This window comes from Dipteris shenzhenensis, chromosome 15 (genome assembly GCF_047967505.1).
Source record: "Dipteris shenzhenensis isolate YYH24624 ecotype China chromosome 15, Dip_SZ_1.0, whole genome shotgun sequence".
Taxonomy (NCBI): Eukaryota; Viridiplantae; Streptophyta; class Polypodiopsida; order Gleicheniales; family Dipteridaceae; genus Dipteris; species Dipteris shenzhenensis.
In genome coordinates, this window is record NC_141610.1 from 52,801,494 (window position 1) to 52,873,582 (window position 72,089).

A 72,089-nucleotide genomic window follows, 5' to 3' on the forward strand; every position below is an offset into this window, starting at 1 on the left:
TTGGGCCCAAAAGAGGGCATTTTCACATCCCTATATTTTTGCAAGATGTCAACATATGATTTTTTTGGCCCAAAAGATGAGTTTTTAACATCCCTACATCTTTTTATTGTCAAATATAAATGGCATAATGTTACATATCAAATCAAATGACAAGGCATGATTTAGATCTCCTCGACTCCCTCCTCTCCTCCATCGGCTCTCCTCCCCCGCCTCCTCTTTGCTCCTTCGCCATCTCCTCCCGCTCCCTCCTTCTCTCCTTCTCTCCTTTGCCATCTCCTCCTCTCCCTCCTTCTCTTTCGCCGCCCTGCCACTTCTTTCACCTCCTCACCTTCTCGTCCCCTCTCCTCTTCTGCCTTCCGTTATCCCCCCCACGCCTTCCTTGACTTCCCTCCCACCCTCTCCACCTCTCTCCCCTTCCTCTTCACCTTCTCTTCCCTGCCCTCCCCCTCCACCTCTCCTCTTCCTTCTTTCACCTCCTTCCTTGCTCTCTTCCTCCTTCACCCAACCTATCCTTGTCTGCCCCCCGTCTTGCCTCGTCTTTGCCTCCCCCTCTGACATCTTTCTTCATCACCCCCCCCCCTCCTTTTTTTCTTATTCCTCCTTGCAACAATGGGAGCATTTGTGCTTGTTAAGGCAAAAGAAAATCTTGGTGGTGACCCTTGGTCTGGGCTAGAGGGGATCTTTGGCAGTACCCTCACATCCCACAATCGTTAAGGTTCTTCTTTACCCAACAGACAAGCAATAGGAACATCAGGCAGTTCAGTCCCTCTAAGACAAGGTGATCGTGGGTAGAATTGTGGGCCTCACTCCTCAAGGAGACAAGTGCGAGAGTGGATCCAGGCGAGCTTAGCATTAGAGGGTGACCACATCCAGGAGGTCACCATCTATGGAAGAGGTATATTCCTCATCTAGCTGAGCTCCCTTGGCACCGCCTCGACACTCGTGGAGCAAAGCCCCATTTCTCCTTGGCCTGCATCTAGTGTACCTCTTTCCTTGGCACCATGGCTTTACAGTGGAGGACATGAACACAACATACCATGTTCCCAGTTTTTCAATTACTCTTTGCTTCCCAGGGCTCCCAAAGGAGTATCGAGCCATCCTCCCCTCCTCCATTGGTTGGGCATTTGGCACCATGCTCAAGTCTCTGCTAGAGTTGACTGCCTCCGTTGTAGCAGATGACAGGGTCCCCAAGATTAGACTAGTGGTTGAGAGCCCAGAGTCCCTCCCAAAATTGATCCTCCTAGAAACCCTCGAAGGGGGCACACTTTGCCAGCGAGTGGAGTTTTTTGGGTTACTAGGCCAGTGTCTTCGTTGCAGACAGATGGGTCACCTAGCTAGAGATTGCCCTTGTGGCCAAGGCCGAGCCCCTCCTCCCCTATCCCCACATAGCAGACAGAGTCAGCAAGCCAGAGCCCAACACCCCCTAGACAGGAGCAGCAAGAGTCTTAGACCCCCTGGGTGACCCCCTCAAAAGGGAACTAGACCTAGGTTAGAAAGAAAAAGAAACCAACCAAACAGGCCCGCAAGCGTCGCAGGTAAAGGGCTAGACGCAAAGAGAGAGACAAGGCTTTTTTAGAGGCACATGAGGAGCCGCAACAGTAGGAGCACTTACGTGGAGATCAACCTCCCCCAGCGGAAGGGGCCACTGCCCAGCCAGAGGTTCCTCCCATTATGGAGGTTCAGCAACCGTACCCACCCTTGCATAAGCAGCTATTTTGAGAAGCTCCTGATGCAACGGAAGATATAGACATTAGCTTGTCAACAACGGCTGAGGAGGAGCGAGTTTAGAGCCCTGGTGAGCCTGATCAGCAAGGGGGGCATGTGGCTGCCCCTACTTCCCCTCACCTCCCTCCCCTTGTAGATCCCGCTCCCTCTCCACTACCCCCCTTCCTCCTGGTTTCCCCCCACCCCCTCCCCCTCCCCCTCCCCTCGCCCCTCCTACTATGATCAGCCTCACTACCCGCCCCTTCCCTCCGCCTCCCTCCCTCCCCCTTTCCCCTCCACCTTCCCAGCAGATTCTTCAGCTTCCCAACCCTTCCTTGCCTTGACACCCCTGCCAACAGGTAAGGGTAAGATGACGTCCCCTTTCGCTTCCTCAGCGCATCATTCGAAAGGACCAAGCTAGAGGGAAGGGGCTCGGCCTCCCAGTCAGCAGCTCCCAATCTTCAGCCTGGGCATCTCTTACCACGGAACTCCTGGAGAGTGGGACCTTGGAACTATCTGGAGATTCCGGACTCATCCTCTACCCCTAGAGGTAATGCTAGTGGTCTTGTAGCCCCAGAAAGGGGGTTCAATCAGTGTAGTGGGATCCTAGACACACCTGGTTTGCAGATTCATTCGCATCCATAGGGTTGGAGAAGTGGTCCCTAGTGGTGTTTGATGCTATTATGGGAGATCATAATGGACGAGTGGATGGGGCCATAGGGGCTGGACCTTTGGCACGCCCATGGTGTAGAGGTGAGTTTTCATCTGAGCTTCATGTGAGAGGAGCCGATATGTGGTTTAGCAGTAGGAGTTATCAGATTGCCGCTTGAGGCAAGGTTGATCAGGCATACTATTGGCCACTCCAGAAGTGTGCAAAGTTGTTTGGGGTGGAAGTCTCCATGATGAAGTGGGCACAGAAGATTGGTATTGAGCCAGTGTCCACTTTAGTATGTCGTCGTACAGACATGGACTACTCGTCCTCCAAACCCCTGGCAAAGTCACATAAGATAGTCTTTCTAGAACAGGCACCCACTCTCAAGAGAGCCTTGTTTTTTGCATCCCCGTCCTCATGAGTTAGACCATAGTGACTTGGAATGTGCATAGGCTCCACAACCATGCTCGTAGTTAACCGTAGTACCTGATCCTTCAGCAAGAGTTACAAAGGGAAGTGGTAGGGCAAATAGTGAACTTCTTTTGATTCAGGAGCATATTTTCTTAGCATTAGACATGAGACGGTGATACCACCTCCTCTAGGGAGAGGTCCGGAGATGTGGTCCCTTGCAGTCAGACAGAGTGGAGGGGTCTGCATCTTGGTGTTAGTGACAGTGGCTCCTGAGGTCTATGATTAGGACGAGCTTATCCCATGAAATTTGGATAGGAATTAGGATGGGAGAGTCTAGGATTGGGATCCTGAACATGTATGCTGAGCATGCAGACAGCACCGTCCGGCTTTTTGGAGGAGACTCTCAGAGTGTCTTTCGGATGTAGATTCCTGGGTTGTTGGAGGGGACTTCAACAACCTGGAGTTTGGGGAGGACAAGCAAGGCGGTGCCTCCTTCTCTGAGATGCTAGCAGCAATAGATTGAAGCACCTGGGAGCAATTCATTCTCATGATCAGTGGCAGAGACCCATGGTGTGAGCCGGATTTCAGCAGGATACCTGGCAGCCTCCTCCTCTCGTTTGGATAGAGGAGACAGGGTGGACTGCTTGAGAGGCTAGATCGCTTCTATGTTGGGGATTGGGCACTACACAGAGGTGGCTTTACTGGGATTTTGGCAGGTACCACGATGTCAAATCACTCTCCAGTAGTACTTCACTTAGAGCAACCCCGCAGGGGTCTCCCCCAAAAGGGGGTCCGCATTCCATAGAACCTCCTATAGGATGAGGAGATCCAACAGGTCATGGCAGGGATTTGGCAGCAATCAAAGACGGCACCATGTGAGGGCTAGGCTTCGTGTGTGGCCGATGTGAACCAGAGGAGTAGTGAGGAGCTGCAGGCTTATGCCCTTAGGCAGACGAGGGTTTTCTAGGAGCACGAGCGGGCACTTAGGAGAGACCTTGCCTCCATAGAGTGGCTCAGGGAGTAGCACTCAGGAGCTGAGTGGCTTAGGCACAGGTTGGAGAGCACTTGCCTTGAGCTTCAGGACATGGAGACTTGGCGGGCTGAGTTCTCCTATCACTCTTCTCAGGCCCGATGGGTATAGCAGGAGGTTTGAGATCCGCAGGGCATTATGCACATGACCCACGCTCTTTTAGATAGAGAGGATGACTGCAGCTGGTCTTATGGCACGGGAGGTAGTTTGGGATCACGTTCTGACGATGGTCTCGTAGGATTTGTGAAGTAGTCTAGAGGAGCCTTTCATGGATGAGGAGCTCTGGAAAGGCCCTCAAGGGTCTCCCGACCCAGAACTGTCCTGGTGAGGATGGCTTGACTTGGCCTTCTTTCGAAACTTCTAGGAGATCATCTCCACCCCTTTTTGACTAGCTTGCCAGGCAGGGGGTGGATTTGTTTGATCCCGAAAGGCCCTCAAGGGTCTCCCGACCCATAACTGTCCTGGTGAGGATGGCTTGACTCTAGCCTTCTTTCAAAACTTCTGGGAGATCATCTCCACTCCTTTCTGACTAGCTTGCCAGGCAGGGGTGGATTTGTTTGATCCCGAAAGGGGGAGATAGGTCATATATATGGCAGTGGAGACCAATCACCTTGCTTGATACCGCATACAAGATCCTCGCGAAGGTCTTGAGTTTGCGGTTATGGCCTCATCTTACTAATGTCATTCACAACACATAGACCAGGTTTTCCCAGGATTGCAGCATCCTAGACAACATTTTCACATTCAGGGAGGTAGTGGATTGGTCCAGGGAGGAATCACAGCCATTGGTTGTCCTCCTCTTGGATTTCAAGAAGGCCAACAATGATAGGGTGGAGTGGTCCTTTCTAGAGGGTACTATGCAGAGATTGGGTTTCTCATACTAATGGGTTAGAGGAGTTTCTACGCTTTATGTGGGGAGCTCTGGCTAGATTCTTATCGGAGGACGCATAGGCGAGGCATTTCCTCTTTCTTGCTCGGTCCACCAAGGCTGCCCCCTCGCTCCCTTCCTCTTCTTGTTTATGGCGGAGGCCTGGGCTACTACTTGAGATCACAAGTAGCAGGCCTCACAACGTTGGCTCCCAATCATGTAGGAGGAGGAGCTGGTTGACTCTGAGTTTGTAGATGACACGGCCTTATATGTAGAGGGTATCACAGTGAGTTCGGAGAGAGTCAAGGGAGCCCTAACTATCTACTATGAGGCCTTGGGTGTGCGGATCGAACAAAGTCCATATGTTTCTTCACAAGCTCTGAGGAGACACATGAGATCCATGAGTGGGGGAGCAACTTTGGCTTCAGATGGATACCACAGGTCTAGACAATGAGATACCTCGGATGCCAGGTTGGTATTGACATTACAACAGAGCAGAAGATTGACCCGATCCTTGGAATGTACAGCACAAGCTTCTCTACTAGAGCTTGGCCAAACTCTCCCTAGTAGGTCGTGCCTTAGTGCCAAACCAAGTCCTTCTTGCCACGGCCTAGTATATCGCCTCCTGCTAGTGTTTTCACAAAGGGTGCATTGGGTAGCTACGATGGTTGGTTTGAAACTTTCTATGGGCAGGTTCAGACGGCACGCAAAATACTAGAGCTCAGGTCACTTGGCATATGGTGATCATGCAACAAGCACTGCCTCATATCATAGATCCAAAGATGGAGAATAGAGCCCTCTTGGGCAAGTTGGTTGTTCACGGCCTCACCCTAGGTGCAGAGCCTTGGAAGCTCCTCTTATTGCGAGGGCTTCTCAAGAACACCCCACACATTGGGGGGTAGTGGTGGCACCTTTCACACAGATGGATCTTCTGAGAGGCCCCCCTTACAGGGAAGGGTTCCCCCTTGATGAGGAGCCTACATAGGGTCTGGCAGAGATTAGCAGGGGGCCTCATTCATGCTCAGCCCAGATGCAGAGAGGAGTTCAAGCGTTAGCCCCTTGTTTGGCACCCTGAGATCAGGGATTAGGAGAGGCGTATGCTCGGACAACCGACTCAAATTGGTTGGGCACACTGGGACAGTGGACCGGTTGGTTCCTTTTGCATACAGAGCAAATTACCCATGGAGGCAGAGGTGAGGCTTAGCATTGTAGCACATCTGCGAGGGGCAGGTTTTTTAATGAGAGAGATTGACCTAGCCATCCCTAAGTCTTGGAGGGAGGGACTTAGCGTGTGGATGGACATCAGATGGTTGGGCTAGTTTTCTCGGACTGGTGTCCCTATGAGGATGATGATACAATGAGGTAGCACGCAGTCGATTTTTTTCCGTGTAGGACCTAGAGACCTACTCCAGGCGATCACTAAGAGAGACCCAGAAATGGATGGGAGCCTTGATGGGATTCACTGGCAGATGATCAGAGTGGTGGGACATTTGGGGAAGGAGTTGCACATTGACTCTCCTAGTATTTAAGAGCATAATGCCCCCAGATGGCGCCTTCAGCTTTCTTGCATGGGGATTTGCATGAGGACATCTACATGGTGCAGCCGGAAGGCTTTGAAGAAAAGGGCAAAGAGCATTTTCTAGAACCAACTCTTATTGGAACATTGGATATTCTTTTGAACTTTGGAAGGATTCTCTCCCTTGAGCATTTTCAATGACAAAAACTATGAGGAGCTTGCATTTCCTACACTCTTTTATGGACACCCACGTAAATACATGATACCACATAATACTTTATACCAGATGATAGCAAAGTGGGAACTTACAAATCAAGACTGAAGGTTTGCAATGTCGATTCAAAATCATTTTTTTTTAAACAATGAAAATAATGGTCCAACAAGTCATTTCACCAACATGGGTTAGAATGCGCAAAGGAAAAATGAGGGGGCATAAAATGACCACAAAAGATGGTGTAACTAACACAAACATCAAGAAAATGTTGCAATCCAACATTGGCTATAGGGATTCATATGCTTACGAACATTAATGGACTACAACACAGACTTAAAAAAACATTTTTGCGATGCTACGGCAACTAGGCACCCCTACTTTTTTCATAACATTATCCTTGGTGAAAAGGCTTTGGACACCATTGCTACAATGTCTACATGACTTACAACAATCTTCCACTATGCTGAATATGTTAACAAGTGCAAAAGTAAGGGAGCTAATTCATTCAGACCCACCAATCACTACCGCACAATAGTATGTACATAGATTTAAGGCGTTGAAACATTTGCTACAAAAGGACATATCAATTATTGGTGAAGTGGAAGTCTACTTTTTTGTCATGAAATTTCAAAATCGAGGGAGCCAACATGATCATGGCTTAATATGGATTTCGGATGCTCCAACACTAAAAAAAAAGTAGTAACGAAGACATCACACAATTTATTGATCAATACATATCAACAAACCTATCGCTACTGGAATTAAAGGAGAAGGAAATACAAAGTCATAAACATAGGAGAACATGCTTAAGAAAGAAGAAACATTGCAGGTTTGGTTTTTTGAGACCACCAATGAGGCTAACCACAATATTAGAACCGCTTGAAAATGATGCGAACGATGTTATACACTCCAAAAATGCAAAGATTATCTACTCAACACTTGAGGAAGACATTGTACAAACAATGGATTTTGGCACTTTTCTCAGTCACATTAGACTAATAGAGGACCACTACATTTTAGCTCTATGCTAAAAAATAAAGCAGCCATCTATTTTAGTGAAAAGAGAACCAAAGGAGATATACACAAACAACTTCAACCCAAGATTGTCGAAATTATGGGGAGCCAATACTGACATACAATTAATATTAAACCCACATGGCGCAATGGCCTATTGTACTTCATACATTGCAAAAGTTAATAGGGCTACAACTAAAGCCGTTAAGAATGCACTAAACCAGTTAATCTTAAGCAAAGGCCCCTACAAATGAGAGGATAAGGAAGGTTGGAAACACATTATTAAACACACAACACATCAGTGCACAACAAGAAGTTTATTTGGTGTTGTGTCTATAGCTAACTAGTAGCACTTCAGAGAGAGTTTATGTACATCAACACAAGCCCCCCACAAGAACGCACATTGCTACTCAAAAGACGCTATCAATTCGAGAGGCTAGACCCTCACAGCATTGACATCTTCTTCGATGATATTATCGCAAAATATCAAAAGAGGCTAACAATTCTTGACAGTCTATGCCTTGCAGAATATGCAAGTAAACACAACAAATACAAACAATAAACAAAGGCAAGGAGAAGAAAAATAATAATATGATTCAATAACTACAACCAAACAAAGGACCCAGAGAACTACTATAGAGAATTATGCATGTTGTACATGCCATTCAAAGACAACAAACACTCCCTTAACGTCAACAACATATCATGGGATGACATTTACATCGATAGTTATAAGGAAACTATAGACAACAATAAAAACCTTTTTAACAAGACAATACTACCACTAATAGACCGCAAAATAACAACATCTAAAAGTAGTCCATCCTCAAACAACACATACAATATATTTACATGTGATCACTTTGACATAGCATTAGACATGCAGATGTCTTCAAAACATACTATGTTGCCATTTGAGATGACAAAGACATATGAGAGAATGCCCAATCATGAGCTATTCTAAAAATTAAACAATAAGCAGAGGCACATTGTGGATGACATCATGTGGAAAAAAAGAACAAACAATGGTAGCGAAGTACATTTATTTCTAACTGGCGATGTTGAAATAGGAAAGACATTCACATTAATGTTGATGGTACAAGCATTGCTTGGACACTACTCACACAATGACATAGGAAGCAATGACAAATTGATGGCATTGCTCCTAGCAGACATAGGCAGAGCAACGTTTAACGTTGGTGGCTACACTATACATTCAACATGAGAGTGCTCTCAACGGAAGCAAGAACGGAAGAAGGAGAGAGAGAGACAGAGAGCCACAGAAGTTTTGGTGGGTGCAGAACCACCCTAATCTTCTTTTTCATTCATTTATATATGTGTTTGAGTATTGTACATAACCGAGGTAAAGGCACAGTGATCTTTAACCCCCACAACCTCCCACTTAAAGGACAATGTGCCTTTAAGGGAGAACAACCAGTGAGCATACTATCCAATGCCCATCAATACACGACAATACTCAAACCGCTGACTAGGTAGACTCTTCGTCAGCATATCTGCAGGGTTATCATTTGTATGAACCTTGACAAGCTCTATGCGCTTGTCCTCAAGTACCTCCCTGATGAAATGGTACCTGACCTCAATGTGTTTGGTCTTTGCATGAAAGACCGGATTCCGTGCTAGCTGAATAGCACTCATGGAATCACTATGCAATGTCGGTACACCTGTATGAATCCCCAAATCTCCCACTAGCCGATCAAGCCATATAGCCTCCTTGCAACCCTCTGTGGCTGCAACATACTCAGCCTCTGTGGTAGACAAAGCCACGCACTTCTGTGCACGAGACATCCACGACACTGCACCACCTGCAAAGGTGAACACATAACCAGAAGTGGATCTCCTACTATCCACATGCCCTGCATAGTCTGAATCTGTGTACCCAAGTACACGCATGTCTCCTTTACCAAAGCAGATGCACATCTCCTTGGTACCCTTCATGTACCTCATGATGCACTTAACTGCCTCCCAATGCCTCTTTCCTGGATTAGCCATATACCGGCTAACAACTCCCACTGCAAATGCAATGTCTGGTCTAGTAGCTATCATAGCATACATAAGACTCCCAACTGCTGATGCATAAGGAACCTTGGCCATCATGGCCCTCTCCTCATCTGATTTGGGACTATCTGTATGACTCAGTTTCACATATGGAGGCAATGGAGTACTCATTGCCTTCCCCCCCTCCATATTGAAACGCTGCAATACTTTTGTAACATACTCTTTTTGTGAAAGCCAAAGGAGTTTCCTACTCCGATCACGCGTGATGCATATACCAAGAATATGACCTGCAAGTCCCAAATCCTTCATATCAAGCAACTTGGCCTTTAAAGCATCTAGCTCATAAGTATTCTTGCTAGCCAATAGCATATCATCCACATATAGTGCCAAGATTATCAGGCTATTATCCTTAGCCCTTTTAGTGTAGAGGCAGTGATCAATTTCACTCCTTCTAAAACTTTGGGACCGAATGAAAGCATCAAACTTTTGATACCATTCTCTAGGTGCTTGCTTAAGACCATAGAGACTCTTCTTTAGCTTGCAAACTAAATGCTCTTTGCCCTTTTCTTCAAAGCCTTCCGGCTGCACCATGTAAATTTCCTCATGCAAATCCCCATGCAAGAAAGCTGTCTTGACATCCATTTGCATAAGCTCCATATCCTCTACTGCCACTAGTCCAAGCATGCATCTAAGTGTGGTCATCTTCATAACCGGAGAGAATATCTCATCGAAGTCCACACCCTTCTTGCTTGAACCCTTTAGCAACCAAACGGGCCTTGTACCTAGGCACATCATCACCTGTGACCTTCATTTTGTAGACCCATTTACATGGCAATGCTTTCTTTCCATGTGGCAAAGAAACCAAGTCCCAAGTCTTATTCTTCATAAGTGAACTCATCTCTGATTGCATAGCATACTCCCACTTGCGTTGATTATCACGCATCATAGCCTCTCTGTAGCAAGAAGGCTCCTCGCAATCAGTAAGCATCACATAGTCTACCCTTGGAACAAACCTATCAGGCGGTCTAGACACTCTAGATGATCTTCTCAAGGGCATTTCAGCTTGCTGTCCCATTTGCATATCAGCCACATTTGGCTCATCATTTCCACCAATAGATGATCCATCATCTACCCTTGATTGTATACCTGTGGGAGTACTTGGTGGCACCATTTCTTGCACATTTGGTGCATGGACAGCTTGTTGTCTATCAACATATGCAGGTGGATTCACATCCTGGAAAGTGATTCTCCTCATTTCCACATCCCTCATGGGTGCCTTATGCATCTTCTTCTCATTGAAGACCACATCATGGCTGCGTATGATCTTCTTTGCTTCTGGATCCCAGAGACGATAGCCCATCTCTCCACTTTCACCATAACCCAGAAAGATGCATTTCCTAGACTTAGGATCTAGCTTCTTTCGAAGCTCTTTTGGCACATGTGCATATGCCTCACACCCAAATATACGCAAATGAGAGTAAGAGGGATTCTTGCCACTCCATGCCTCTTCAGGAATACCACCATCCAAACTCTTACTAGGTGATCTATTGATCACATGCACTGCAGTCTTCATTGCCTCAGCCCAAAAACCACCAGAATGACTTGCATTGGAAAGCATGCATTGCAAACTTTCTTGAATGGTACGGTTCATCTTTTCTACAACTGGATTTTGCTCTGGAGTACGAGGGGATGTGAGCTCCCTCTTAATCCCACGTGTATCACAGAAATGCTGAAAGTCATGAGAGAGATACTCTCCACCATTGTCAGTCCGTAGGCATTTAAGCGTTCTACCTGACTAATTCTCAACCAAGGCCAGCCATTTCTGAAATACCTGGAACACATCACTCTTTCGAGCTATAGCATAAGCCCACACTTTCCTAGTTGCATCATCAATGAATGTCACATAGTATTCAGCCCCGCCTAATGACCGTGTAGGCATGGGACCACATACGTCTGAATGCACCAAATCAAGCATTTCAAACTCTTTCTTTCCCCTTCTTTTATGGGCTAATTTAGTCTACTTCCCATAGAGACAGTGCTCACGAAATTCAAAATCAGAGAAACTCAAATGCGGTACATAACCCAAACGGCATAAGAGTTTCATTCCATTCTGGCTCATGTGCCCCAACCTGTAATGCCACAAAGAAGTGCTTGGCTGCTCGGTTATTACAACAACATGATCAAATACCCCTGATACATGTAAGGGATACAAAGTCCCACACTTGGCACCCCTAGCCAAAAGCATAGAGCCCTTTTGAATTTTCCAACTTTGAAAGCCAAAAGTGGTGTGAAAAGCAGCATCATCTAGCTGACCCACTGAAATAAGACTCTTGGTCAACTTAGGCACATGTCTCACATGTTTCAAAACAAATGCAGACCCATTTGCAAAAGAAAACTTTATGTCACCTGCTCCCACTATGTCACATGCATAGTCATTTCCAAGATGCACACAACCTGTCTTTCCACTATCATAAGTGGAGAACCATTCCCTATGGGGAGTAACATGGAATGAAGCACCAGAATCCAAAATCCAATCCTGGGAATATGCATCATCTGAAGTGGTAAGCAGCTCTGCAGATAAACTAGACATGAAGAGAACATCATTGTCACTATCATGTGTGACTGCATTGATCTCCTCGATCTTCACTTTTCCTTTGTCCTCCCTTGGACTCTCTTCCTTTTGATTTGCACCCCAATTTGCATTCTTTTTCTTATCCTTTTGCTCTCTTTTCAGCTTGTAGCAATCCTTTTTCATATGGCCCTTCTTGCCACAATGGTAACACTCAATGTTCCGTGCCCTGGATTTGCTACGAGACTTCCCTCTTTCTTGGGACTTCCCCCTGAACTGTGATCTGCCCCTTTGCACATTTAAGGCTACATTCTGCTTGTTGCCATCCATAGACTTCCGTCTAATCTCCTCGGCCAACAAGCTACCCACAACATCATCAAATTTCAGTACTCCACTAGGTGCAGAGTTACTGACAGCTGTACGGAAGGTATCCCATGAGGATGGCAATGAACATAAGAGAAATATTGCCTTAGTCTCCGCATCAAAATTCATCTTCTGAGCCTGAAGCTGGCTGAAAATAATATTGAATTCATTCAAGTGAGAAGCAATGGAGACCCCTTCCTTCATCTGCAGCTCAAACAACCTCTTCATGAGGTAAACTTTATTAGAGGCAGTTTCCTTCTCATAAGTGGCACACAGTTTCTTCCACAAATCTTCAGTAGTCTGCTCATTTACTACTGTGAAATAAACTGACTCTGCAAGATGAAGTCTAATAGTAGACTTTGCTAATGCATCCAACTCATTCCAATCATCCTCAGACATATTTGCAGGCTTAGCTTCAATCCCTGCCAAGGGTTTCATCTGCTTCTTTTGAATAAGCACATCCCTTATTTGTTCTTTCCACAAAGAAAAGTTTGTCCCATCAAACTTTTTAATGTTGAAAAGCTCCTTTTCAGACATGGAAGAGGATGCCATGATGCAAATAAAGCAAAATCCCAAATGCTAGTGCCTCAAGAGAGATTCACACCAAATACCAGGTGCACCCAAATGTGTATGCCACAATAGAGTGAAATATCACCAAAACTCAAAGCTCAAAGCATCTGACTCATGTGCATATACTATGCATCCATATGAGCAAATCTGGCCCAAAAGAAAATGCCAATAAGTGCCAAATGACTCAAGCATAAACACTGTCCACTGGCATATGCATCAATAATGTCTCATCCAAGAGAGCATAGCACTATCAGTGCATCACCTGCAATGTTTCAAAGCTGTCTCTCAGCATAAAATAGCATCCATGTGCAAAGCGTCCATAAAAAAATAGCATCCCACAAGGCAATTTGGGCCTATCAGCACATCCAACAAGGACCGCAATGCATCCAAATGGCCTATAAATCATCCACTACAACCCAATGCATACCACGAATGAGCGCACCACTGCTCAAACTGCAACCAGAGTGATCTGCATAAGGTATGCTCAAGAAATCATAGTCCCACGGTAATGAGCGGTACTGAAAATAGAACCTGAGATGCCTCAAAACATGGGCGCCATTGCATAATCGGACTCAGCAAGAAAATCTGCAAATATCTCTCTTCTGCCAGAACTCCAAAATCCCAACCGATGAGTGAGAAATGGGGGTCAACACTTATCCACTGCCATGTGGCATAAATCTAAGGTTTCAAAACCTTAGAATGAAAAATGCATAACAGAGAGACGAAATCGAATACACAGAGATCTATAACTCTGAAAATCCTCCACCGAATTGCGCAAGAACTGATAGGTAGGGGTTTTTGGGCGTCCGAAACGCAATGGGACAGACGGTTTTAGAAACCGTGGTCTCAATCACTGGGTCCAACACACGGACTGAAAAACGTTTTTGGAAACAGAGCTGTTTGTAAACTCCACCAGAGTGCGAATGATGAGCAACATAGAAGTTTTAGGACCTCCTGAGTCCACCGGAACTGACAGATCTACAAATGGTTGCTCCAAACTTGAGTTCCAACACCCGGGCAAAAAACGCAGGAAATGACACAGTGAGTCAGAAATCCACTGAAATGATCCCAGATTCAAGAATGAAGGTGTTTCCAAGCTCCTGAAGTAATGTGGACACCAAAAGCAAGCAATAGTTGCCTCTACAAGTCAATACGGAGTCTCTGTCATCGAATGGAACAGGAAAAAGCTCAAAAAACGACTTTTTCTTTGAAAGCTCTTAACAGGCTCTCAAAACCACTTCACAAAGCCAAAGTGACTTTTCCAAAGGTTCCTCCAAGGTCTCTGCACACTCGGATGCAAGTAAAGTCACCCACAAAGCTTCCCACAAAGCTTCTCCTTTCTCCCACAGAGCTACTGAGCTTCAAGCATTCATGCACGCTTAGCTAGATCGCCCGGGCTCTGATACCAGTTGAGAGTGCTCTCAACGGAAGCAAGAATGGAAGAAGGAGAGAGAGAGACAGAGAGCCACACAAGTTTTGGTGGGTGCAGAACCACCCTAATCTTCTTTTTTCATTCATTTATATATGTGTTTGAGTATTGTACATAACCAGGGTAAAGGCACAGTGACCTTTAACCCCCACACAGCATTACATTTGCCACTCATGACTTCCACATACACAACGCTTGTGACAAAGAAACTTCATGAGCTATCAATATTGTACGAGAAATTGGATTTGCTTATAATTGATTAGATCTCACTTCCATTTGGCAGTGAGGATGTCATCTTATGTGGCGACCTTTGCCAAGCGAGCCCCACAAAAGACACGAGTTTTCTCAGATAAATTTGACTTCATATCATCCACACAACAAGTATGGTGAGAATACTTCAAATATTATGAACTCGTAGATCTAATGAAACAAGATAATATGGAATTCCTAACAATACTAAATAAATAAGGGTAGGAAAACATTCACAAGATGACTTAGACATTAAAAACAAATAAAATACGGAAGAAGAAAGAAACAATTCCACATTTGTTTTACACTAATGTGTTAAAAGACAATCATAACAACAGCGTGTCCAAACTACTACCAGGCCAAACACATCTACTAAAAGCAGTAAACAAGTGACACAAACAATGCAACAAAAGAATACAAATACCAAATGCCCTAAGTGTACAGTGGGATTACATGAACAACTTGAAAGTGGGAATGGTTATTGAAATATGCTCTGGAAATCTTGACATAAGTGATGGTATGGTGAATGGGGCTGATGGCATATTCATGAACTCAAACACAACTACCTAAAAGCCAATACTATGGATACACTTTCATATTAACAAGATTCCCAAATAGCAACATACAACAATAACCATCTCTATGACCATGGCACACCAACACATTGGACACCCATACTACAAATCCAACGTGAATTTCAAGTGGGAAAGAACCAAATGAACACCATAACAAGGATGCAATTTTACAATTCAACTGGTAGCAGTAAGAATAGTCCATTGATCACAAGGACTATCAATGGATTACTTAGCATTTGATCCATCCAACATCAGATCACATGGACTAGTATATACAACACTTTCAAGACTTAGGGACCCAAAAAACTTATTATTACTAAAGAAAATAAAAAGCAAACAAATCAAAATTGATATGGTTGCTCTACAAGAGATTAAATGCCTTCAAATGGAATCAGCTTGGAATTTTAACCAAATAGACTTTACAACAATAACTACAAACACAATAAACATCCAATCACTGAACACTACACACCTTAACCCACATAAGCAAGACAAAGTGGCAAGCAATAGCCTCACAAGCAGAATGATTTTATGTTTGCAAAAAACACATTTGAAACAACACGACAACCTCCACATTGATGGATTCCAATATATTCATAAACAAGAAGGACTAGGAATTGCCACATATTACAAACCACACCTTCAACTTAAAGAAACACATTACATACGTGAAGAACAAACACAATGCTTGCTTACCACTTTTGAAACCAAAAAATTCAACACATTAAACTTGATTAACATTCACAAGCCACCAACAAAATCTACAATGACATTAATAAAAAAACTTGCAAAACATCTTACTATCTATTAAGGAGGGTGGGAGGCACAAGAGTGTGCCACATGATGTCAATTGAGGGAGAGCTTCTAAGCACCACATGCTAGATGGAGGGAGAAGGGTCCAGTGGAGGGAAGGGGCTAGAGTCTACCACTTTTTGGAGTGGAGGGCAATGGGAAGATTCAAATTCAAAATTTGAGCATTGAATGCTCCAGCTTCGATAGCTTTGACCTCCCCCTAGCTTCATCCTCCCGCCCTTGTCAGACTCCTTGCGGCTTGTGCCTCATGCTCACTCAAGATCAAGAGGCAGCATATCTTGACCATAGGCCTTCAACGTAGCTAGGATAGCAACAATAGCAGGGTTCTCGGGAGTTGGATGAGAACAAGATTGCTGGTCAGTTCTTATCCCCTCTATTCCCTACGAGCTTAGAAATTTCTCTCTCATAGATTAAATATCTCTTTCTTTACTCTTTATGCTGGCTCCCATGGCTCCATGCTCTCATAGTTCCTTTTTTCATCCTCCTCATGCCACCTTCCGTATGGCTGCTCCCCTCACCAATCGGCTTCTAGTTCGTGGGCTTTTCCCTCTTCTCCTCATATGCCCTTTCATATGGTTGCTCTTGCACTAGCACCTTCTTCTTCATAGGCTTCTCCTCCTTATGGTAGCTCTTGACATGCAATCCAAACATAGCCAGTAGTTCATTATCTTCTACTTCCATAAGCTCTATTCTAGATGGTCAGCTCAATCGATACCAATCGTCCACTTTTTAGGGAAAGCTCGCCCCCTTTTGCATAATGTCACAAAATCACAAGTGCTCCTTGGATGGGCTCCCTTCGACGGAGACTCTGGAACTAGTCTCCTTTGAGATATCAACGTTGCCTTCTTAGCTTTCTATGCTCTAGGCACTTTCTTTGCCGGACATCTTGGTGATCAAGTTTGGCAAAGGTGGTTCCTCATTGTGGGCATGCTCTGCAGCGGCCTCTCTGTTTGCGTGTTTGGAATGGCATACTGGTGGAATGTGCACTGGCTTCCCTATTACTTCATTGTCCTAATGCTATTCAGATTGTTCTAGGCAACTGGGTGGCCTTCGGTAGTGGCTATGGTCACCATCGGAAAGAAAGAAAGATGGGAGTCTGGAATGCACATACATCCATTGGAAACATATGCAAATCTTTGATTTCTCCACCAAGAGAGGTGACAGGGAGGCCTCTCTTGAAGTAGAGGTGGAGCTACTCATTGCTATTACAGGAGTGCCAAGACTTGCAGATTGAAACTTCCAAATGAGAAGTGGGCTAGCTGGGAGTTCCTCACCATTTGAGCTATGTCTAAGGAGGTGAGGATGTTATTCTGCTCTCAAGTGAGTCTCTTTTGCATTTCCATAAAAGGCCCTTCTAACTACACGATGCAGCAACCCGTCGAACACTCTCTCCCCACAAGGCCACTGTCATCGTTCTTCCACCAAGAGAGCTCTCAAATGAGTGGTAAGCTATAGACGGAAGCCTAGACTTGCTAGCACAATACATGCCATCACCAACTCTAGCTCCACGCAATGTGTGAAAGAAGACCCCAAGTACACTGAATCCAGTGTGGGCAAGATTGAATGGACTGGAGGATTTGAGGGCAACGGTGGAAATAATGGTGGGGAAGAAGTGGAAGGTAGAGGAGGTGGAAAGGGAGGAGGAGGGCAAGGGAGTGGGGCATTGGAAAGCGAGCAATGAGACAAATTTACAATGGGGATCTGAGGACACCCGATTTTGGCTAGATTCCTACGCCCTTCTTATCTCTGCATTGCACCCTTTTGAATTGCCTCCTTCTTGATGCCAAGCAACTGTTTGATGCAATATTGGGCCCAAAAATCCATACGTAGGTCTTCAAAGCTGTCTCTTTTGCTTTGGATTTGTTGTAAGCAAAGAGAAAGGTTTCAGAGGTGAGAACTTTTGATGGAATTCTGCTAGAAAGCGATGGTACTTGGACATATTCAGTAGTGAACTGCAGTGGCTCAAGAAGATCCATTGTTTTGTTAATCTCCTAGAAACTTCATTTGAAGATGTGGGGGAGGTTAAAGAGATACTGGAAACTAAAGTACAAGAAACATATGGTCTTGAGGTTCGTCTCGATGGCTCTACAGTGTATCTTTTGGATCCCACTTGCTATGACAATGCCAGGATGATATCCAATATGGATGACTCCCTGGAATCCAAGGGATGGACCATTGACCATGAGATTGGATTGCAAGTGTTGTAATCTTTTTTTGAATGGTTCATTGTATTCTATTTGTAGTTTACTACTACTCTAACATATTGTATTTGTGCATGTATATACTAAGTGAAAGTAGAATGTAAAAAACGCTTATCCACCATAAAGAATTAACGTGTATATTAAATCTCACCATCCACGGATTTCATAAGCATCTCCATAAAGTCTTCAAAACAAGGGTAGATTTTTTTTCTTTTTAGGTAGCTTGGTTACACACCAATCAATTTACGTTGGGCTTGGGCACTATATGGGTCTTACCACGCCACTTGAGAGGACCATTCTTGAGAGGATGAGCATCTAATGTGGTCTATAGGCAATGTGACTTTGTTTGTTCTCATGACCACATAAGCCATTTTTCTTGCTCACATCGGTATTGAAAAAGCCCACTTGATCTGAGGTTTGGGCAATATTTCTATGCTTACATGACAATAATATGAGCTTTGATTGATCATCCTTTGCTACATATTTAAATGGAAGTGATGCTGCTTTTTGGCCTAAATGCATGTAGTATCTTTGAGCTCTAATCAATGTTGCTTCATAGCATATCTCCAATCAATGTTGCTTTATAGCTTGGATGAAATGGGAGCATCATATTTTTGCTTAAATGAGGATGAAGAATGAAAGAGGCATGGTTAAGGAATGCGAGATCAATAGATGATATTTTGTGTCATTGTAGACTTGACTCTCAGTATGTTGTTGTAGCTTTGTCCATCTCCAGTCTTATCCCTCTGCTCCTTCCACATCAAGAGTAGTGGTAGAGGTGGTAAAGCTCAAATGATGCTTTAATTGGATCATAGAACTTAAAGTTAAAGCAATTAGAGCATATTGCACAAATATTCTATCCAATAGTCATCTAAACATTAGGATGTCGAGTATCTTGAGTTATTGCTTGGTCTTGATGGTGGCTACTTAATTTTGGTGAACAAGGAGCAACTACAAACGGCCATTGCAAATATTCTAAAAGCAAATTTGTTTCAAAGATGCTCATGCAAAACCAGAGGGAGGTTTCATTGAGGAACAATCCCATGGCCTCCTTAATCATTGTGAACCCCTCTTTGATCATGGTGGTGCTACTCACCAAGGTGACCAAATCGTAAGTTTAAGCCCTACTAGCCATAGTTATTAATAGGGTGCCACAAGAAGGGGCCATGAGTTAGGAGTAGTTGCAGAAGGAGGGGCGTTGAGAAGAGGTGAGGGGCTATGGGAGTATCTAGAAAAGGGGAGAGGGAACTTTGGGAGTAAGCAATCATGAGGAGAGGGGAGGGGGAGGTGGAGGAAAGGTGAGGGGCATTGAGTGAGTGGCCTCTCCCTCCCTCCCTCTATGTGTGTGTGTGTGTGTGTGTGTGAAATTCTTTTGGAATGTCCCTTTATGATTGTATTTGTCCTCAATGTGGCTTTCTTGACCATTGGTCATTTTATTTGAATCATCCCCTCAATGAATTAAAATGATTTCTTACATGTTTCCCTTTAACATTAAGGAATAACATTTTAGGTTTCCTGATAGTTTAATTCTTTTTAGAAAATTTTGAATTAGATCTCAGGTAAGCCTAAGCATTGCTTTTAGTTGTGGCAAAAAGGTTTTATGAATGTTAAAAAACAAAATCTAAAAAGGAAACATACATGTGTTGCAAAATCAAGGTCATGTAGACACATCTATATTTATTTCTATTATTTTATTAGGGAAGGGTTGCCATGTGGCAAACGAAAGGGGAGAGCAAGACTAAATTTGAGTGTTTGTGTGTACAAAGAGACGGGGGGCCAAGGGGGGGGGGGGTCTCCTCTCTTACATTTCTGAAGGAAGAAGTGCCATGCTCTCTTCTTTTTATCTAAAATTTGTAACCTCCAAGTTGCCACATGATGATCAAAGGGGAGGCTTCACAAGGAGGGTTTTAGGGATGTGGTGGAATTTGAATCCTCGAGCGTGCATGGTGGGTGTGTATTCATGTCCTTCAAGTGCTCTTTTTCAAATATTGGGAAACATCTTCCTCCCCAACCTCAAACCTATCATCTTGAGACTCATGTGATGACATCTTCCTCATCAACCTCAAGCCTATCACTATGTTTCCATTTCCCTTTCCATTGAACTCTTCATTTTCTCTTTCCATTGAAACCATAGTGGCTACTTTCTAGAGAAGTTGTCCCGTATCTTGGAATTTGTTGTTGAAAGAGATAAGCAAACATAGGACAAGGCTTACTTGAAAGCTATTTCTTAACACATTGATGGTATGTTCTTTGAAGTCAATAAGCTGTGAACGTGCCTTCAGTGTTGTAGCTCTCTCTCTCTCTCTCTCTCTCTCTCACTCACTCACTCACTCACTCATCACAATTTTCAATTCATCTAGATTTGTGGAACACAAGTTTTGCTTGCACATCTCAGATGGCTCCTTGATTCCTTGCATGACAATAACACATAAAGTGAAAAAATTCTATTCACAAGGGGGTGAGTTCTTGCTAAGATCAGCAACACATACATGTAGGCATGGTTGTTGACAATGAGGAGGCCCATCTCTCAAGGCGATCACAAATGGAGGGTGTCAAGGTTGTGGACATGGTCATTGAGAGAGTAGGTAAAGAGCTTGAAAATGGTGAGATGGTAGCAAAGATCAAAAGCAAGGAAGGAGCAAAATACACTTAGAGATGGTGTAGGTAAAGAGCTTGAAAACGGTGAGATGGTAGCAAAGATCAGAGCAAAATTGGCGAGGTGGTCATGCAGATGGAAAGGAGGAAGAATGGATGCAAATATGTAGAAGAGATACAAACGGGTAGGGTGCATGAGATGGGATCAAATGCAGAAAGAAGGAAGGATTAGAGCGCACACGAGAGAGGGAGAGAAATAAAAAGGGAGGATCTAGAAGGAGGATCTAGAGGTGTGTATATCTCCTTAGTTTGAGTGTTTATGTGTGCACGTCTCCTAAGTCAAAGTGTGTGTGTGTGTGTGTGTGTGTGTATGTGTGCATGTCTCCTAAGTCTAAGTGTTTGTTTGTGTGTGTGTGCATGTGTGTGTGTGAGGGGTCACAAGAGAGAATTTGTATGTGTATGAAGAGAGAGAGAGAGAAATTTAGTTGCTAAAGATTCAAGTATGTGATACAAAGATTCAAGTCTTGCCAATAGTATTAATCTTTGACCCTGACCATACTATGACACGCTTACTCATGATGTGGGTGAATTTCTCCTTGAGCTTAGCAAATCCCCTTCACACCCCCCCCTTCTCTCTCTCTCTCTCTCTCTCTCTCTCTCTCTCTCTCTCTCTCTCTCTGTTTTCCCTTCTCTTGGCGTGGGTTGTAAATCAAAAAACCATTTGATAAAAAATGTGCATTAAGTGAAAAACAAGTGAGTACAAGTACTCCTCAACACTGCTTTAAAATTGGTTCTGTCAAAGGAAAACAATTGTCAAGATGATTGGATGATTAATTTGCGTGCACAAGATAGTGCGAATGATTTGCAAACTTTGTGTGTGTGAGAGAGAGAGAGAACCAAAATGGAAGGGGCGTCGAGGCCACTGGCACGAAACTGTGTGGGAACTATAGCTCTGCGTGTGTGTGAGAGAGAGAGAGAGAGAGAACCAAAATGGAAGGGGCGTCTAGGCCACTTGGCAAGAAACTGCGTGGGAACTATAGCTCTGCGTGGAAGGCAGTGCTAACAAATGGCATACAAAGCCCGTGTACGTAAAATTGAAAATTGACAATCTATACATCCCACCTTGAGACCCAGTGGAGATCTATACATCCCACCTTGAGACCCAGTGGAGCGGGTGGACTGGTCATGCCACTGGTTTGTGGAATGGATAACGTGTCGCTTTATGCTATAGGAACATTCCTGTACTTGGGCAGTTGAAGCGAGAACAGGCCTGTTTTTGAGCTGAGCGATTGCCACATTACAGTTCGCGGAGTATTTTTATATGAGCGGTACTTCTGCATCTTGTCATCCAGAATCGGTGTGCGTACATACTGTCAATGGTTCGAGGGTGTTTTTTCGTAATTGTCCGTTACAAAATTCTGCATTGCAATTTGCAGGGTCTGCGTTTCACTCGTTAAAACAGCGAGAAATGGTGGTTCTCCCCAAAACCTTTGCGTATCAAGCACAAGACATCGACAGTGGAAGGAAGATTATCCATTCTGCATTGGCCAGGCGAGCGCATGGCTCCTGCAAAGCTTTAAAATTTGTATGGCTTTCATTATGTGGAGACATTACAGAAGCTGCCATCGAGCGTGCCAGATATGCGCATGCTTCGAAACTGCACGCCACTAAGAAGGCCGCGGAATTTTGGGGACCCAGGAGTATCTTTCGCCAAGCTCGGTGTTTGGGAGCGGAAGAAGTATCCAGAAAGGAAGTCCACATGGACTCAAGCGGGTCGAAAATTATGCATACAGGAGAGATGCAGACTTTTCCATGCTTGCGTGTCAATCGCACAATTTCCAGTGGGGAAACTGTGGAGCACTCCGGAGCCATCATTGTATGCTCTTATCCTCAAACTCAATTTGTATTAGAACAAGTGTTGTGACATCTGGACATTACTTCTTGTGTTTTCCACCGCTCATTTGGCATCTGGAGGTTCGGGACCATTCAATTCTTCATTATACGTCAACTAGATGCGCACGAATCCATTCAGTAGTTTATTAATCTCCCTTGACGTAAATACTTGAAGTAAGCCTTCTATAGATACATTGTCAGTCTTCTGCCGATATGGAAGTGGAGTACACGGCAAGTTTGGCCCGTGTATGTGTATTGCCACAGAAAGATAGAATTCCTTGGACTTCTTTATCAAGAAAACAAGGTGAATTTCATTCATGTGGCCTGCCCGGAGAGAGAGTGAAGAAGAACAGAAGAGAGAGAGGGGGGGGGGGGGGAGAAAAAGATGGAATGCAAATAGCAAGAGAAAGAGAGAGAAGAAGGAAGAGAGAGAAAGGGGGAGAAACGGTGGGATGCAAATAGCAAGTGCAACTTGGCCCAATCATAAAAATCAAAATGCTAATTTTCAAAGCATGTATTTTTCTCATCTCCAACTAGGACCTCCAATTAGACCTTCCCATGAGGGCAGGCCAAAAACATGTTCCTTGGACTTCTTGAAGGATTCTAGGCAAGTGAGGAGTCTACAGAGGAAGTTGAAAGTAATGGCTCCTTGACATGTTGAGAACTGCCTCTGCGGACTCTCTTCCGCTACACTCTCGTTCTAATAGCCGTACATAGAATCCATTTTCATTTTTATTGTTTCTATATTTTTAGTGTATTTGTCCCGCTTGCAAGGATTTTCAATTCTTTTGCACATTCCCCCTTCTTCATGACTTGGGGCTTAGTTGCTTGGCTTTCCCTTTCGGGACCTCAGGTCTTACTGAGAGGCATGACTCATCATGGGCAATAGCTATCAGATGACACTTGATTGAGCCATGTTCTCTGGACGATGTTCCTGCCTCACCCTTCAGGGCTGTGCATACCTCGGTGGACCCTGTTGTGTAATGAAGGGGGAAAATGAGCTAATTTAGAGGCACTATATAAGTCTGCATCCACCCATTTGTAGCACCTTTTGATGTGACATCTAATCCTATCTACTCCCTCCTCCCTCCTACGTGCTGCCTACTCTCTCTTCCAATCTCTCTCTATCCCCTCACTCTACCATCTCTTTCTTCCTCTCCCTCTACCCCTTCCTCTCATAGGTTGACAAACGCAAGGCCAAACAACACCAGTAGCTACATGCCTATCCAAACCTATCCACGCCTATCCACCCTCGTCAAGGATCTGGGCACAGGTTCAAGCTGATGTACAAGCCCACAAATTTGAAGTCGCTTGAAGGCGTAGATGAAGCCCACAAAGTGTCGGAGAGCTTCTACTTAGCTCGGGTATGACAGATGGCAATCACTTGCGCCTAATGGATTCGACTCAAACGGTTTCACAATCAAACGGGTTCGCAATACTATACAGATTCCTACCATACAGATTCCTAACGGCTGAATCATCAGCCTGAACCGACAAGTTCCATCAGTTTCGATCTACTCGGGTCGCCTCATGTCTCCTCGCGTCGTGACTTGCGTTGCCTCACGTCATGATCTGCTTGTGTCGTGCACACGACTCGAGTCACCTCTCGACCTCCGACCTCACGTCGCCGTGCCTCCTCTTGTTGCACCCACGCCAACGCCACGATGTTGTTGGTCAGTTAGGTTGACCTAACTTGGGTTCAATTAGTAGGTTAGGTTGGGTTAGACTAAGTCACTGTCCTAACTGTCTTACCAGTCTAGGTTAGGAGTCCTAAGTGTCCTAGGCGACTTAGGGAACCCCCCCCCCCCTCCCCTTTCCCCAAAGAAAAAAAAGAGAGGCAAAACTTAGAATCTTCTAGCCTCTTTGAAGTGCTTTCCACAGCCCTATTTTAGCTAATTCGGGCCCCGTTCTGAAGCTTCTTCGACGATCTTTCTTCCGAGCCTCTCCAGTGCTCATTACAGCAGGGATTTGCTATCCATTTCTCTTTGCCTACATTCGAGCTCCTCTCTCCAGGGTCAATCACCATGCCACCGAAGCGTGCCCCTCGTGATATGCATGACAACGATGAGGCTGCTCAGTATGAGCAAGTGCCTGCCACAGTGGTTGCATCTACTGGTGGTATAGAGGTTCCTTCCACTCAGCCTTTCTCTCCTGCATCCGGGGAAGCGCAGGGAGCGTAGACATAGTTTTTGGATGCCCTTTCCTCTATGCTCCAGGGTGCTTTCCGCCAGATAGGACAGGAGTTCAGCGAGCAGCTTACGATAGCCATGGCTATGCAGGATACCGCTTTTGCCCAGATGGGACAGTAGATTGGTCAGCAGATCACACATGCCATTGCTATGCAGGATAAGGGTAAGCAGCGCACCCCAGCAAGGGGACCACTCAGACAATCATGATGTTTTGTCTGCTCCACGTAGGGGCTTTATTGCAGATGCCCACTGTGCCTATGAGCATCAGTCTTCTAGACCATTGCATGTACCTTAGCATGGGGATTATGTGGACTTAGACGATGCATTTTCTGTGCCACAGAGCACCTTCTTGCAGGATGTCGGGCCATCTTTTGGCTCACAGCTTTCTGCATCTATGCAGGCTGAGCCATCTCTTTTGGGCCGACCCATTGGTGTGCATCCGGTTAGTGCTCCTTTCACCGCACCAGTGAGTATGCTTGGAGCTAGCTTTGGTTTATATGGCAATCCACACCCTTGGGAGAGAGGTCAATCCTCTTCTCAGCCCTTTGGTATGCCATCGTTTCGGAGAGATGCATTTGGGAGAGAGACCCAACTTGGGATTCATGCATGCACATGCAGGACTATGCACATACTTGGTGGCATTATATGAGTGACTCGCCTCAGAGGCCAGCCACCTGGAAAGAGTTCAAGGAGTTGATCATCATCACATTTGTATCCCCGCTCATACTGGAGCAATGTATTATCGCAGACGGGTACTGTCCAAGAGTACTTGTAGCGTTTTTGGAGACTTTCCTTGTTCGTACAGGACGTATTTGAGAGAGGGAAGTTGCTGTGTTTCATCCATGGATTGAGTCCTTCTCTCGCTGCAGATGTGAAGGCACATAACCCTCAAACAATTGAGCGTGCAGCCCAATTGGCAGAGGTATTTGAGCCCAAATATGCCAGCAAGTATAAGATGACAGTCGGCAGCGCATATGAGAATGCAAATGAGGCTGAGAAGAAGCCTTAGGTGACTGATTGGCATGATAAAAAATTTGCAGCAGCGCCCTTTCCAAGGTTTCCTACTGTTTCAGGTAGTAAAATGCCCTATGCCAAGCCATACAGGCCATCAGATGCCAAGCCAGTAACTAAGCCTACTGCTGGAAATGAAAAATCAGAAATTAAGCAATATACCACGGCCATAATGGACAGCAGAAAAGGCCAACTTATGCTTTAAGTGTGGGGAGAAATGGAAAGTGCTTTAAGTGCTTTAAGATTGAAAGGGCAATTTAATGGCAGGACTGTTCACATGCTTGTGGACAGCGGTAGCACTCATAGTTCCATCAATTCTAAGACCTTACAGAAGGTGGAACTGATTGCTACTGAGATTGGCCATGGGCTGAGAGTAGAGGTGGCAAATGGACAACATTTGGTCAGTAAATTTTGTTGCCAAGATGCAAGGATCAAGCTCTCTGAGGATTATGATTTTAATGGGATTCTCTTGGCATTGGATATGGGCCCAATCGATGCTGTCTTGGGCTGTGATTGGCTGAAATCCTTGGGCAAAATCAACATGGACTTAAATGCCTTGTCACTAAGCTTTGTTTACAAGGGAAGATCTATAACATTGCATGGTATTGCAACCCTAAACTGCAGGTCATTTCAGCGAAGTAGCTGGCCAGAGAACTCGAGGGAGTGTGCCATCTATGCACTGAATGTGTCAGTTTCTCAGGAGGGTAGCATTTCCCATGTTGAGGATTGTGATATGCAGAAATTGCTCTCAGAATTTACAGATGTGTTTGCTGATATACCTTCACAGTTGCCTCCACAAAGAGATCTTGATCATGCCATAGTGCTTGAGCCTGATAGCAAGCCAATTAATAAGGCTCCGTACCGTCTCTCGAAGGTAGAATGAGAACAAGTGGCCACACAGGTGTGAGAATTGCTTGAGAAGAACTTTATCTCTCATAGCAATTCTCTTTTTGCATCCCCAGTGCTCTTGGTGAAGAAGAAAGATGGTTCATACCGCATGTGCATTGACTACAGAGACTTGAATAAGGCTACTATCAAGAACAGGTTTCCGATCCCTAGGATAGGTGACCTGTTGGATGAACTCAAGGGTGCTCAATTTTTCACTAAGATTGATTTGAGGTCAGGCTACCATCAAATCAGACTGAAAGAAGGAGATGAGCACAAGACAACCTTTGCACGGAAAGAGGTTTATATGAGTTCAAAGTTATGCCTTTTGGATTGACCAATGCACCGGCTACTTTCCAGGCACTCATGAATAAGATTTTGCAGCCTCTTCTTTACAAATATGTGCTGGGTTTTTTTTATGACATCCTCATTTACAGCAAGGACAAGCAGGAACATATTAGACATGTCAAACAAGTCCTGGAAATCTTGAGATTGCATCAGCTGAAGAATATGCAGGATGCCCAAGCCAAGCAAAAGAAATATGCGGATGAACACAGGAGGTATTTGTCTTTTGAAGGAGGGGATTATGTGCATTTACGCCTCCATAAGAACCGTTATGCCTCGCTGAAAGGTAACGCCAATACAAATCTTGCTCGCAGGTATTACGGTCCCTACAAGATCATGTGCAAAGTTGGAGAGGTGGCGTATGAGTTGGAGCTACCCAATTCCTCCAAGATTCACAATGTTTTCCATGTGTCCTTGCTGAAGCCGCATGTAGAATAGCATGTCCAAGTTCTTCCTGAGCTACCACCTATGGATGAGGAGGGTCACATCCTCTACGCCCCGGAGCGCATCGTGGGTTTCAGAGACCATGTGCTCAGAAACAAGATCTACGTAGAGTATCTTATCAAATGGCAAGGTCTCCCTGAAGATGAAAATTCATGGCAGCCAGAAAGCATTGTCCAGGACTACCCCTATCTCCTTCCGGGCTGATTAGTAGTTGCTGTTTGCTGCCTCGTTTAGACAGCCAGGATGTAGAATTTTGTGGGCGAAATTCTATGGGAAGGGATGGCTGTAATGAAGGGGGAAAATGGGCTAATTTAGAGGCCCTTTAGTGGGGATTTTAGGTGGGACATGTGGAGGGACTGTACAAGTCTCTCTTCCCCTCACTCTACCATCTCTCTCTTTCTCTCCTCTCTCTCTACCCCTTCCTCTACTTCTCCCCTCTCCTCTTCACCCTCTCCTGCCATCTTTGGCCTTCACCAATTCAGCGCTATCCTCTTTTATTTCATGTTGGGAGATACTAGCGAGTATATCAGGTGGCATATATGGAGAGCTAGGTGCACAGAGGCATTGGGTGGATCCCAGGTTCACCCCTCTCAGACTATGGCCAGTATATGGACAGACACTATATGTACACTGATGGTTATTTGGACGGGTATGCAGGGGTTCTCTTGACCAAATTCTGCATTTCCAGCCTCAACCTTGGTTATTTTGTACCTCTTCTTGAGGAGTTTTTTTCATGCACGTCATGATGTATTACTGCCCTGAGCTTGCTCTAGCGGGTTTTATTCATACTTAATGGAAGTCTATTTTTTTTGGGTAAAAAAGAGGGGCTGGCAAAAGATAGCGAGTCAGCAAAATTGAAGGGCATTATGAGGGAGGGGTGTGGTGAGGTCAAAAGTATAGGGTGTGGACTGTGCGGTGAGTGTGGTGTAGTAGTGTGTGAAGGTGTTTTCGACTGTGCATGGGCCAAGAGATTGTGTGGCGAGATAACGAGATGCGCTCGTGAGCCCGACAAATTCAGCTGCTTGCTATCTGAATAAGATTGGAGTACTCCAGGCGCGGTCCTTGTTTCAAGAAAGCTACTTGTTGCCATAGCTGCTAGTTGTTGTCTCTCTCTCCATTCGGAGAGTATTGTGTAGGGCTGAGATCTACATGTTGTGTGATACGTTCTCACCTGTACCCCCTAGGGGGATGGGGCCTGTGAGACTGAGGTTTCCAAGACCCTAGCCTGCACCATTTGAAACTGTAATGATACCTTATGGTCAGACCTAGGGAACTTCTCGGAGTCTTATACAGGACGAGACATAGTCTTTTACACGGAGACACACCAGAGTCCAGAGCGTCCACTACCGATAGTCTATGGCTACACATGGGAGTTAGCCTTCATGGATGAGACAATGGATACAGGAGAAGTTCGAGGATCAGGTGGGGTCACAGTATTGTACAGGTCTTCACTCGTTGGAGCCATCTCCATTGAGAGGAAGGACGCACACTCCCGATTCATGTGGATCTGGATCCAACGCACAGCCACTCGTGACCTTTTCATAGCAATATGCTACTTTTTGCCAGACACATCCCAGGGTGAGACATCGCCATATGCACCCTTACATCAGGATATCCTAGACCTTTCAGCCCGCGGGGGAGTTCTCCTTGTTGGGGACTTCAATGCCAGGACCAGCATGCGCCACGCACCACTCCTGGACTTCTGAGACGATTCTATCATGCTACCAGACATGGACCTAGACGGAGCAGGTATGACCAGGATCTCATCGGACCCGACACGGGCCTGTTACTCCATATGGACACGCTCTAGGCAGGATGCATGATCTCATCATCTACAATGGGCTTGACCTATGGCCCTCCTCAGGTGGTTTTACTTGCTTTCCACATGGGGGGGGCACTAGTGTAGTAGATAACATCATGGGATCCCCTACCTTCACTTCATGTATCACCGACTTCACCGTAGCACCACTCCCTCCAAGAGCTGATCACACATACCTATACTTCACTATCGCCACCCCACGCTTAGCCACACCACACACACCACATAGGAAGCATGACACCTACCACGACATACAGTTTGATCACAGCCTCTCACTTGCCTACTCTGGATGCCTAAACAGACTCCTAACCTACATCGATCACATACCACTCATAGAGGACCGTGCTACCTTGATTAGTCGTGCACTCCACGAGGCTGCCCTCGAAATCTTTCCCCACACCACATGGTCCACTAGACCACCACCTCTTGGTTCTGTATCTTGCAACAACTGGTACGATGCGGAGGGCAAGGCTTATCGTCGACAACTTCGACTTGAAACCAGATGTCACCCCCCGAACACACCAGACACGGTACGCAAGTACCGACGTCTCGTACGTCGGAAGAAGCAGGTATTTCTTCGTCGAAATGAGGAGGACCTGCTGAACATCTTGTACAGCAACCCACTCTAAGGATTTTTGGCGGAGATTCCTTGAGCGTAGGTCTCCATCACCCCTCACTGACACGAGAGTCTGGCACACGTATGCACACCATCTTTATGATGTCCCACACCAGCCCACTCCAGATCTCATACACACTCCTCGCCCCACCACTTGCACATTGTTCACCAGAGGGGGAGTCAAGGACGCGGCATTGAAACTGCACAATGGCCAAGTTAAGGATCACGAGGGGCTATGCACTGAGTTTATTGCATATGGGATCGACACGTTAGCCCCGATCCTAGCAAAGCTATTCAATGACGCTGTTTGCCTTGGCTTCCCACGCACTTGGACCCTCGACACCATCACCCCCATCCACAAGGCAGGGGATCTCATGGACCCGAGTAACTACAAGACTATCATGATTGGACATGTGATGTCCAAGATCTATGCAGCTATATTGGATGCGTCGGTCAGCCTGTTCGTAGAGATGAGAGGGCTCAGAGCAGAGGGTCAGGCTGGTTTCAAGCGAGACCATGGGACTATGGATCACATACTCACACTTAGGAGTGCCATTGAGGAGGCCAGATCACGGAAGGAGAGGGTATATTGCTGCTTTGTGGATTTCCGCAAAGCCTTTGACACAGTACCTCGAGCTCGTCTCATCACACGCCTACAGACATTGGGATTTGATCAGGAGATCATGCGGGCAGTCATGGCACTTTATGAGAGAGTCTCAGTCCGAGTTCGGACAGGTGCAGGCTGGACAGATGAGATTTTGAGTACCATAGGGGTCAAACAAGGTTGTCCCTTATCACCAACCCTGTTTGGTCTCTACATTGATAAGCTTGAGACTTTCATGGGGGCTTCCGGAGGGACCGGTTGCTCACTTGCCGGGATCATCATCATGATTCTTCTTTATGTAGATGATGTGGCACTCTTGTCGTCCACACACGAGGGGCTCCAGCGACACCTGGATGCACTGCAGGCTTTTTGTTTATCCCATGATTTGGAGGTCAACCTTAGCAAGACCAAGGTCATGATCTTTAACACCTCTCGAGCAAACATGCAACGGAGCAGTTCACTTTCGGTGGGTCACCAGTTGAGATCGTATCCTCATACACTTACTTGGGGGTCATCTTCTCCAGCCTGATCTTCACGATGAGACCAGCGATGCAGGCGAGACTGAGTAGGGGATACGCCTCACTAGCTCGGCTAGAGAGACAATGCTTCCACTCCCACTTCCAAGACCCTCGGACCAAGGCTCTTCTCTTCGACTCCTTGGTCCGACCAGCCGGTATGTATGGCAGCCCTTGTTGGGGACCTGACATGTCAGAGATAGAGTGGACACGGGTGGAGCGCCTGCAGATCCTCATGCTCTCATGGATGATCCGGGGGGAACCATTTGTACCACATCACATCATTCAGGCCGAGTTTGGTGCTTCTCCACTTCAGCTAGATGTAGCCTTTCAGACCATCACATATCTACACCGGGTTAGATCATATGGGGACTGCACATCAGGGAGACAGAGGTTACCATAGTTGGCTCTCGATTCCTCCATGAGGTTGGCAGCAGAGGGAGACGAGCGATGCTGGTATGCACGGACTCATAGATGGTTTGTGAGACTAGGGTTCCACATCGATAGGATACCTCCTTGTCAGTACAGTTTACATGCCCCTCCATTACTCCCACCCACCATCCTGGTCGGGCCACACACCAATTAGGTCATTCGAGAGGATCTTCTCCAGCTACACACCTTTAGGACCTGGTTGGAGCCGAGGGAGCTTCCAGTGAAGCTGAGTTTCTATAGAGATTACTGTCTTCGTATTTCGGAGGAGGGATTCATCACACCACCGGGGTACATTGAGCTTCATATGCCTCACTCACTATGGATCTCCATCGGACAGTTTCGGGTATCATCACACCGTCTCCGCATAGAGAGCGGCAGAGCAAAGGGGATCCCCAGGGAGCGATGCATATGCATATTGTGCGACTGTCAGGAGGTTGAGTCGGAGGAGCATTTTATTTTCAGGTGCCCAGTGTACTACGAGATCTGAGGTCGCTACCACTGTCTCTTTAGAGATGGCTCGGGGCTCCTTTCTAGATTCCTCGCCTACCTAGATCAGAGATGCCTCACGGACTTCATTCACGAGGGGGTCCGACACAGAGAGTACTTACTCAGGCAACGGGGCTTGGCCACATCATTAGACACCTCTCAGAGCAGGATCACAGAGTTCTTTCCATCAAGTGACATTGATCGTCCAGTCTCTAGCCGCAGGCGTGACAGAGACCCCGACCCGACGTGCACAAAGTATTGTATCCATTAGATAAATACACATGTGATAGTTGCACGTCGATGCATATTTTTTGTTACTCATGTATGAGACGTGGGAAAAGAAAGGAAAATATGTGTGTCCAACCATGCAAATGGTCTTTCATAGACATGATACTTTTCATGGGCCTTGTTTTGAATAAGTTTAAGGCATGTGAAAAGTATGGCATCCATCAGATAAATGCACATGCCATAGGAGCACGCGAATGTGTATTTTTTTGATACTCATGTATGAGATTTAACAGGAAAATATCCGTGTCGACACACGAGACATCAAGGGGACACACAGATCACTCTGGGGGGACCTCCCGTCATTGTTTAGACCCGGGATATATCCCACGGGAGTCACAGTGGCTCTGGTCTTGCGTCAAGCCTCGTCCAAGAGATCGAGATGCACGGCACCCCTTGACGGACGCCAACGTCCCATCACTGGCTATGCACCAGCCAGGGCGACATGACATACGGAGGATTCCGCTCCGCTCCAGTCTTTTTTCTTTTCATTGTCACACTCAGATGTATTTGATTATGTATGATCAGACTTAGGATTCAGCACGGGTGATGATGCTCGTTTAGTAGCTCCACCCTTACTATGATTTGTATCAGGTTTTCTTTCAGTCTCATAGACCCATCGGTCTTCCGAAGACTCTAATAAATTTATTTTCTTGCTTCAAATAGTTGTCCTGGTTAGTGAGGTACCGCTGGCGCAGTTTTTCATTACAACTCTGCTCCTTGGTCCTCCAATTGCTTAAGGCGGGCTTGCATCTCCTCCGCCTGCTCTTTATATTTCTTTGCCACCTGTATGCTGGCTTCTCTAGTTGCTTGTGCTGCGGCAAGACTATGCCTTTCATTGGCCAATTGTTGCTGCAGCTCATTACCATGGAGATTGGCCATTATGAATTGGGCGACCGTGGCAGCATGTGCTTCATGGCGCCGTTGGAAGACATTGAACGCCAGCTGCTGGTATTGGATCATGGCCATCATAACCCCTTTGCTATAAATTACTGACCGAATCTTGTGAGCCCTTGATTGGAAGGGACAAGGGTCAGTAGATGATAGGGTGCTGGGAAGGAATCATAGCAGCAGAAGGGCCTACAAAAGGGGCCTGCAAAGGGCCTGGAAAGGGGCTGGCTGTAGGGCAGCAAAGGCCACCAGGGCTTTATATAGGCTTGGATCTGTAGGCTTGGATCTGGCCTGGGTCAGCCAAATGGCCGACTACAGGGTGGCTCCTTGGGCTGCTACCCAAGTCGGTGCAGGGGGCTGAGTCGACCCCTGCCAGTCGGTGAAGATTCCCTAGGGCCAGTGCGATAAGAGGCCCTCCTACCTCTCCCTCACTCAATCCAGCCACTGAAGTCCATCACAGACAATGCCCACTTGGAGGCTTGTGAGGAGAGTTTTGCAGCAGAGTTTTACATCAGATTTGAGGGGGGTTTTGTGCTCACATTGGGCTCAGTTTTCCCACAGTTGGTGGATGAATCTCTTGCTGTCTACATAGATCTCTGTCTGTGAGTGTTTCATGAAGTATTATGAGTGTACTTTGAGCTGAAGGTTGAAGAGAGCTGTGAGAGATTCTATCCTCCTATTTCCAACACCGTTCTTCCATGCGGTCAGCCTGATGAAAATCCTGGACCCTGTTACCCGACTTCACACCGTATCCACTTGCTTGGTAAATTTTCTTTTAGATTTATATTTGATATGTTTTGCAAAAGAAAAAAAATATTTTCCTACTGTTCAGTTAGGTACATGAGGGCAAGGTCTAGCATTTGAAGATGGACCCCTTTGTTGGGGATACGGGCATTAGTGTCCCACAGAGTTATGACCTCCGTTAGGAGGGACATTGGAAATCACACTCCACCTGAGTACCCAATTTATGGGACCAATCAAATGCACAGATTGTATACGGACCTAGCAACCATTTAGGAGAATGTCTCCAGGCTTTGGGTGTGAGCTTGGAAGCATGCCAAAGAGATATGGAGATACAAGATAAGACGACAAACTATTGATCTCAGTTATGGCTCAATTGTGACTTTAGAGTACATCATTGGATAGTACAAGCTGTTAGGTACACGGCATGAAATCAGAATTGAATTATGACCACTTTCTATTTTTAGGGTTTTTGGTAATGTAGCATGCTGATGTGGCAGCCTTGACATGTGGCATAGCCACATGGCAGCTCATGAGACTCATGTGGGAGATCAAAGATGAAATCCATGGTGATGCTTTCCCATGATCCCTGCGGTATGGGCAGCGGCATGAGAAGTCATGGGGTCTTGTGCCTATCATACTTTACCTTTTGGCACGTAAGACATTCAATTACAAACTTGTGAATGTCTTTCCGCATCCTTGGCCAAAAGAAATATTTCTCAATGGCGTGTGTAGTAGACAGAATACCTCGATGCCCTGCATAAGGAGGAGCATGACATTCTTCCAAAACCTTGGCTCGCATGTCTTGGGTCACACAAAGATGATCATCTTTCATGAGAGATCGTCAAGATACTCCTTGCTGAATATTTCTCATGGTCTTTTCGAAATCTGAATCCTGTAAATAAAGCTGTTTCATGGCCTCCAAGTCCCGGTGATATGCTGTTGTATTTCGGATGCAATTTGGCAGTTGAAAGAGCATTTGGGAGATGTGCAAGCAGTTTTGGACTCAGTGTGAGTCAATTTGCATACTTTTGCTACTTTTTTGCAGATTTTTGGGCATTTGCAGAGCATTGTGGTGCATTTCAAGCCTTTGATAGGCTTTGAGAGTAACTGTCACTGTGGACAGATTTTCTTAGGTAGACTCTAGTTGTGCATTTTACATCCCAGGAAGGGATTCTACTTGTTTGGTTTGCTGTGTTTTTGAGTTTATCTGGCAAAAATGGCTTAGAAAAACCCCAATGAGGTGTTTGGAGTCCTCACACAGGAAGATAAGTTGGATGGCACCAACTACTCCTTGTGGAGTTTTATGGTTCGCGACATCTTTGGGACTATATCAATGGAGCTGAGGTAAGGCCAAATTCTGTGGCTACACCTATCACTCCTATAGCTGGAGGCAGGGGTAGAGATCAAAATGCAGCACAAGTAATTGGAGCAGTTGTTGCTTCAGTGGCTCCCACAACAGAGCATAAAAGATGGGATTCTGGGGATGCACAAGCTCTGTCAACAATTTCTCTTTCTGTCAAGAGGTTCATTATTCCTCACATTCGGTCATGCAAGACCTCAAAGGCAGCTTGGGAGATTTTAGAGAGTATGTTTGTAGCAAGAAATGATGCCAGAGTTTCCTCCTGAAGAGAGAGTTATCTCATACGCATATTAATGCTCACCTCACAAAGCTTCAAGATTTGAGGGAGCAGTTGCTGAATATAGATGAAGTTATTCCGGATTGAGAGGTGATTACCACCACTCTAAATTCTCTTCTCGAGTCCTATCTTGGTTTCCACACCTCGCTGAATTTGTCATTGAGGGGGGGGGGGGGGGGGGGCAATTCACGAGTTGGTAGGACTTCTGTTGCAGGAAGAGCAGACACGAAGAAATATGGCAACACGGACTGGTGAGCATGCCATGCTTTCTAAGTTTAAGCCCAAGGGAAAAGGGCAGCAAAAGCAACATGCCAATCAGCCCGCACATCAGCATAAAGCTGATTCAAGACAGCCCTCTTGTAAGTCTAAGGGTGATGCAGATAAGCCTAAAAAGAAGGGCATTTGTCACTACTGCAAGAAGCCAGGTCATTATATTGGTGAGTGCAAGAAGCACATAGCTAAAGAAAAGAAAAGGGATTCCGGTATGGCTGTGTCAGATGCATCAGCTCCTAATGCACATGATGGGGGAGATGTTACAACAAACTATGTGGAAGAGCACTATGCCTTTTTGTCTTGCATTTTAGATTCTTCAGTGGGTAGTTCAGATACTACAACAACTATTGATGATGATCCATATGATTTTTTGACTTGCAGTTATGATCCTTCAAATGATGCATGCTCTCTCAGTGTCAGAGACAGTGAATACTTGGTATTTTGATAGTGGTGCTTCTAAGCACATCACTTCTAAGAAGAGCCTTTTTGCATCTTCTGCATCCTCCACCTACTTAAAAAAAGGTGACTTGTGCAAATAATTCTTCTTATTCAATGTGTGGAGTGGGGGACATCATCCTCACATTCACTGATGGCACAGATTTAAGAATTTCAGATGTTCTCTATGAGCCAGGTATAAAGAAGAATTCGCTTTCAGTGTCCTCTCTCAATAGAGGGAAATTTCAGGTTATGTTCGATGATGCTAAGTGTGTAGTCAGAGACAAAGAGAGTGACTATGCTTTGATGTTGTCTGGCAGTTTGTATCGGGGTCTTTTTCAACTTAACATATATGAAAAAAGATCCGATCTTGCACTTTCAGTGAGCACTCCCACTGTTGCAATGCAGAATGCGGAGTTATGGCATGCCAGGTATGGGCACATGAGCTATGGCAGCTTAATGACACTTTAGAAGCATGCTATGGTTGATGCATTGCCTCCTTTGGAGTCATGTCCTCCTCATGTGAGGGTTGCATCCTTGGCAAGATGCATAGATTTCCTTTTAAGAAGGATATTGCAGTAAGAGCTACTCGGAAATTACAGCTCATACACAGTGATGTTTGCGGTCCCATGAGGACACCTGCTTTTGGCGGTTATCTTTATTATGTTACATTCATAGATGATTTCACCAATTATACTTGGGTATATGGTCTTAAGGCAAAATTAGAAGTGTTTTTGCATTTCAAACACTTTGTGGCTATGGTTGAGAATGAGACAGGACTCAAGGTTGCAGATGCATGCTTACAGTGATTCAGATTGGGTTGAAGACTATGATACTAGGCAGTCCACTAGTGGTAATTGTTTCTTTTTGGGCAAAGCTTGCATTTCTTGGTTGAACAAGAAGCAATCTATAGTGGCTACTTCCTCTTTCACAGCGATAGTTGAATGTGTTTGGCTATGTCATTTGTTCGCTGATCTTCGTCTCTTATTCGAGGGTCCTTCTCCAATTCTCAGTGATAGTCAGAGTGCTATAGCAGTGGCAAAGAATCCTGTGTTTCATGCTCGCACGAAGCACATTGAGGTTCATTATCATTATGTCAGAGAGAAGTTGCATGCAGGGGAGATCAGTATGATCTATGTGTCAACACATGACAATGTTGCAGACATCTTCACCAAAGCACTTCCACGTGAGAATTTTGAGGCATTTCACAGTGCCCTAAACTTATCTCCTTTTGGTGATTGATCATGATCTTCGTCTCTTATTCGAGGGTCCTTCTCCAATTCTCAGTGATAGTCAGAGTACTATAGCAATGGCAAAGAATCCTGTGTTTCATGCTCGCACGAAGCACATTGAGGTTCATTATCATTATGTCAGAGAGAAGTTGCATGCAGGGGAGATCAGTATGATCTATGTGTCAACACATGACAATGTTGCAGACATCTTCACCAAAGCACTTCCACGTGAGAATTTTGAGGCATTTCATAGTGCCCTAAACTTCTCTCCTTTTGGTGATTGATCACTACCTTGTACACCACATTGGCACTGTAGGGGGGTGTCAAAATTATTATCATATTCTAGGCAGTGGCCAATGTATTGTAATAAGTAGGTTAGGGACACTTTTCCTTCATTGAGGTTTTCCCTTCTAACCACGATCCAATCCCTAACTACGGTTAGTGGATAGGATAGGGTTTTGTCACTTAGACAAAACCCCTCACTCTTTCTTTGTACTCACTTCATTCCACTATTCTATTTAGTACACTTATGTTTGCTCACTCTCACTCTTGCTCTCCATTTTTGTTCACAAAACTTCCATTGATCGGTAGAGGTGCACCATTTTAGCTTATTTTGGTATCCAAGATGCGCAATCAGGCTACCCAAGTGTTAGGCTCTTAGCAGGAATCCTTACCAGGATTTTTGACAGAGCCTGGCAGGTGGTTCCACAAATTTAGCAGGAGGCATAGTGGAGCACGTTGCCCTATACATGGAGGCTCACATGAAGGCTGCTCAAGGCTGATCGTTAGTAACCTCAGTACTCCCTTGATTTGACGCTGTCCAGTTGGTTTGACACTGAAGGCTGCTGATTGAAGAGGGATGCAGTCTGTAGACTTAGATGCAGAATATGGAGGCAAGGCCCTGGTGCTGTAGACTGATGCCCCCCCTTGCTGACCTGACCTGCAAGAGAGGTTAGTGATCCAATCAGGGTCTGTCTGTGCAGTCAGCCCCTTGGGTTGCCGCTACATGGCTTTGTGGTCCTCTTTGCGTCTTTGTCGCCTTGTTTGGGTTTTGTGCTGTCCATACCTTCCCTTTCTGTGCTTATCTTACTTGGCAGCCTCAAACCTGCTTCAGGATTGCATGGCAGCATAGAGCCGCATGGCTATCCCAAGGACATTTGGCCACCTGTTGAATTGGCCCCCTCCATGCTGCCTGTCCTATCCATGTCCTGTGTTCATGATTGCCTAATCTACAGCTTCCACCTTAGAAGATCACATATGAGGCAGAGCCTATGCCAAATGATTGTACAGGCAAAAATTGCATTGCATTCACCTGTGGGTGACATACCTGTGATAATAGTCCTCTACTCTTAAGCTATCTTTTATATTGTTGCCTTAATACTAAAGTTTTAAACAGCTGATACCACAGTTGGCCACTCTGAATGGGTGGGAATGATCTGATGGATTAAATTTGTGTTTCTGTTTTAGCAACTGATGTGTAAAGAGCTGCATGTGCATTAAACTGATATATTATTTACTTTGAAGGTTAAAGGTAATGTGAACAGGGGAGCTGTTGTACGTGCAGATGGGGACATCATTGTAATGGGGCACCTTGAAGGAGAAGCTCATGCTGGTAGAAGTGGAGACATGCTTGCTGTTATTTTTGCATTTCAATTGAAGCACACAGCGATTAGCATTGCTGGTTGTGTAGCCTGTGGACTAATTAGTGACACACCTCATTTTGGTGAAGTCGTGTCATTAGCGTCAAGTGGTGAAATCAGGTAAAGTCTTTTGAGATAATCTTTTTTCACTATTATGCTATGAATGCAGTTGGCAGTGGTATTTTAGAAATAAGTCATGTTATATATAACTTCATGATATTTCCTGAACCTGACAATAATTTGGGTGTATGTGCAAGTGCTTGAGAGTGAATTTCAGTCAATTTGCTAAGACCTGGCTTATGTGGTAGGATCCAGAAAGCAGATGTTCAAAGCTTCAAAGGTTCATCTGCTGCAGATGGAAACATTAAGGCAGTCAAAGAACAAAGAGTGGGAGTGCTGAAAAGCAAGGACAAGGCATGGTTTCCAGTTGATGTAAGATCAATAAGGAAGCCTTCACAGGTGGCATTTCTCACAGGAGCCTACATCTTTGTCATTGGAGTTGCACTTTTGCTCTTTCCAGTGACTTTGTTTGGTACGTTGAGTACACTTATCTAGATACATGATATTTTGAACTTACTAGTCTCTTTTGTAAAAGATTACCAACTTGGACCAGTGCATGCATCTAAAAAACTCAATGGACATCCTAAGTCATCAATAGCATAATTGAAGGATCCCTCTTGTCCTAGGTCTAATGGTGATTTTATTTTGAGGGATCCTCCAATTTGTCACTAGCTTCTAATAATTGCTGCCAGGAGGGGACATGGAAACCCAAAGTGAGCATTCATGCTAGGTGGCCAATCATCACCTTTGGAGGGAATGCATGCTAGATTCTAATTGTTAAAGAAATCCTTCCACGTTCATTTCCAAGTAGTTTCTGATCACCAACTTACCTAGTACGAATGTGTAGTGAATGTCAGGATCGATAATGCTGAGGCTCATGTTTAGGAAAGATGATGGTGCTCCAAGCTACCATGGCCCTCCGATATTGGGTGTTGTCTAGCTTCTTACTCTCAAAAGCTACAGGTCTGCCCTCTTGGAATAAAGCTGCCCCAATCGCAAAATCACTCGCATCGGCCTCTAAAACATAAGGCCGGGTAGGATTGCGGCCTGCTGGTATTATGATAATTCTTTCTATCTTAAATGGTGCGTTGCCCTATCAGCGAGATTTAGATTTAGATGCTCGTTGGGGAGAGACTAAAATGAAAATGTTTAGACTTCACAAGCAGTTGTAGCTTGAATGAAGAGATTTTGGACTACCTTTTGATTAGCCTTCTCCTTTAGTGCTAGCCTTCATCATGGCTGAGTCTGCCCTTCATCTCCGGAGTGTCGACAGAAACTTAGTACGAAGACTTTGTGTAAATGGATGCTCAAGTATGTGTGGGTGTGTGGATTTGTATGTGTGAGAGCATATTTTTATACTATGGTCTATACCCACTGTTGGGCGCTGATGACGTCAGTGGGGATGTCATAGTAGCTAGTCCCTGTTATGCATGATGGAGTTTATGGTTTTCAACCTTGTGAGTGACTATCATGAGATTGAAAGTGCACTATGTTGTGTTTTTAGAGGATGAGTTTGGGAATGTTCCTGGATTCATCTAGGTATATAAATGCAAGAATGGGTGCTTCCTTGATAGTTAACTTCAAGGTTTCAAAAGCCTTGTTCAATGCATCATTCCAAGAGTTCGGCTTCGTAGACCTGCGTCCACGACCTTTCAATATGTTGGTTAAGGGTGCCGTGATGTGTGAATAATCACGCACAGACTTTTTTAGAAAAACCGTGAATCCTAGGAAAGAACGAAGTTGTTTTACAGCCTGAGGGATAGGCCATTCTAAAACCTTCTCTGGATACGATCCAGATCAATGCTAATACCTTCAGAAGAAATCTTGTGTCCGAAGTAAATGATCTCCTTCATAAAGAAGTCACATTTACTCATCTTGGCATAAAGCTTATGCTGTCTTAGTATAACTAAGATAATCCGGAGGTGTCCAATGGATCCTCTAGCGTTCGGCTATATACCAAGATGTCATCTACGAACATGACAACAAATTTGCCCAAAAAATCTCGAAACAAATCGTTCATCATTTGCTGGAAGGTGGTAGGAGCATTGGTCAAACCAAAAGGTAATACGAGAAACTCGTAGTGGCCATACCTAGTCGGAATGCGGTTCGATCTATGTGTTTAGCATAGGTACGGATTTGGTGATAACCCGTACGCAAATCAATCTTAGTGAAATACTTCGCTCCAGCCAAACGGTCTACCAAATCATCGGAACGAGGAAGAGGGTATCGATTCTTAATTGTTACTTTATTCAATCGTTTATAATCTATATACACATTCTTCACGAATTATCTTTCTTCTTTCTTAAGAGAACAGGTGCTCCCCAAGGTGATTTACTTGGGCGAATATAGCCCATATTCATATAATCTTGTAGTTGTGAAGCTAACTCATCCTCCTCAAGCTGGTTCATCCTATAAGGTGGAACACTAATAGGTTGAGCCCCAGGTACTATATCTATGCGATGATCTACTGCCCTTTTTGGATGTAAACCTTCTGGTAGTTGAGCAAGGAATACATCTATGAAATCATCTAACAACGTTCTCAATTCACGGTGTTCAAACACACTTAAATTATTTTTGTTATCAATAGAAACAACAAATGAGGAAAGCGGAATCAAAACACACTGATACACAACATAATGAGAAGTGTTTATTATATTCCGAAGCTGCATCGTAGATACAATAGGTCCCTGAGAAGAGGGAATATTATCACACTGAATACAAAATTGGGTGTCCTTATCCAAAAAAGAAAGGGTATGTTTCTTCCATCCAACCCGAATATCGTGGGTTTTAAACCACTCTATTCCAATTAACAAGTCCACATGCTCCAAGTGCATGACATAGCACGTAAGAGCAGCTGTGTAGTCTTGAATCTGGATAGAAAGTGCTTCAATCTTGCGATCCCAAAACTGCATCCCAGCTGGAAGCTGCACCTCATAGGTGTGATCGCTAGGTATCGTGAACAGCCCCATCTTCTGCACAAGTTTGTAATTAACAAAGTTGTGAGAGCTGCCTGGGTCAAAGAGAATGTGAACTCTTTGGTTTCTAACTTCTCCATAAACTCGGAAATGGGAACCAAATAACGAATTGTTAAAAGTGCAATTACAAGAAAGTGGGCAAGTAATGACATTTACAGAAATACTTGTCATCGAAACTTGATTAGCTCCCTTAGCTTTGATACCCAGATCTGCATGGAGCTTCGGTCCCTGAAGCTTTGGTCCGGGCGCTTGCATCTGGTTCTTACGCTTAGGACAATCATTCCTTATGTGGCCCCACTCCTTGCATATGAAGCAACGTCTCTCTTTCTTTAACTTCAATGTACGAAGGAAACGGGCACGACCATTCTTCGCATGAGTCGAATGTTTCTTAGAGGCGTTGTCTATAAACTTCGACTCCCCGGTACGAGTGGTAGACTGGAAGAACTTCCTCTTGTTCTTCCCACCCGTGTCGGCAACTGTGGTTGCCTTTGCGCTGGCGATGGTATCATCATAGATGCGTGCGTAATTCATGGCCTCTTGCAAAGTGATACACTTGTTGTTCTTGATCTGTAACTTGTACGAGTCAGGCAAACCATCCACAAAATTTGTAGCTCTGGTCTGCAAATCCCGAACCTTTGAAGATAAACCTCAAAAGTCATATTTAGCTTGGACATATCGAGGGCCTTGAGCTTGCCTACGATATCGTAATCTTCCTCCTTCAGAAACTCTTTCTAGAAGATCCCTTCAAATTCTATCCATGTTGCAGGCTTGGGTCGGAGTTCCTTCCACCACAATAAAGCCTTTCCTGACATAAACCTTGCTGCAAGCTGTATTTTCTTGTCATCTGGATAAGGGTGAAACTGGAAGTGTACTTGCCACTTGTGCAACCAAGTGTCAACAACCTTCTTGGTACGAGACTTCTGATCTCCAGGAAAAGGATCTGGAGCGATGTTCGGACCTAACACTGAAGCCATGGCATCCACATGCGTGTGTGCGTGAACAGTGCTAGTCAAAAGTGTGAGTGTAGTCTGAATCCCTTGGAGTGTAGGCTATCTCATGGGCTATCCATAGATGCCACTTATACCTTGGTATGAGCCTTGTAGGCCTAGTTATAGTGAGTTAGGACTATTGGTACAGTTAGTTTATGTACCATCTAGGTCAGTTAAGTCACTTAGTACAGTTAGGGCAGTTAGCCCTAGGGTTTTGTTATGTTGGCTCTCCCTTGAGCCTTCACACTTCAGTTTTTGCAGCATCTCGTTTTTCTCCATTGTGCTTCCATTTTTGAGCTTCCATTGCTTCCAACACCCAACAGTGTATTAGAGTAGGTTGGGAATCCATTCCCTCAGCCATTGACAGCTTTCCCAAGTTGTTTGGCAACCTCTGGAGCTTTTATTCTTGCTGATCTTGCTGGTTTTTACACTCCCATGAGTGTTTGAGACCTTTCCAAGCACTTCTGTCGCGGAAAAACCTCATTTTGTAGCGAGAAGACCGCACTTTGGAGCACTTCTCGCGAAGGAAACTGTTTTTCGGTGCATTTTCCAGCCTGCTGCAGCAAAAAATGGCCACACACGAGCATCTACAACATCTGTACGGAATTCTGAACCTGTTAATTTTTTTAAATAAAAAAATTCCGTACATGCGCTAGAATTTGTACGGAATCTGTACATGCGTCAGAAATTGTACAAAAATCCATACATCTGTCAGAAATTGTACGAAAATCCGTACATCTATCAAAAAATTCCGTACTTCTATCTGGTTTGTCAGAATTTCAGTACATTCACTGCAGTACGGGCTGCCTCGGGGTGTGCACCAGTCATTTCTTAGATTTTCCAGCATTTCAGAGCTGTCTTGAGCTGCGCGCCAGCATTTTGGAGCTGCCTCGAGCTGCATGCCAGCATTTTGGAACTGCCCCGTGCTGCGTGCCAGCATTTCGGAGCTGCCTCGAGCTGCGTGCTGGCGTTTGGAGCCATTTAGAGCTGCTGAATGGATCCGAAGACTTCTCTTTGAGCCCTTCTCTCCTCATTGGGCATCCCTTTGCCTCGGGCTGCGAGCTTCTCTCCATTGGATCTCTTTCTCTGCATTTCTACATGCTCTCCTCCTCGTGGGAGCACTTCTTTTGCTGTAATTCTCATTTCCAACCCTCATTTGCTCGCTTTCAGAGCCTGTCACTGCTGTTCATCATTGGGTAAGCCGTTGTTGCATTGGCTTGTTTTTTGCTTCATTTGCATTTCGGAAAGGCCTCGTGTTGCCTTTGGGGATTTTTCTTGCAACAGGTACACCGTGGGACAGTAGAGTCTTTTGCAGACATAAGCTTTGAAGCTTGGGCGGTTTTTTGGCACTTGATTCTGAGAGGTTGCCTTTCTCTCATTTGCTTTGCCAGTTGGTGCATTTGCCTTGTATTTCAGCACCATGTCTGGTGCAAAGATGATTTGTTTGGGCTGATTGGGGCCGATGACAAGCTTGATGGCACCAATTACCCCATGTGGTCATACATGATGGGACATGTTTTGGTTGCCAAGAATCTATGGCATATTGTTTAAGGTTCTGAGGCCAAGCCTACACGCACTGTTACTGGTGCTACACCTGCAGCCTCTACTTCTTCAGGTGATGGGTCTTCAGGTGATGGTTCTACTGCTACAGCCAGGACTCCTGCACCTCTTGCTCCAGGTGTTTTGCCTCCTTCACAGGAGCAAATTCAGTGGGATGGTCGTGATGCCAAAGCACATGCCTTGATTGCTCTTTCAGTGAAACAGGTTATTATCCCTCATATTCGGTCTTGTAAGCCAGCTAAGCAAGCATGGGATCAACTTGCATCTTTGTATCAGGTGCGGAATGAGGCGAGGGTTGCCTATCTCCGTAGGCAGTTGAAAGATTTAAAGCTTGATAAGGGTGATGACATGGATGCCTATCTCACTAATGTGAAGGATTTGAAAAAGCAGTTGGCCAACATTGATGAGATTATGCCTGATTCTCAGCTGGTTTCTAATACCCTTGATGGGTTTCCTGATTCATATTAAGGCTTTGCTACTACATTGAGATGGGTTGCAGGGGGTGATGCCAATCATTTCTCATTTGACCAGCTTGTTGCTCTTCTTCTTCAGGAGGAGCAAAGCCGTGTGAATCACAATGCTACTATGGCTAGTAATCGAGCATTTGCTGCCCATCATAAACACAAAGGTAAAGGCAAGGTTTCAATTGGAAAGCCCTCTCATTTCCATGCTGATCATTCACATGGTGCCTCTTCTTCAGGGGATCACGAAAAGAAGAAGAGATGTAACTATTGCAGAAAACCTGGGAATGATATTTCTAAATGCAGGAAGTGCATAGCATCTGAAAAGAAAAAGAAAGAGTCTGGCCTTATAGTATTTGGTTCTTCTAGTGCAGAAGATCGACATGAGTTCGCTAATTTCGCACAAGACCACCATTGGGCTTTCTTGGTTACTCGTCAGTATAATCCTGATGTTCATGATGCTTGTATGGCAGTTTTAGATGTTTGTGATGCCTGGTTCTTTGATAGTGGTGCTAGCAAGCACATCATTTCCTCTAGGAAGTTATTCAGATCATTGGAGCTTACATCTAAGGGGGGCAGTCTCACATGTCCCAATAATGCATCATATACCATGAAAGGTATTGGGCAAGTTGCTCTTACTTCTGTCTCTGGTGGTATTGTCACTCTAGAGCATGTGCTTTATGTTCCAGGCATTCGTAAGAACCTCATTTCTATTTCAGCCATTGCTACATGTGGCTTTCAGGTTATTTTTGATGGTGTGAGGTGTGCAGTGTATGATGTTACACATGCCTCTACCCTGGTTTTGACTGGCACATTGTCTAGCGGTCTTTACAGACTTGATGCATATGACAGATGTTCATATGATGATGCTGCACTTGTCGATGCACATGCCTTTGCTATTGATTCTACCATGGCAGATACTCATTTGTGGCATGAGAGGTTTGGACACCTAAATTTTGAAGCCCTGGTGAAGTTATATAAGGAAGATATGGTTGTGGATCTTCCCAAAATGCATATGCTTAACCAAACATTTGTGAACCATGCTTACTTGGTAAGATGCACGGTGCTGCGTTTCCCAAGGATGGGAGAGTTGGTGCTTCACGTAAGCTTTATCTGGTTCATAGTGATGTTTGTGGACCCATGAGGGTTGCAGCTCTTGGGGGGTTTTACTATTTTGTTACTTTTATTGATGATTTCACCAGGTACACTTGGATTTTCGCATTGAAATCCAAGTCTGATGTTTCTTCATGCTTCAAGCACTTTATTGCCTTGGCTGAGAATGAGAGTGGGTTGCACATTGCTCACATTAATACAGATAGGGGGGGTGAATACATGTCGAAGGAGTTTGTTGTTTTTTTGGCTTCCCGTGGCATTAATCATCGATGCACGGTGCCTTATACTTCTCAACAGAATCCCGTGGCTGAGCGGAAGAATAGATCAACGATGGAAATGGCCAAATGCATGTTGAAAGGCAAACATTTGCCTAATAGGTTGTGGTTGGATGCCGTCATGTGTGCAAATTACATCTTGAATAGATGTCCTACAAAGGCATTGCAGACTATCACACCTTATGAGGCTTGGACGGGTCGTAAGCCTCGCATTTCCCACTTGAGGACTTTTGGATGCTTAGCTTATGCTCATGTGCCTTCACTGAGATGCACTAAGTTGGATGATAAAGCTATTAAATGCATTTTTCTTGGATATAGTTCAGAGAGCAGGGGCTATAAGCTATATCAGCCCCGCACGGGCAGTGTTTTGTCAGTCGGGATGTTGTGTTTGATGAATCTTCGACTATGCCTTTGCTGGACTGTCAAAAACAGCCCATTGTTGATGCCCCAGACATATTTGACAGCTTGATGCCTTTGTTTCCATCCGATGCTCTGGATGATGTTCCATCTGAGGTTGTCCCTCCTCCATCTGTTGGTCATTTACAGCCCCAAGTGCATGCAGAAATTCAGCCTGATATGCCTATCATTGATCAGGATCATTTGCACCGGGCTCTTGACCAAGAAAGAGCAAAAATTCAGGAGCCTAAAAAGGTACCCTGTTGGCTCCTTGACACATTAAAAGACAGCAAACAAGACACTCCTCTGCCAGCCCATACGAGAGAAGCTGTCTGGAAAGAGCATGCTAGTTTTGTTGCTTATGCTTTGGTTGCTACAGCATGCAATGAAGAGCCATTATGTCATCAAGATGCCTTTTAGAATGATTGTTGGATGAAGGCCATGCAAGCTGAATTGGATTCTATCCATCAGAATGACACTTGGGAGTTGTGTGATTTGCCTTATGGCAAGAATGCCATTGGAACTAAGTGGGTTTACAAGCTCAAACGGAAAGCTGATGGTTTAGTGGACCGTTACAAAGCCCGTCTTGTTGCTAAGGGCTATGCTCAGCAGCATGGCATTGACTTTGAGGAGACTTTTGCTCCCACTTCTAAGATCACTACCATTCGCATTGTTATTGCCTTTGCTGCCCACTTTCATTGGCAGATACATCAGCTTGATATTAAGACAGCTTTCCTTCATGGGCATTTGCAGGAAGAGGTCTATGTTTCCCAACCTCCTGGCTTTGAGGTTTAAATTCATTCTCATTTGCTCACACTTGGCTTTTAGAACAGCCCTACAAGGGCTACCCTTTACATCTGCAAACGTGGGACAGATTTGCTGATTTTAGTCCTTTATGTGGATGACATGCTTGTAACTGGGACACATGCTCAGCAAATTGCAGATTTTAAAGTTGATTTGCAGCAGACATTTGCTATGTGTGATCTTGGTCTTCTGCACTACTATGTGGGCATTCAATTTGCTAGCAGTGAGGGGGGCATTTTGATGTCACAATCCAAGTATATTGGACATCTTTTGCAGCGTTTTCAGTTTGAGGATTGCAAGCCAGTATCCACACCATTAGAGACTGGTTTTCACTTCTCTTCTGAGGATGGCAGCGGTACATGAGATGTCACTCTTTATCAGTAGGTAGTTGGTTGTTTGATTAACCTATGCCATACGAGACCTGATCTACAGTATGCTGTCTCACAGTTAAGCAGATATATGCACAGCCCATCTATGCACCATTGGCATGCCGTGAAGCGTGTTTTCAAATATCTTAAAGGCACTCAGCATTTAGGCCTTCTTTATGGGGCTGATACTTCACTTGTCATGCATGAGTTCACTGATAGTGATTGGGCTGGTTGTTTTGACACTCGTGTGTCACATAGTGGCAATTGTTTTATGCTTGGTATTTCATGTGTTTCTTGGTTCAGCAAGAAGCAGAGTATAGTTGCTACTTCTAGCTGTGAAGTTGAGTACAGAGCGGCTTTTACAGCTACAGTGGAGTGTGTTTGGCTTCGGAAGCTACTTGCAAATCTTTGTGCATATCAGACTGCTCCTACCGTCATCTTCACTGATAGTCAGAGTGCTTTGGTTGTCGCACGGAATCCGGTTTTCCATGCTCGCACAAAGCCATTGAGGTTCACTATCACTATGTGAGAGAGCGATTATCAGCAGGTGATATTGAGTTGTCTTATGTTCCCACTGAAGACAACTTGGCATATCTTTTTATGAAGGCTCTACCTCGACCTAAGTTTGAGGCTTTTCGGCAAGCTTTAAACAAAGTACCTTTTGTAACTTGTCCTGTTGTACTCTGTACAATCATAGGTTGCTATATCCTACGAGACGGACATGTGCAACCGTGACACTAGATATTTAGGTATCCTGAGCCATGTCCAGGATACTTCAGCCCATACCATGGAGGGGAATTTGTAGGCTATCTCATGGGCTATCCATAGATGCCACTTATACCTTGGTATGAGCCTTGTAGGCCTAGTTATAGTCAGTTAGGACTATTGGTATAGTTAGTTTATGTACCATCTAGGTCAGTTAGGACACTTAGTCCAGTTAGGGTAGTTAGCCCTAGGGTTTTGTTATGTTGGTTCTCCCTTGAGCCTCCACACTTCAGTTTTTGCAGCAATCTATTATAGCATCTCGTTTTCCTCCATTGTGCTTCCATTTTTGAGCTTCCATTGCTTCCAACACCCAACATGGAGTTGCTGTGTCAACCCCGTTTGATTCGTGTTAACCTGCTCAAACTTTTCATCAAGAGCAGTGGTGAATTCACTTAAGGCTGTCTTCGTAATCAAATCATTGTAGAGACCCTGGTCATCCTCCGCATGGTAGTTCATATCCTGGTCTCCCATCGCAAGCTCGGGATCTACGGAATCAGCCATGACTGAAATCTGATCTGAAAAGAAGATAGGCTAGAGAAGGGAAGCAAGCAGGTGGCCTCGGAGCTAGGAGGTAGAAACGAAGTGAAAGCTGGCCAGGAAGGAGGCGATGGAAGAAGGGAAAGCTGGTCGATGGAGAAGGTAAGCTGGCTGTGCTAAGCTGACGAGTCAGCTCGGATTCTTGGACCTGGGATTCCGCTCTTGGCTGTCCGTACAAAGTGCTGCAGCAGGCCGTACATGTGTTCTAGCTCTCAGGCGTGAAGGTGTAGAGGGGCTAGAATGTTGCGCAATCTACAAGCTATGGGAGAAGGCAAATTGGCCGAACTAATAGCGGGAGAGCAGGCTTTTAGTAAAGCCATGCTTTTCCAAAGCTCACCCTCCAAAAATGGAGGGATAGTGCTTTTTTAAGCGTCAACCCCCCCCCCGAAAAGCAACTGGCCTAGATTGCGATCTAGCCCTATCCTGCTGCGCACCTTCCTGCGCTCCCCTTCTACCTGCCATCACAATCCCTGAGCAGCCGGCCAACGCAGGGGATCCCCTTTGGTTCGCCCTAGCTCTTCGTTCTCTCCTGACTCCCTTCTGATGCCTCTACCCGGACCTCACAGCTTCCTCCTAACTACACCTCTCTCCCTCTCTCTCAGCCTGTCACATCTTACAACGAAATCACCCTGCACTCTCTCTCTCTCCTTCCTTCTATCCCAATCTAATACAACTTCCCTTAACTGATGAACCAGCAGGAATGAACACGTATTTCGAAATTAGGACACACCTGGAGAAAAATTAGTCCAAAATTCTCGCAACAGAAGTTTCTACCTCAAGAGTTGGCTCTGATACTAACTGACACGACCCTAGCACTTTTGAAACCTCTGATTTGCAAGCAAACACAAGAACACACCAAACATGAGAAAAGTGAGCAGGTTGCTCTCCACCCAACCATGACATCTATGGGATGCAATCTTGAATCAGGAGATGTCTCCTCCGAGCCACGAGTTGAGCTACTAGCACGAACTCCCAACCAGATCCTAACCAGCCTAGTGTCCCATACCACCATGTGGCGCTGTGAAGCCTAGGATCTGCTGCTGGGCCTTGGGCTACGCTATGATGCAAGTATGCATCCGCGACTCAATCTAGGATCAGACCTAGCACCTGGGAACGAGACTTGCTTCCATCGGCTCTCTGAGAACTGAACTTCTGGGCCCCTTATATAGACTCGGGCCCCAAGCGCAAAAAATAGCGAAGACCTCTAACTGGTTTGTACCCTTGCCACTCAACCTGAGAATCAAGCCTGCCTAGCTCTAAGCCTCCTCAGGCTACCTGAGCTAGTCTTGTGTACCCAGTACACGTTAGATACCAATCCGTGCACATGACAAAAAGATAACCCCCAAGTAGGTATATGATGAAACAATGTTGACCGGTGACCTGTCCAAAGTAAGCCGCTCGTGACCCGAGATGTATTGAAGATTGTAACCTTGGTTTTTCCATAAGTTTCATGCGACTCATAGAAATACTATAGGGCATCCAAGTGTCTCTCAAATGAGGAGACTAGGAGTACCACATCATCTGCATAAAGCAATATATGAATCAAAGTGCCAGCAAGAGAGCATCCAAACCCCCCTAGTGTCTTCATGATTGCCTTAAGCTCATCGATGTAGAGGCCAAACAAGGTGGATGATAAAGGACATCACATCCTTGTTTGACTCCAAGCATACTCAAAATCTCATCTGTCCACCTAGCTCCTGTCCGAACCCTGCCTGAGACTCTCTCGTAAAGTGCCATAACAGACCAAATAATCTCATGATCACAGCACAAGTCTTGCAAATGCCTGATGAAGCGGGCTCTAGGAATTGTTTCAAAGGCTTTGCGGAAATCCACGAAGCAACAATAAACGCTCCGTCTCCGTGACCTCGCCTCCTCAATAATACATCTAAGCGTGAGAATGTGGTCCATGGTCCCATGATCATGTTTGAACCCGACTCGTCCATAAGCTCTAAGCCCCCACATCTCTGTGAATGGACTGACCTCCCAATCAAGCAATGATGCATAAATCTTGGACATGACATGCCCAATCATAATGGTCCTATAGTTCCCCAGGTCCATGGGATCCCCTGCCTTGTGGATAGGTGAGATAGTATTAAGAGTCCAAGTGCGTGGGAAGCCAAGGCAAACATCTTCATTAAAGAGCTTTGCTAGGATCGGAGCAAGGACGTTAATCCCATATGCAATGAATTCAGTGCATAGACCCTCATGATCTTTTGCTCGGCCGTTATGAAGCTTCATCATAGCGTCCTTAACACCCCCTTAGTGAAGAGTGTACAAGAAGTTGGATGAGGTATGTGTGAAAGGTCAGGAGTGGGCTGATCCAGGATGACATGTAATGTGCGTGTATATCCATATCAAACTTTAGTGTCGGCGAGAGGTGAAGGGGACCGTCTCTCTAGAAATCTCCGCCAAAATTCTTTGGAGTTGTTACTCCTCGTTTCGGCGGATAAACTCTTGTTTCATCCTATGAACCAATCGATGGTACCCACGTATTGTGTCAAGTTCGTTTGGTAGATTATGTTTGGTTTCGAATCTGAGTTGGTGGCACAAAGCATTACACTGATCATCGTACCAACTATTGCAACAAAGCTTTACACTCATCATCGTACCAACTATTGCAAGGGACAGTCCCAAGTGGTGGTGGGCAAGTAGAGCGAGTAGTGTGAGGAAAGGCGCGAAGTGCAGCTTCATGAAGTGAGCGGGTGACTAGGGCAGTGCGGTCCTCTAGTAGGTGTATGAAGTCAATATATGTGAGGAGTGTATAAAGATGTGCTCACTGCTGAGTACCTAGGTGAAAGACTATAGAGAAATGTATATCCTGATAAGTGTTGTGAGTGATTGGAGGGGTGAAGGGTACTCCGAGGCGGGGTATGGAGATATGGAAGAAGAGATAGGTGTGGTCAGCCCCAGGAGGTAGTGGTGCAACAGAAAAGTTAGTGATGCGTGAGGCAAAGGCAGGGGATCCTATGATGTAGTCAACGACGCTGGAACCCCTTCCATGAGGGAAGCAAGTAAAACCACCCGAGGATGGCCATCTATCAAGACCATTATAAATAATGAGATCATGCATCCTGCCTAGATCAAGCAATGCCTGCCCATAAGATGTGTTAGGGGCTCGTCTGTCCATTGAGACTTGCAGCAAACCTGCATCCTCTAAGTCAATGTGTGGTAACATAATAGAATCATCTCTGAAGTCAAGCAGTTACCCTTAATGAGGTTCAACACCACAGGTTGAATCTAGGAGGCTGATTCTGATTGCACTTACTGCTCTCTGAAATTGAAATGTTTTATTTCACAGATTGCTTGGTATCAAATCTTTACTGTACTGAACCCCATTCCTGTTGAGACTCACATTATTTGAAGCATTTATATCTAAATTTCTATATATATATCTCATGCAGCATGGTGAGCTTCTCTATACATTTTGGCAAAAGCTACAGATATACATTTTATAATTTCTGCTTTAACTTATATATCAGGCCATGATCCAATGTCTACAGAATTTTGTTTCCAGGTATTGTCTTTGAATTGAAGAGTATCAGAGTGGAATGGATCAGGGTTGGAGCTCTTCTTGCAGTGGTATGTTTCTCTATGCTAATTTTCGGAGCTATATGGTGTGGGGTGTGCCATCATTTGTCTATGTTGAGGATTGGGTTGATCTTGCCAAACCATTTTTCTAGATGTTTTAATAAAAAATGCAACTAATTTTCCTGTCAACGTGTTCCCAATGCTTTTAAATTGCCCAGGCTTAGGTAGGGTGTGTTTCCTTTGTTTGATTGCTGTCAAGATGGTGATTCCAGCTCAATAAAGATCTGATTAGGGACTAGCTCACCATTTACTTACGTGGTGAATAGGTTGACCTGTTTAGGGTTCTCAGAAATTAGGCCTAATTGGAACTCAATATCGGTGTGCTTCCATTTAAAACCCAAGGAATCTTTTTTTCTTATTTTTATTAATCACTCAAATCATATTCCCTGTATCACATCTGATAGGCTATAGGTGAACGTTGTCCTCTGAGTTCTTTGTGCAAAGTCATTTTCAACGTTTGCTGTTTTTCTCCTGGTCAGACCAAGGCCTGCAGAGTTACTTGACCAATTACATTAATGTTTTCTGTTTTATGTGTCTTTTAAGTTCTAGTTAGCATTCACTCTACTCTTTTGAACAACAAAAGCGTAAATTTGAGGGTTAGCGTGGTCGTACACAAGAGTATGTTTTGTTACCATTTGTTATCACCCCCCAACCGTGTTTGTTTAAAACATAGCCCCTTAGGCAGGCTGAGATCAGAAAATTCGAAGAGTATTGTGGGATTGTCTAGAAAGAAAGAAAGAAAGTCTACTAAAAGTCTTTGGAAGATTAAAAAAGGTCTATGAGACTAAAAGAAACTGATACAATGAATTTGAGGAGTGGGATTACTAGTCCAGAAATTTGAGGTGAAGCTCTAGTTTTCAAAGTTCCAGTAAGGCATCAAAAGATTGGAGGCCATATGTCCCTCTAAATTAGCTTTTTTAGATCAATCTCTGTGTAAACTGAGGGGTCTCTGAGAGGGTATGCAGTAGAATCTGGTATCCAACATGCCACTTATTTAATATGAGAAACGAGCCTGGAAGCAGGCTTGGTCTGGTGTGAACTAGATGGTGCTTTCAGCTTAACAGGGCATCCCCCATGGAAGCAAATTGTTTGCTAGGTCTGGGCAGGAAATGAAGAGATATTGAATTGGGAATCAGAACCTGAACTGGCTCACAAACTTGGTGAAAAAGGGGACACACGAGGCAGACTGATGGGATATTGTAATAGTGAATATAATGAGAGCTTTGCACATACCCAGCAAATATACACTGAATTAAGGCAATCATAAAGTTTGTTGATGCAAGTAATTTAGTTGCTTCTTAAGCTACTTTAAAAGTTAGTCACAGTGCTAAATTTAATTAATGTCCTGTTGCATGTTTGCATGTCAACTTCTGTCACTAGATGCTGTACCAATCTGTGTTAACAGTGTTGAATAAAACAAACTAGAGATTCTCAATAGTGCTTTAGTTTGAAAATTCCCAATAAATTAAGTCGAGGGGGAAATTGCATTAATGATTCTCTAATTGCCTCAGCAATATTGTTTTGTGGGTAACTGTGAAAACTATTGCTGATGCGCCTTCTTCACAAGTTATGGCAAGTGACCAATTAGATTCAAAAGTGTATCTTTGGGTTCTTATGGAGTGTGAAACACAGTTCAAAGCACTGGGTTAAGGTAGCTACAAACCGAGGATTTTTTGTCAGAGTTAATAATGGAAATGGAAGCCTGATGGTGTTTTCAAGAAATTTTCAAATAAGCCAGATTATACAGGCATGCACTATGGGGACACTTTGGATTTTGATGACTAACACAAAGTACTTAATGTGCCCAATTTGAATAACTTTTGGTTTCACAGGTCTTTGAATGTTTTGTTTTTTTGGAGGGGGGTTGAAAATTTTAATTTCATGGATTGCATCTAAAAGTCTATAACCTTAACAAAAATATTTGCTGTTGTCACTAAGGCTGACCAAAGCCTATTGTCCTTCTGCCCAAAAAATGCATTGCACTGTGTAAGATAGATAATGCTAACTAGGAAGTTTCAAGGTCATAGATAACACCGATACAGTTTTAATTTAAGCTTTTGGCTTACCAATTGCCAGGTTTTTGGTGTATATTACTTGGGTACTGCCTATGGTGATGCAAAGGGATACAATGGTGCTGACTCCTTCTACATGTCAACTGTAATTGGTCGAATAGTAATACGTTCTCTCCTTACTTCCAATATATAACTTAAGACAAGTGAAGAGAAGCTGACTATTATATCTTGTTTCTTTGTGCCTTTTCTTTAATTTGTCCCTTCTGCTTATTCCTAAATTCATAGATTGAACATGATAACTAGTCTTATTCATTATGCTATGTTGTTTGGTTTCACAGTTTCTTTTCATAAGCTTCTGCTGGTTGGTGGCTGGAGGTGCTGCTCCACTACCTCTTTTCTTTGTAAGTTTGATTTGTTACTGGTTGTATCCCCCTCCTTTCTTTATATCCAATAATCTTTTGTGTGCGAGGCTTGGGCTTAAAGTTTGTAATACGTGTCTAAATGGCATTCATACAATAGGTGACCACTAAGCATGAAAAGTATTCACCTTTTTTTCCTGCATGTGTAGCTTTAGTTTCTAAATAGGTGACCTTAGTACTAAGCATGAAAAGTAATCACCTTTTTTTCCTGTGTATGTAGCAAAGTAAAAGTTTCACTAACAAAATATTCACCCTTTCATCTGGATATGAGTTTTAAATGGCTTGACTATTTTCTTTTATTTTCTTTTAATCGGTTTCTACTCTCTGCCGAATTTTCACAGTTGAATAATTTACAAACTGTTTTCTGGCTGCTGTGAGGTAGAAGTGAACTTTTGTTGTAAGAGTACCTGTCGGGATTTGATTTGGAACTCTGATCGTAACTTTCAAGGTTGTTGGTCGTATAAAATTTCATGCATTTTTTAGGAGAGGGATTTTGTTATGAGCAGTTGCTTCCAGCCACTGTCTTCCATATCAATGGTAATCTGGTTTTGGAATCCTGAAGTAGGCTCTAGAATTATAAGGTCATGTCCTTAGACATGAAAGCCAAGAAAATATAATATTGAGGGACGGGCGCAAGGCTCACCCCAAGTGGAAGGATAGTGTTTTCTGACGACGTAGCTTTTCCTTGAAATGATATATTTTGATCTATGTGGTTTGATTAATGTCAGATCTGTAGGCTTAAATAATTATTTTCTGACATTTATAGATGACTATTCCAGGAAGACATGGGTATACTTCATGAAAGAAAACTTTGAGGTCCTTAGATACGTCAATAAATTCGTTGCCATAGTTGAAAATCAAACTGCAAAAGGTGTCAAGACTATTAGGTCAGATAAAGATAAAGAAGGACAATATAAACAAAGCTTGTCAAATCTTGTAATGAATAGACAATTTTTTATACTCCTAAATGGAGCATTATTGTTGAACACATGAGCTGTACTTAAGAAGAGAAAACCAGGATCATGCCTGAGGCCATAAATATACCAACTCTTGATGGGCTGAAGCAGTAAGCACAGGGGTGTACCTCCATTACCGAACTGTAACCAAAGCTCTCCTAAGCAAAATTTCTGAAGAGGCTTTTATTGTTAAAGAGCTTAGAATTGAAAATTTAAGGATATTTGATGGACACTTCTATTGGATTAAAGACAACAGTGATTGAAGCATTGTTGAACACATGAGCTGTACTTAAGAAGAGAAAACCAGGATCATGCCTGAGGCCATAAATATACCAACTCTTGATGGGCTGAAGCAGTAAGCACAGGGGTGTACCTCCATTACCGAACTGTAACCAAAGATCTCCTAAGCAAAATTTCTGAAGAGGCTTTTATTGTGAAAGAGCTTAGAATTGAAAATTTAAGGATATTTGATGGACACTTCTATTGGATTAAAGCCAACAGTGATTGAAGCATTAGGAAATATGAAGCCAGATTGGTTGCTAAGGGTTATGCCCAGAAGGAAGTCATAGATTGTACATAATATAATCATATGGACTGTGTAACCCTTACTACTCATTATGTCTTGTCTCTCTATGAGATGGATTTTCCAAAACAGTGATTTGAAAGAGAGAGTTAAGAGGATTTGAGGTTAAAGGCAAGGAGAAAGTGGCCTAAAAGTTGAAGAAGGATGCAGAAGAGATGCAAATGTAAGAGTTTGTTTATAATTCTCTTTTTTGCATGAAGTGTACAAAAATTGTGATCTTATCATTGGAATTGAAAGTATAGATCTCAATTTGCTACATTATGGATGTCTCTTGATGGTTCATTGTTGAGACTACATTGCAACACATTTCATTTTCCATCTGTAGTTATTGCATCTAGTGTTGGAGAAATAGGGTCAATGCCCCACCTGTAAGCCCCCAAATGAGGGGAGCTCAGGGGCTTGACATCTCAGCATACTAAATGAGTAGATGAACATGTAGGGAAGCGGTGAGGCCGCCATATGGGCAGCAACATGGCTGCCCACATGGGCAACAGATCAAGTCCTTGTTAGGGTTATTTTAGGGCACCCCATAAGTCCATCCAAGTCAGCATTTAGGGCTGACAGTAAGCCCACTATCTAGGCAGAAATGGCACGGCAAGGACAAGTCTAGAAGGCTGTGACTGGTACAGCAGCAACAGCAGCAAGTACAAAGATAGTACGGCAGCAGGAGAGCAGGTACCTGGTCGGCAGCAGCAGCAGAGGCAGTACAGTGGCAGGTACGGCTGGTCAGGTACAGAAGAAGGCATGGAGGCTGCAGGAAGGCTGGAGCAGGAACCAGCATCAAGGCGCCTGCAAGGAAGGCCTTTTATGCTGCGGAGTAGCTTTGGCCTTAAGCAAGCAACCTACCTCTACTTCTCTGACATCTGGTATGTAATTCCTTCTTAACTAAGAAAAATGGACAGCATTACAGAGTATTTGGACCATGTTGTCACCAACTTATGACCTTGACTGACTTTAAGATTATTGATAAGCCATTTAATAGTACATTTCTTTTTAGCAGCTTCAAGGAGCTCTCAAAGAACATCTGCTCCCAAAGAACTAGGTAGAGCTTTGATACATGCACCCAAATGCTGTGGAATGCTATCTCCATGGACACCTTCGAAACACTGAGTGAGCTCAGGCTTCTGATTGGTGGGTGGCAGGCCTGGGTCTATTTTTTTCTTTAAGGGGTGGGTCAGCTTCCCTACTTTGGGTGCATGGCTTCTCTAGGTACAGGGTTGTCACACCATAGTTGCCTTGCAATGGGACTTCTTGCTTTTGGTGCCTGGGTGGGGGAACTGTCCCATTGCATACATACCGTCGGCTCACTGGGTGGCCAAGTGTTTCAAGTTGGGCCATTAGGATCTTTTTTCTTAATAGAATCAAGGAAAAAAGGGGCAGATGAATTTTGGCTCAAGTGCGACTAATCTTTCCAACGAATGCAGCCTGTTCTCTGTTTGATTGTAAAGACCGGTCACACTTTCATGAAAATGCAAGCTGTGTGATCTTGGAAAATATGATGTGTCCTGAGAATGTATTCTCAACTTCTATGGGTTGTGTGTGTGCACCCCTCTCTCTCTCTCTCTCACTCTCTCTCTCTCTCTCTCTATCTATCTATCTATCTATCTCTATCTCTCTCTCCCTCTCTCTCTTTACCTACGTATCTAGCTACCTACCTTTATGCATACATGCATACATACATACGTGTGTGTTTGGGTGGGTGCATGCACACATACATGTATGTATGTATGCATGTATATTCCACAAAAACAATAAAAATTGCATCACAATGTTTGATTATAGCAACTGTTTCTGGAATGGCATTCGAATCTCCTGTGTTGGTTTAATTTAGAGTATTGTCCTTATGAAAGGTAAGCCAGAAAAAAACATGTTTCTTTCAAAAAATCTTGGGAGTTAGTGCAATATTTGAAGGTATGTTTATATAACGTGGAGTTCCTGTTATTATATCAGGTTGGTGCTGTAAACTTCATTGGTGCACTGACAATGTTGAAGGCCTTACTAAGTCAGGAACAACCACATGCAAATGCCTGATTTGTACAGAAGCGGAATATGCTAAGATCGTTACTGCAAGAGTCTAGTTGAGAAACAGATTTCATAATTAATTATGCTAAGACTGTCGAGTCTAGTTCAGACGATGTGTCTCAAGAATGTTTGCCAATCATGAGACTTGAGGCCACTGTAGAAAGCATAACTTTGTTGCCATTAGTTTGTGGCCACGGTTCCCTCAACTTTCCATCACCATAATCTCATGACACGCTCATGTGTTTTTGCTCTATGTGCATTCTCATTGTCATCCAAAACCATTACAAGTAAACATTATAGTCCTTCATAAAAAATCCTTGAACGTCAATAGCATACCATCAAATAACATGCAAAATGCACCAAGAATCATTAAGTTTGTCTACAATACACCTTGCAAAAGATAGAGATTTCACTTAGTAGAGAAAGTATCTAACTGGTAATTTTACACGGTAGACATGATCCAAGAAGAGGCACAATTGGATGTGGGTTGGTGGCTAGAGTTTACATGGTAGAGATGATCAAGAGGATCTGTGAGGGCATGTGGGTTGGTGGCTAGAGTAGTGTAGCGTCATATAGGAGAGCCTTCAATTGAAGGGACTTGATTAGGAGCCAAGATAAAAGATGGAAAGACAAGCCATTTGATATAGGTGGGTGGTGGAAGAACCCCAAAAGAGATTTGCATGCAAGTGGACTAGCCAAGTATCATAGGTGTAGGAGGAGCCATTGAAGGACACTAGATATTAACGGATATATCTACAAAGGGAGGCATGGCAATAATTCTAAGGTGGGGTCATAGCACAAGTGATTGAATAATTGAGGGGAGAAGAGCATCAGCTCGATTCTAAGTTGAGTTTCTTATGAGTTGTCAATGCATAGGGATTTGTCTAATTATACCCCAAAACATATATTTGAAATCTGCAAAATGGCACCACGATCTATATGGAATTATAAGTTGGCTTGCCATTAGTACTTTTTTAAATCTTTCGCTTAACTAATTCATGCAATGTAAAAATCCATTTTATTGTTTATGTGCATATTACAACTATCTACAAACCAATGTGGTAATGATGGACGATTGCAAAACAAGGAATTAAGAATATAGAGTCTAGGGGACGATTTGCCCAAATTGTGTATTGTCAACACCGTGTCTCAATGCATTTATGGTGGCTATAAAGACCAATACCCAAAATGGGAGTCTTGTGTAGGCATTTCATGGCAAATAATTGATGAATGTTTGATTTAGAGATCAAGACTAAGTATTGAGCTTGGACAACCATCTAGGCTATTGTGTCCCATTAGCAAGGTCTTCTCAATAATTTATATTATGAGGATCATATAGGCTTGTAATTTGTAGTATGTATGGGCACCAATTACAAGTGTACAAATAGTCTCCACTTCAAGTTATAGGTTAAGTATCAAGATTCAATCCAATACCGAAATGAATGTATGCACTATAGTTTCGACAAAGTCTTCATTCACCAAAGCATCCCATAAGCTCCTAACCTAGCTTTGAAGCTCTAGCTATGTGACATGTCCAACTAAAGAATTGAAGTCTAGCTTGAATAGGAAGTAGAATATCCAATGTGTTATGTGGAAGAAGTTGAAGGATTAGTCCAAATGCATGCCAATGCAATCCAATAAAACAAATATCAAGAATAGACTAAATGTTTTGAATGTAAATTATTGATTGTTTGCACAGAGGTAGCTTTGTCCCCTCTTACCTAAGATCTTGGATTTTGGGATGTGGGATTGATGCATAGAATGTTTGTGACCTTTGAAACCTCCACCATTACAAGAACGTTAAAACATGTGGTCTTGGAATCGATCGGTGTGAGTGAATGAGCATCTTAGTACCACGTGTGACATTTGTACTTGCAAATGCGGCAACAAGAGGTGAAGTGGGAAAATTTGCAAGAGATTACCAACACATGAATCTAGAAGTTAGATGAGTAAGCTCATGATAAATTCATTCAACTTAGCATGTGCGGAGATTATCCAAATGTATAGATTGACATTGTTTTATTTGTTGCAATAAATAATTGTTTATACCACAAAGACATCAAATATGGAATTGCCCAAGCAAGGTATTAAATGGTGTATACAATGTAATTAAGCACGTTATTTAACAAAGATAAGAAGGGTTAAAGATGAGAGTGAAACTAAGAGATGCCAAGGAGGACATTAAATTTTAAAGCCAAAGTTGAAATGAAGAAGGTGATAGGAAAAGGCAATAAAAAAGTTAACAACCAAACAATGAAAAGGAATCTGGTATGTTTCATAATCAATGGGGCACCAAAAGCACTCCCTACTAGAACAAGAGGACTTGTGTTATATTATTGAATGGGAAAGTACATGTATTTCCATGCCCATTGCCAACAGCCACTAAAGACTAAGATTTTAATAAGGCAAATGAGAACAAGCCTATAGTAGCGAATACACCCATTTCCATGCCCATTGCCAACGGCCACTAGAGACTAAGATTTTAAGAAGGCAAATGAGAACAAGCCTATAGTACAAGTTTAGTGGAAAGCACACAAGTATAAATGAGTTGATGTTAAAGCAAAATTTAGGAGAGATGTTGAATGGAGAATGTGGCAGTCGACAATCAAGAATCCTTATATCACGAAAAACCTTACTAGAAGGGAAAGGACGATATAAGCTGACAAGCTGAATGATTGTTGTTAACTTCCAATAAGAAGATTGAAATCTTTCAAACAACATGAACTTGATATATGAGCATATGTTGCTTATTTGGTAGTGTGTGGAAGCTTTACTGAAGAAAACTACAAAGATAATACCTTAATTAGCATTTCTTTGCTAGTTAAGAGATTGTAGGATCTTCAAGTTCTCGTTTTGTATCAAGAGAGTAGTATTGCCTCATTATTGGTTTTTCATCCTTTTAAAGAAAGCAAAAGTGATGCGGATGTCTATGACCTTTCGAAGCACCACCCCTTTGTAGAAAAGCTCGAATGAATCTCCTCCAATCATACATTCTTTTGAGCTTGGAGCATACTGTACTTACCTTATGGCCACCAATTTGCCTCCCACAAGTCCTTATAAAGTCATCTATTGTCTGCACATCCTTGCATTTTAGCTGTCTTGAACCCAAATGTACAACCATAGGGAAGACAAGTTGAAAAAAGTTTGAATGAACCAATTAGAGCTACCTCCAACCTCAACCAAGACCGAGTCATATAGAGCCCTCCTCATCCTTCCCACACAAAACATAGTGGAAGCTACAATCCTTTTGCAACCTGAAGGAGTCAACCTTTGATGCTCATAAGGTTGGGGTTTCCATTAAGTAGGGAACCATGTCTCCATTATCCACGTCCAAACCCTATCCAATATGCACATCCACCTATCATTGGATGTAGAACTAGACCACTCTAATCATACATATGTATAAATCTCAACATGTTTTTCCCTTTCCCTCTCCATCTCCATCTTCTTCTCCATATCATTTTAATCTTCCTCTTGTTAAGGATGGTATAAGTTGCGCCATAGATATGGAACATAGGGTCTACATCCAATCATATTGATGTATAGATTTCAACATGTATCTCCATTTCCATCTCCATATCATTTTAATCTTCCTCTTGTTAAGGATGTTATCAATTGCAACATAGGGTCAACCCTAACCTTAATCTTAAGGGATTCATGTTTACATTCATCTTTATTTTCAATATAGCATGGTGTATAGGTAGCTATCTTGTGCAACCCATTCTTACCCCACAATCCTTCAACACGGTCTTTTATTATGACATGGGGAGTATCTATATGGGGAAAAGGGTGTAGTGCCTTTACTTATATGAGTCTTAGGCTAGTGACCATGTTTTCTTCATGCAGCGTTGCCTGAGACGTGGTCCTATAGAGTTTAGCATCATGGTTCTGCAATGTTTGCTTTTAATTCCTATTCCAGCTCAAGGTTCCTTGCCTTCTTCACAAGCTAGTATCTAGCCTTATATTGTGGTAGATTTGGTGTTGGAGATGTGCACATGTTTGAGGCGACCAGCCATCTATTTTGACTGACATAATGGCTTGTATTTGGGTCAACCTTATTTTTACCATTAAAAGTCAGTGGGAGAGATGTATAGGGTTCTCTACATCGACACAAAAGAGATTGAACTCATTCATAAGGACATGAGATTGTTTCCATTTTTTTCATTTGAGACCACTTGGGATGTCGTGGCACTATAGACCACCCCCTTAGCATTCTATCATATTGTAGAGGTCAGGGATAGAGTTCTATTCTCCCATATCTTCAATAATGCCTTTTCTCCTATCGTGCCGCCCCCTCTCTCTCTCTCTCTCTCTCTCTCTCTCTCTCTCTCCATTTTCGCAACATCTACCCGCAGAATACACTATAGTCTTCCTCCTTAGAGAGAGGGAGCTTCCTAACAAATTCTTTACAATCGTATCTCTTTCTCAAATTCTGCCTTCTCTAGTTCTAGCATCGCTTCTCCGTCCCCTTGAGCGGCATTGTTCGATGGACAACCATAATTCATTGAAGTTACTTCAAGCGCTTCATTAAACAAATCTTTTGAGCGATGCCTCTTAGGTCTCACCGCCCTCATTGTAGTACTCCCATCATATATGGGAGCATTGTGCATGTAAGCTGTCACTCAAAATCCACTCATGGATCACAGACCAAGGCACGTGTGTGAGAACCCAAACCAACCTTATTACAATAAATAAAAGAAATTTTCACAAATTGGCAAAATGTTTAAACCATCTTCAACAACTCCAATTCAAAGATCATATGTTGCTCATCATCAAAATTAAGATGTTTACCTTGATACTTTATGACATAAAAGATGTGGATGCCTAAATTTTAGGAGCGTAATTTATCTCAAGAGTTTAAACTTGGTTTAAGCACTTCCACATGAAGAGAGATTTAGATGTATGGTTGAGCAAGACTAATGACCATTTCCCAATTCATGGTTTAAGAGTTCATATTTTCACCAAAACACAACACCATCTTTAAATGATGTCTTATACTTTACCACTTTTATTGATGACTTTTCCATAAACACATGGGTCTATTTTTAAAAATAGAAATTTGATGCAGTCAATGCCTAATTAAACTTCACTCCAATGATCTAGAAACATATAGGTGGCCAAGAATTCAACAATTCATGCCATTAGTACTCCATCAAAGAAAAATTCTCAGTGGTAAAATAGATCTTGTTCATCTTTTGACACAAGAACATTTTGCAAATATAGTTAACGAACGCTTTCCCATAATGAATTCAAGTAATTTCAACGTCAACTTAGTATTTGCTAGAACCAAAAGTATTTACGAGCTATATCTACGACAAAACTTTTAGCTTTCCTTTGTGAGCACAAAAAAATAGTACATATGTTAAAATATATGTTGTAACATTGTGATATTATAATTGTTGTATGTGTGAACAAACCCTTAAGAAGATAAGGGGATACCAATATGTGTGGGTGAGAATGGATAAGAGTAAGAAGTCTACATAGGGTGGGTCCAAACCACTCACCTGCCTAGGAAGAGAGAGAGCTTGATGGACACGTCACCACTTGGAGGAAAAGATATAAACATGAGCTGCCCATTTACTGCATCAATGAGCGATTGGTTGGGTGGAAAGAGGGCCCACTCTCACTTAGTTGGTTCAATACCCACTTAGATTGTTTCACGGGCTCTGGACTTGTGGTCTGCAGCTTTTCACGGGATGGGTAGTCGGTCTTTTGATTGGTCCACCTGGGAGGACACACCTTCCTGCGGACTTTGAGCGTGTCCGGGCGGGTGGTGTGAACCTTCCTCAAATGGAGAAGCAAAGATAAAGATAGATTGGACGATGGTTGACTCCTCTCTCACTCTATGTACTCCTCTCCCTCCTTCTACATTGTGTATCAAAGCAGGTGGAGTCTTTTCCTATCCATATCGACATAGAAGCTGCCATTTGTCCACGCTGTTGGCTTCATCTGTGTGCCGAGCTACATTTGTGATTATCCAACTATGCAATGCCTTATGTCCTCTAACTCACAGTGTTAATCTTTGGTTCTGGAGCCCGTACCACACTTCCGAATTATATTTCGTCCTGCACATCCGCTATCTACAACCTTGCATTGACTTGCATGAGATGTTCTGAAACGATGCTGCGTCTAGACTGACAGATACTAGCTTCAAGTGCGCTTACCCCATTTGAGGGAGCTCAACGCCCATGTGACATCAACTCCATTACTAGCGCATTTTTCATGCTGATCGACGGAAGTTTAGCAAAGGCTTCTCTTCTTCTACAAAGGACTGCTTTAAGGTCTCCATCTCTGCTTAGCTATTGCTGTTACGACAGAGGCTGTTGATTACGGCCGATTGAACTGTCATTTTGCGCAACTGAAGTTTTAGGTGGAGTAGAGAGCTCTTGCTTCCGTCAAACTCAACATAGAGTAGTCTGCTAGCACACGATGCTGTGTACAACGTCCTAAGAAGGAGAGTAGAGAAGTAGAAGCATACATGACAACTCAAAGCGTTCATTCGCAGGAGAATGAAAGGAGCGCAACCAGAGAAAATGGTAAACATAGCTGGTGCTACAAGAATGCCAACACTGTATAGCAACAGTATGTCAAAACCTGCACTAACCGTAGAGAGTTAAAAGAATCCATTCAAGTCCAATATCACAGTCATCCTTGGCTTATCTAGGGATGATGGAATCACATCACCAAGATCTCCACAAAAAGAGAGATTTTTGCAGTTTTTTTAAATTTCCCCCTTCCAAGCAAAAGAAATTGCCTCTGCAAAATTCACAGCAGCTTGTAGCATTGTTGGTTTGCGCTTTTACCAAAACAAGGGAACCTATGCGAAGAAACTACATGTAATTGCACTCCGGCAGAAATAGGAGATGTGCAGAAATATCCGGGCAGCCATTTTATGATTTGAATACCTTCCAGTCCATGAGGATTTGCAGTCCAAATTAAACGGAGTTGTGGATCTCTGAACAAGCTAAGCAAACCAGTTTGAGATTTGTAACAAAAGTTATCATGCTTGCTAAGCAACCAAAAGTTGCTATTGTTACAATCGGAAAAAAGTGCTTTGAAATGCATGTTTGTCCAAATAGTTTTGCGAATTGCCTAATGGTATGTATATATGGCATATGAGCCAGATTGAGCATCGGAATGCAATGGGTAGTTATCGAATATATAAAAGGAGCAAAATATAGCGAACAGGGCTGCTTTGAGCCTTGTGGATACTAGATAGCCCATGTTTTAGAATGCTTGGGGTTGAAGTAGATCAACATGACGCTAGTGGTCTGAATGCCGTCATGTTGAAGATGATGCACTCACGCTTTGAAACAATCTATGTGGATATTGGATGCTATTTGGCATTGATTTTTTGTGGTTTTTGAGGGTAGACTGTCTGATTTTACGCAGATTTGTTGCATATTCTATGATCTTTGGCAGTTAAGGCACCACGCGTGAGACATCGCAAGTTATTAAGGAAGAAACTCACTTAAGGAAGATTATAGTGTACGGTCATATCGTATGAAGAACTTCCTCATGGGATCAGGCTTATGGAAATTGATCATTGGTGAGGGATGAATGCCTCAATTTGCCAAATGCAAATCCAATGGAGGATGGGTGAAATAGTATAAAGGATGGGATTAAAAATCTCGAAAAGCATTACATTGGATTTTAATTTGTGTCTCAAAAACTTTGATCCTTCACATCAAGAAAGCTCGTAGAAGAATGGGACATTATTGTAAAAATGTATGCTTGTACGATCTAGTTAAAAAGCAACATTTACATGGCATTGAGAGGAAACAACATAGTCTATTACTAACAATGTTGGAGAAGTCAAGTAGATTGTTGAAGATTTGGCCAGCTTCACCTGTTATGATGATGGTGACTCTCAATGGTCTAGGTCCAGAGTATCATTATCATATGTCAAACTTTTAGGAGTCATGATCGAGGAGGTCAAGCTTGTGGCTTGGGAGCATCGAGCAGTGGCTGAAATAGAGATTAGTTCTTTTACCAGTCGAGGCCATGGTGGACCTAGAGATCGAGGAGGATCTGGCTGTGGATATGACAGCAATGGTCAAGGATATGGCCATAAGCAGGTAGAGGTGAGTTTATGCCTACAGGCCGAGGTAATTTAATGCCTAGAGGGTGGGGAAGAGCACTACCCCATGGTAGAGGTGGAGGTCGCATAGGGCTATGTGCAGTGTTGTAGATGTGGTAGGTATGGTCATGTCCAACATAATTACTATTGTCAGCCTAGCTATGGTAATAGAGGTCAAGATGATCGCCATCAATATGAAACTACGCAATGACAGAGAATCAGGAGGACATTTATTTGCTATAAAGTATGTGATAGGGAGCATGTCACAACCACCAAGTGACAATCATTGGTTCATTGACTAATCATATGACAGACCATAAGGAATGGTTTCGAGCGAGAGAGAGAGAGAGAGAGAGAGAGAGAGGGGGGGGGGGGGGTGAGAGATGTGCTTTCAAATTCAAGGTCCATTGATCTTTGACCAAACCATGGGATAGGAAAAACTACAACATGCCCCCACTCATGTGAAATTCATCTGTCTCATTGCATGCATTGAACATCACATAATGACATGGTATTGCTCATGACCTAAGCAATGTATGTGCCAAAGCCCATCTAGGATACAATGAAATCTTGTACTTTTTTGAGGGAGGATGAGCTCAAAAATTTTTAGCATAAATTGTCCAATATAATGATCAGCACAAGAACGTTTTCTTGTTATCACATGGATAAGTTGTTGAATTTCCTATGGCACACATGCCTCTCATTATGTGCCCCTACTCAACTTTTAATCAAATCAATTAATTAGTCCCCCCCCCTTTCAAAGCAAGACCGATTAAACTGGGTTAAGTTAATTTCCATTATTAATTGGTTGATTAAACTAAGTTAAGTTGTTGTCCATTATTAATTGGTCGATTAACATTAGCTATGTGCGATGTTCCTCGGGCCCATTGAAGCTCCTCTGGTGGGGAAGATTATGTATTGTGATTGCTCAGTTTGTGCTACCCCAACAAATTTTAAATAAAGAGGAAGGCATCTATGAGTCGTTTTATCAAATGTCATGTTATTGGGAGTCATGTTATCAGATGCCCTGTTGCAAATGCGATGAAACTGCTACGTATATCAAGATAGGAAGTGCTTCAAGACACCGTTTGAGTGGGTAGATGTGAGCATGAACATAGAGCAATGCAGCAAGATGTTATATGAAATAGGTGGAATTGTGCTGGTTTGATTCATTGATCACATAGTTTTGGTATTTGTGGTTATCAAGTCGTACGATGAGCAAGTGTTTGATCTAGATTTGTCGAAGTGACTAGACCATATGAGAAAGAATGATAGGAAGATCTATTAATGTCTTTGGAAGATCTCATGGGTGTATGAGACAAAGTACAAACACCAAAAACATGACTTACTACATTTGGATAGCTAGGTAATCGAGAAGTGGCGAGGCTCAGATCCTCCCGAGTTATTATAGGGCATAACTACACTCTAATATTATCATAAGGTGGCCTTTGTAGCATCAATTTAGGAATGACAAGGCACGTCATCTCGTGGTGTACCATCTCCAACATTGTGGTATACCATCTCTTCTTCATCATGAGGGCAACCATCTTTTAGTCCCCCAATGCGCAAGATCATCTTATTGCATGCTTTGGTTTCTTGAACTATATTTATAGAGATCCATTGTATTGACTTTTTTGTTGGCATTAACAACCATTTATTACTTGATTGAGCGCACTTGATTGGTGATCATTTCCTTGACTATGGAGACAAGTGTTGGTGTCAGTGGAGATGGATTAGATGTGTGTATGATCTTTGTAATGACTTCTTCATTTCTATTACTCTCCATATCCTGCACTTCCCTCCCAAGGGCTACAAGCTGAAGTTTGACCTCTTTGATTTCTTGTTGCACATAATAGATTTGCTCCTATGGGTTTGAGATGATCCCCTATCTGTATGCCTTCGCGTAGGATGCGGGCGTCGATAGGGCTACAATGGTTGCGTATGAGGGCTTGCTTAAAGGTGATGAGAAAGCAAACAACTTCAGCTTGGGGAGATCCATAGTGGCCTTCATAGATTGAGTGCCCCTCAGCTAGGGCTAACCTCTAGGGATTTATCCTCCAGCTAGAGCTAACCTCCAGGCTAGGGGTGTTGGGCACAGATGTCGAGCTGTTGAGAAGCTGAAATTGTAGAGACTTGTGTGCCAAAATTTTACTCTACTTAGTACACATCGCAAAAGTGAAGTTGGATTTGGATATAGGCAGAGCTCCTTCCAAAGATCTTTAGCAACAACGACTGTGTAAACATCATGTTGTGTTTGTGCTAATGGCAAGCTATAACAAGAGGCCTTTATCCTCATTCAGATCATCCTCTAGTAGTAGCAGCAACCTAGGGATTCCTTCTATTGAAGTTCAAATGCTGGGTGTTGCCATCTTTTGTGGTCTAAAACAGCTTATGACAATAGCTGACGGACTCTAATTCTATCTTGATAAGGACAGCATTTTGGATGAGTACAACTTCATGATAATCATGTAATCACTATTTTTTGGCCCCCCAAAAAAGGATAGGTGGTGATTGAGGACAACATTGGAGGTGGTAGACATGAGCATGGACTTTGAACAATGACTAGATGAGATATGAAATAGAAGAAATCATGCAATTTTGAGTGTTAGTCACATAATTTTTGTGTTTTCGTGGTTCACAATTCGTATGATGAGTGAGTGTTTCACCTAAATTTGTTTGAGCGAGCCATATGTACATAATTATAGCAAATGAATTGCTATTACAAAGCCCAATAAATGGGAGTGATAACATTGTATGGATGAATAGCATTCAACAAAAATTTTATGATGTCCCACACTATCATAGACAAACCCTGGTCACACTATAGTAGGAAATTTCCTATCACAGTAACTAGTAGAAGCATCTCCCCTCAGTACAAGTATCACTTGCAATAAGTAGACGCTCTCACACTATGATAATAGAAGTCCTATAACAAAAGCCAAAAAAGTATAGATGGGCACAAGGAGCCCCAACTTCACTCACGACAAAATTTTAATTACTATTTTGTTATGAGGTAAAGCATCTATCATCTAGCACTATTGATGGTGAAGGTGCCACTTGGTTTTAACTCAAGCAGCATGGGCCAAGTGTGCATTGGAAAATTTTAAAATAATGCTTAAAGGCAACATTCTTTCGCACTACATTCTAAGTTATCGATAGAAAATGATGATACTAGGCTTGTAGAATAATCAATAGCTCTTGAGAAAGAGAATAATAAAAGTTCAGGAAATATTATAGTCTTTTAAAAGATATCTCCTCTTTGAAAAAATGCACATAGTTTAAAAGTGCATACACACTTGAAAATGCAAATTAAAAAATGCACATAATTTTAAAAAATCATTTTCCAATGTTTGAAAATTATTTATCCATAAAAAATAATAGAAAGCCTATTAATAGAATGAAATTTAAAGAAATCAAAATAATGCTTAAATGTGCTTTTCTTTGATAGTATATTCTAACAAGCAATATTGGCCTAAGATAGAAATGGAATGTATATCATGGTTATCCAATGTTTGAAACTCAATCCATGTTTTGATATATTTTAAAGTAGCTTATAGCCTTATTAGTATAGTTCGATACTTTTCTTCACTTTATAAAAAATGACCAAAAGTTACAAAGGCAAATGATATAAGACAAGCTATAGAACCATAGATGTGATAAGTTTCCTACAAAAAAAATACTAAATGCAATATAATAATCTGTAACCATTGTAGATCCTTCACCACTTTTTATGATTTACATATGATCCATTGTATTGTATTCCCTTCTTTCCTCCCAACTATCATAAAATCAAACTTTCTACAAGAATGATATCCATCTCATAATATTTTTGATAGTATAGTGTATGTTCCCTACATAAATAAGTTATTAATGATCTTGACAAAACTCAAGGGATTTTCCAATTTAATTCCTTCACATTATTGACCATGGAAAAGGACATCCCTTTCGATGACCATGGCAAAGGACATCCCTTTCTATGGTGGTGCAATTGATCTCTTTCCAATGCACTTGTTTACAATGCAACTGGAGTAGTATTCCTTTGTTATAATTGACTAGATTAGTACATTTATTTAGATGAATTTGTATGCAATGGACCCTTTAGGCCAAATTGATACTTGTAGGATTGTCCCCCACACTCCTCCTTGGCAAGGACTATCCAAAATAACTATTTTTAAAAACTATGTAACCTTGCTATGATACTTGTAGGATTGTCCCCCACACTCCTCCTTGGCAAGGACTATCCAAAATAACTATTTTTAAAAACTTGTAGGATTGTCCCCCACACTCCTCCTTGGCAAGGACTATCCAAAATAACTATTTTTAATAACTATGTAACCTTGCTATGATATAAATAACATACTTAAGCATAAAAATTCATAGTATCCATCATTCCCAATAATTTCTTTCAATATTTTGGTTGTTTAAATTTAGATCCAAACACTATGTGAAATATATGTCTAAGGCACGATGGATTCAACAATATCCCATATTTTTAATATCTCTTTAATATTTCTCCTTGATCTTATTCTCAAATCTTTTTGTCCAAGTCCGCACAATATTCATCAAGAAAATCCTTGAGTAGTCCTCAAATCTTTTTGTTCAAAACTATCATTGAGCATTCCTTAAATGCATGAATCTTCACTTACGGCTCATTGATGGAGCATTATAGAAATCAACACATTTACATTGTCATAAAGCACATACACAAAATCCTTGAGTAGTCCTCAAATCTTTTTGTTCAAAACTATCATTGAGCATTCCTTAAATGCATGAATCTTCACTCACGGCTCATTGATGGAGCATTATAGAAATCAACACATTTACATTGTCATAAAGGACATTCACACAAGTGGATGATTAGGTATCTTAGTTTAAAGATGGTGGAGGGCTTGATTCTTGGCTATGACATCAAAGGTTTGACATTTTGCAATGTTTCACTCTTCATATATCAAGTCATATGT

The 72,089-nt window shown here is 43.3% G+C and overlaps 1 protein-coding gene across 3 annotated transcripts; it reads left to right on the forward strand.

Moving 5' to 3' along the window:
* Positions 1-21,912: 21,912 nt before the first annotated feature.
* On the forward strand, positions 21,913-59,247 carry LOC147893967 (uncharacterized). Of its 3 annotated transcripts, none has more exons than XM_087386257.1 (8): positions 21,913-22,117; positions 22,226-22,665; positions 39,050-39,285; positions 39,474-39,697; positions 52,983-53,047; positions 55,133-55,213; positions 55,407-55,469; positions 58,977-59,247. In XM_087386257.1, the coding sequence occupies exons 1-8, from the start codon at positions 22,111-22,113 to the stop codon at positions 59,055-59,057; spliced, it is 1,197 nt and encodes a 398-aa protein (XP_087242383.1). In that variant the 5' UTR covers positions 21,913-22,110; the 3' UTR covers positions 59,058-59,247. The 3 variants fall into 3 exon arrangements, with proteins under 3 accessions (XP_087242383.1, XP_087242381.1, XP_087242382.1); XM_087386255.1 differs by having other exon boundaries at positions 55,133-55,187; XM_087386256.1 differs by having other exon boundaries at positions 55,133-55,228; positions 58,977-59,246.
* Positions 59,248-72,089: the final 12,842 nt, after the last annotated feature.

What these genes read in the sequence shown, in the direction of transcription:
- LOC147893967 (XM_087386255.1), top strand. An exon ending in AGCACTCCGGAGCCATCATT is followed by an intron (nt 22,666 to 39,049) that starts GTATGCTCTTAT and finishes TTTACTTTGAAG; the next exon opens with GTTAAAGGTAATGTGAACAG. An exon ending in CTTTCCAGTGACTTTGTTTG is followed by an intron (nt 39,698 to 52,982) that starts GTACGTTGAGTA and finishes TTTTGTTTCCAG; the next exon opens with GTATTGTCTTTGAATTGAAG.